General features: G+C 42.6%; 1 non-coding gene and 1 pseudogene across 1 annotated transcript; one reads left to right on the top strand and one right to left on the bottom strand.

Moving 5' to 3' along the window:
* Positions 1-1,007: 1,007 nt before the first annotated feature.
* LOC136386000 (elongation factor 1-delta-like) lies at positions 1,008-54,129 on the bottom strand (annotated as a pseudogene).
* On the top strand, positions 1,973-2,136 carry LOC136386540 (U1 spliceosomal RNA). The gene has a single exon (XR_010747930.1). It is a non-coding gene; the product is annotated as a U1 spliceosomal RNA (small nuclear RNA).
* Positions 54,130-59,112: the final 4,983 nt, after the last annotated feature.

Here is a 59,112-nt window from a genome sequence, read left to right on the forward strand (position 1 = left end):
CTTTTTTTAATGTTGCCTTACACATTTTTAAAATAAAATTTTTTTCTTAAATTTTATTTATTTGTTTATTTTTTTACAGAGACAGAGAGTGAGTCAGAGAGAGGGCTAGACAGGGACAGACAGACAGGAACAGAGAGATGAGAAGTATCAATCATTAGTTTTTCGTTGCACATTGCGACACCTTAGTTGGTCATTGATTGCTTTCTCATATGTGCCTTGACCACGGGCCTTCAGCAAACCGAGCAACCCCTTGCTGGAGCCAGTGACCTTGGGTTCTAGCTGGTGGACTTTTGCTCCAACCAGATGAGCCCGCGCTCAAGCTGGCGACCTCGGGGTCTCAAACCCGAGTCCTCTGCATCCCGGTCCGACACTCTATCCACTGCGCCACTGCCTGGTCAGGCTAAAATAAAAATTTTTGTATGATCATACTTTGGATGGTCAGGAGGCATGAGGACGTACATGAATGTCCGTACTACTCAAAGGATTAAACAGTGCCTTGCACAGTACAAGTGCCCAAAAATTTCTTAAATACTATATTAAGAAATTTTGTAAAACTTACATAAAGAAAACTAAATCTTTTCCAGAGAGACATCGAATGATTGAATTCTGCAAAGATATTAATTACTCAAAATTTGATTTATAAATTTATAACAGCCTGACCTGTGGTGGCATATAGTGGATAAAGTGTTGACCTAGAATGCTGAAGTCACTGGTTCAAAACCCTGGGCTTGCCCAGTCAAGGCACATATGGGAGTTGATGCTTCCTTCCTCCCCCCTCTTCTCTCTCTCACTTTCTCTCTCCCCTCTCTAAAATGAATACATTTTAAAAATCTTAAAAAAAATTTGTAACAATTCTGATTTGAAAATCTTACAGTACTATTTCGATAATTGAAAAAAATTATCTTAAAGTTTCATCTAAGTAAAAATATGCAAGAATATCTAGAAAATATATTAAAAGTAACAGAGGGAAGTCTAGCTCCAGTAGATATTAAAACAACTGTAAGGTTTTAATGGCTGTAGGGCCTCATTCCTGGCCCAGTAGCCATGTTTACATTCTCCACGTGCTCCTCCAACTTGATGATCTCCTCTACCAGCAGGTTGACCCCTACCTTGTCATCCTGTGCCATACACTGGATGCCATAGCCCACAGGCACCAGCTTATTGCATCCCTCCCCCAAGGTCAACTGGTCTATCTGAACTAAGTACAGGCAGGCCTCCAGCTGAGCTATGCCATCTCATCAGCCCAGGAGGATGGAGGACTTGGCCGCCAGTACAGGCTTCTTGGTCTTCTTTGCTTACTGCCGCAGCCTCTCCTCCTGCAGCTAGGCAGCCTCCTTGTCATCCTCCTTGACACTGGCAAACAGGTTGATCTCTTCATCCTCGTCATCCTCCATGGCAGTGGCTTCCTTCTTCTTAGGGAACTCCACTTGGTGCATAGGAGACACTTGTTGGGTCAGCAGGACTGTGTCCCTGGGTCAGGAAGCTGTTCTCCAGCACAATGAGTTGGGCCTCCAGCTTGGAAATGGTCTGTTGCAGACCCTGCACCATGCCTGCAGGCTCTGATTCTCCACTTCCAGACTGCCAATCTGAATGACAAGCTCATTGTGGTCTCCACCAGGCCTGTTGGAGGCCCCATGGCCTAAGCTTCCAGCCACAGATTTCTGCATGTTCTCTCTGACTCTGCAGTGTCCTGATGGATCACACTCATCTCAGGTGTGAGAAGCCAGCTGCAGGCCCGTTTATCTGCATGTAGAATTTCCTTTCTGCATTGTTATATTTGAACTTGTCGAAAAAGATCTTCTCATGCACTAAGAAGTTGTGGCCATTTTCCTGATGCCTGCTAAGGACGCTGGGACCAAAGAAGAGGGCCTTGTGGCAGGGCCAACTGAGGAAAGTGTTAAGGTATGATATGGTACTTAAAGTAGTGTGATATGGTAATTAAAGTAGTATGAAACAGAATAGATGTTTTGAAAAACTTATTTGGCAAGGAAGATACCATGATCCTGAAGGTGATTTTTCCCAGGTCGAGGCTAAACCATTGCACTCCAGATGTGGTGAGCCCTGCTATTTTGCTAAATGTGGGAAACTCAACTGCATAATTTGTGGTAGTGGGGATTTGTGTTCACTCTCTCTTCTATAATAAAAAGGTTTGGAAATAAATTAAGTGCATATATGATGACTTAGATTTTGCTAAAGAAAACATAGTCCAATAAAGGTGTCTCAAAAACTAACTAGCCAGTTGAAAAAATAAAGATGATGCATGACCTCTTTTTTTTGCAAGACAGACACACAGACAGACAGAAAAGAGGAGAGATGAGAAGCATCAACTCATAGCTGCAGCACCTTAGTTGTTCATTGATTGCTTCCTCATATGTGCCTTGAGGAGGGGCCTCCAGCTGAGCCAGAAACCGCTTGGTCAAGCCAGCGACTTTGGACTCAAGCTAGAGAACATGGGGCCACGTCTATGATCCCATGCTGAAGCCAGCAACACCGCAGTCAACCTAGATGAGCCCACACTCAAGCCAGCAACCTCAGGGTTTTGAACCTGGGTCCTCAGCCTCCCAGGCTAACACTATATCCATTGCGCCACCACCTGGTCAGGCCGACCTCATTCTTTATTCCAAAATACATTCAATGGCCTGACTTGTGGTGGCGCGGTGAATAAAGCATCGACCTTGAATGATGAGGTCACCAGTTTGAAACTCTGGGATTGCCTGCTCAAGGCACACATGGGAGTTGATGCTTCCTGCTCCCCCCTCTTCTCTAAAGTGAATAAATTTAAACAAATACATTCAAATGTGTCAAAGATATAATAGAACCATAAAAGTAGTATTTAAAAAAATGGGTGAGATTTTGTAAGCATGAAACAAAACCAAGAAGCTTTAAAGGAAAAATACATAGCCTGACTTGTGGGGGCACAGGATAAAGTGTCGACCTGGAACACTGAGGTAACCAGTTTGAAACCCTGGGCTTGTCTGGTCAAGGCACATGCTTCCTGCTCCTTCCCACCTTTCTCTCTCTCTCTTTCTCTCTCTCTCTCTTTCTCCTCTCAAAAATAAATAAGTAAAATCTTTTTAAAAAAGAAAATACATAAATTCAACTACATAAAAAAATAAAGCCTGCAAAGCATAGAACAAAAAACGATAAAAAACAAAGTGGGAAGAAATATTTGCAACACATATGGCAGATAAGATTTTATTCACTTAATTCAAAAGAGAATTCTTTCAAATCAATAAGAGCAACAATACACTAGAAATATGGGCAAAAGATATGAGAATATACAAATGGTTAATAAATGTATAAAAGCTACTCAGCCTCAGTAATAACCAAAAAAACGCAAATCCAAATATTTCATCTGACCTATCAGATTGGCAAAGATTTAGAACATTGACAATTTACAGGGTTGGCAAGGCTGTGGAGAAATAACCCTTTTCTTAAACACTGTGGTAGGATTATATATTAGACTAATATTATTGGAGGGCATTTTGTATATCTATAAACATTGTATATCAATAAACATTTTTAAGTATTTTTAAAATTTATTAATTTTTAGAGAGGAGACAGAGAGAGAGGAGAGAGAGAGAGAGAGAGAGAGAGAGAGAGAGAGAAAAGGAGGGAGAAGCACAACTCTCATATGTGCCTTGACCAGGCAAGCCCAGGGTTTCAAACCAACGACCTAAGCTTTCCAGGTCCACTGCACCACCACAGGTCAGACTGTGTATCAATAAATAATTTTTTTATTTTCTTTTTATTTATTTATTTATTTATTTATTTATTTTTATTTATTAATTTTACTAGGGTGAGATCAATAAATCAGGGTACATATGTTCAAAGAAAACATGTCCAGGTTATCTTGTCAATCAATTATGTTGCATACCCATCACCCAGAGTCAGATTGTCCTCCGTCACCTTCTATCTAGTTTTCTTTGTGCCCCTCCCCCTCCACCTTTTCCTCTCCCCCCCCCCCCGTAACCACCACACTCTTATCAATGTCTCTTAGTCTCATTTTTATGTCCCACCTACATATGGAATAATGCAATTCTTGGTTTTTTCTGATTTACTTATTTCACTTTGTATAATGTTATCAAGATCCCACCATTTTGCTGTAAATGATCCAATGTCATCATTTCTTATGGCTGAGTAGTATTCCATAGTGTATAAGTGCCACATCTTCTTTATCCAGTCTTCTATTGAAGGGCTTTTTGGTTGTTTCCATGTCTTGGCCACTGTGAACAATGCTGCAATGAACATGGGGCTGCATGTGTCTTTACGTATCAATGTTTCTGAGTTTGGGGGGTATATACCCAGTAGAGGGATTGCTGGGTCATAAGGTAGTTCTATTTTCAGTTTTTTGAGGAACCACCATACTTTCTTCCCTAATGGTTGTACTACTTTACATTCCCACCAATAGTGAATGAGGGTTCCTTTTTCTCCACAGCCTCTCCAGCATATGCTATTACCTGTCTTATTAATAATAGCTAATCTAACAGGTGAGAGGTGGTATTTCATTGCAGTTTTGATTTGCACTTCTCTAATAACTAATGAAGATGAGCATCTTTTCATATATCTGTTGGCCATTTGTATTTCTTCCTGGGAGAAGTGTCTGTTCATGTCCTCTTCCCATTTTTTTATTGGATTGTTTGTTTGTTTGTTGTTAAGTTTTATGAGTTCTTTGTATATTTTGAATATTAGGCCCTTATCTGAGCTGTTGTTTGAAAATATTATTTCCAATATAGTTGGCTGTCTGTTTATTTTGTTGTCAGTTTCTCTTGCTGAGCAAAAACTTCTTAGTCTGATGTAGTCCTATTCATTTATTTTTTCCTTCACTTCCCTTGCCTTTGGAGTCAAATTCATAAAATGCTCTTTAAAACTAAGGTCCATGAGTTTAGAACCTATGTCTTCTTCTATGTACTTTATTGTTTCAGGTCTTATATTTAGGTCTTTGATCCATTTTGAATTAATTTTAGTACAAGGGGACAAGCTGTAGTCGAGTTTCATTCTTTTGCATGTGGCTTTCCATTTTTCCCAGCACCATTTGTTGAAGAGGCTTACTTTTCTCCATTGTGTGTTGTTGGCCCCTTTATCAAAAATTATTTGACCATATATATGTGGTTTTATTTCTGTACTTTCTATTCTGTTACATTGGTCTGAATGTCTATTTTTCTGCCAATACCATGCTGTTTTGATAGTTTGAAGTCAGGTATTGTAATGCCCCCAGCTTCGTTCTTTTTCTTTAGGATTGCTTTGGCTATTTGGGGATTTTTATACTTCCATATAAATCTGATGATTTTTTGTTCCATTTCTTTAAAAAATATCATTGGAATTTTGATGGGAATTGCATTAAATTTGTATATTGCTTTGGGCAATATGGCCATCTTGATTATATTTATTCTTCCTATCCAAGAACAAGAATATTCTTCCATCTCATTGTATCTTTTTCGATTTCCCTTAACAATGGTTTGTAGTTTTCATTATGTAAGTCCTTTACATTCTTTGTTATGTTTACTCCTAGGTATTTTATTTTTTTGTTGCAATTGTGAAGGGGATTATTTTTTTGAGTTTGTTCTGAAATGTTTCATTGTTGACATATAGAAAGGCTATGGACTTTTGTATGTTAATTTTGTATCCTGCGACCATACTGTATTGGCTTATTGTTTTTAGTATTCTTTTTGTGGATACTTTGGGGTTTTCAATGTATAGGATCATATCATCTGCAAAAAGTGATACCTTTACTTCTTCTTTTCCGATATGGATGCCTTTTATTTCTTTGTCTTGTCTGATTGCTCTGGCTAGAACCTTTAGCACCACATTAAATAAGAGTGGAGAGAGTAGACAACCCTGTCTTGTTCCTGATTTAAGGGGGAAAGCCTTCAGTTTTGTGCCATTTAATATGATGATAGCTGATGGTTTATCATATATGGCCTTTATCATGTTGAGATATTTTCCTTCTATACCCATTTTATTGAGAGTCTTAAACATAAAATCGTGTCGTATTTTATAGAATGCCTTTTCTGCATCTATTGATAAGATCATGTGGTTTTTGTTCTTTGTTTTGTTGATATGGTGTATTACGTTAACCGTTTTATGTATGTTGAACCATCCTTGAGATTCTGGGATGAATCCCACTTGATCATGATGTATTAATTTTTTAATATGTTGTTGTATTTGATTTGCTAGTATTTTCTTTACTATTTTAGCATCTGTATTCATTAGGGATATTGGTCTGTAGTTTTCTTTTTTTGGGCCATCCTTGCCTGGTTTCGGTATGAGGGTTATGTTGGCCTCATAAAGTGTGTTTGGAAGTATTGCTTCTTCTTCCATTTTTTGGAAGACTTTGAGTAGAATAGAAACCACGTCTTCTTTGAATGTTTCATAGAATTCACTAGAATAACTGTCTGGGCCTGGACTTTTATTTTTGGGAAGGTTTTTAATAGTTTTAAATAGTTTTTTAATAGTTCTTTTCTATTTCTTCACTACTAATTGGTCTGTTTAGGCTTTCTGCTTCTTCTTGACTCAGTCTAGGAAGGTTGTATTGTTCTAGGAATTTATCCATTTCTTCTAGATTGTTGAATTTAGTGGCATAAAGTTTTTTATAGTACTCTACCATAATTCTTTGTATATCTATGATGTCCGTGGTGATTTGTCTTCTTTCATTTTGGATTTTGTTTATATGAGTTCTTTCTCTTTTTTCCTTGGTAAGTCTTGCCAAGGGTTTGTCAATTTTGTTGATCTTTTCAAAGAACCAGCTCTGTGTTCTATTAATTTTTTCTATAGTTTTTCTGTTCTCTATTTCTGCCGGGGTCCAGCCCCGGGGGGGATCCAGGGGTCCCACAGGAAGAGACGGCGTCGGCGAAATCGAGTGAGAGAGCCGAATTCTTTTCTTTCTCTTTATTCTCCGGTTAGCATTTACTGCCAGGCATCTCTGCTCAATGCTAGTATAGCTCCCTTTTTATGCACACACACTGAGTTACAATTACATGGTGTTAATCATTGCTTCTGTTTCACTATGTTTACATGTTTCTGGATAACAGTTAATTTATATCTATAAATTACAAACCAGGTAGCAAATCATTCAAAATACAAAATAACTTGAATAGTGATAACAACATCGGTAAAAGCTTTTAAGGTATTAGTACTAATAGTTAACTAACTTTACTGCTGTTGTGAGTTAAGGGGCAGAGAGAGATTAGCAGACGAGATTATTAAGGACTAACAATGGACAACCGTTTGCTCAGATAAATGGCTTTGAGTTTAAGCAGTGTCCTACTTTTTCTCACAAGATTCTAAAAGGCTTGCCTATAAAGAAATTGACAGAACATTAAGAATAGCTTTCACCCAAAGATATACAGAGTGCACTTGCAAGATAGCCTAGTAGCAACATAAGACATTAATTGTTATTACTCCTATGGATTTTCCTACATTTCTCTCATTATTAAAGAATTTTTTGAAAGTATGTAAATCTTATGAGAACATCTCATTGAGAAAGCCTAGCAATTGCCTTTAGTCAAAAGACAATTCTCTTAGTAAAACATTCTTTTCTTGCTGACTGCGCTTTCATCCTAGGCCACACAATGGGCCATTTTATTATACCTTACCTAAGATACTATTGTCTAGTCAAATATTACTTATTTATTATATTTAAACACTAGTTAAGTTCTACCTCTATTCTTCTCAGAGTGTATCACTATCTGCAGATCAAATAAGCAAGAAGAAAGGAATGTTTCTTAACTCTATTACATGAAAAGGCTAGGAGGAAAAATGTTGAATTAAGTGAAGGCCGAGAGGTGCTCTGTACACAGCCACTGCCTCCTACCTAGTCACAAGTCACAATCTATTCTTTCTAACATGATTAAGAAGGAATTCTCCTACAAACTTAACCCTTTATGAGGGATATCATAGCCAGCCTCTTATGTCTTACAGGCTTTTCTGTGGAACTCACACCCTCTGTCTCATTTCCAAAGAAATTACTATGAATCTACAGGGAAAGCACGGTACTATTATCCCTGTGCCACAAATAATAGCACACACCCAGAAAAAGGGGGGATATAAGGCCAGATTAATTCAAAAGATTAAAGGGGGAAGTATCGTGCCTTTCCTTGCGGTGACTTTGTCAACCCGCAGCTGTTGGTCTTTACTGCGGTGACTCTATCTTCTTTTGCTGTGACTTTGTCAACCAGCAGTTGTGGATCTTCTTCTGCTGTGACCTAGTTAGCCAGCATTAGTGGATCGGCTCCCGACATCTCCCCCTTTTTTATTATTTAAATAAAGCTTTTGTATTTTCACCGCTATTTCCCTGTGATTGTTGTTTAAAAGTCGGAACATGACTGGAAGGACAAGAAGAGTGATAATTGCCACAGCTATTATTATGCCTATATCAGTAGCCAGAGAGGTCAGGCCATGCATAGAAAACATACTTTTAATGTTTTCAACAAATTGATCAGCTACTTCTGAGGCAGAGACTAAAGAGCCTGAATGTCCTAAGTTTTGTATCTGCTGATGTAATTCCTTCAAATCTAAACTAATATCACTATTATTCCATACACCTAACAAATGATTCTGTACATTATTCCATGCTATGATAGACTGATTGTATTCTAAAGGAGTCACACATATCCACCTGAATCCTGCATGGCATCTAAGAGTCATTCTAACAACTCATTACATATGTGAATAAAAGCCTCTTCTAAAGCATTCACTTTCAATTCTAACTTCCTATCTATAGTCTCCTGTACTGCTAATGCAAGAGATATATTACGAGATAAACTATCCACATGATTTGCAGTGTGAACTGATTGAGCTAAAGCAGTGGTGGAAGCAGCTACAGATCCTATAATAGCAATAAGAGCAGTAATTCCCAAAATCAATTCAGCAACAAATCGCTTTCCTCGATGGTGAGCAAGTGCTTCAGAAGCAGCCTGTAGTGCATGCAACCCTGGGTCATCATACCACGGCTGAGACAGACTAACAGGTAACATCACATAAGGTGGCTGCCACAAAATAAACATAACTTGAGCTTTGGTGTCATAAGATAGACAGTTTGTTAAAACACAGCGAGAGCAGGAAATGCTAAATATAGAATTATAAGTACTAACAGAAAGATTACTGTCTATTGTAGCAATCAAGAGTACATAAGGAGCCTGTACACAAGCCTGAACAAAAATATTCTGAGCAGGATAAGGGTAAGGCCTAACTAAATATGCTGGTGCAGCAGCTGCAATTAGCTGCCAAAGCTTTGTTTGATACCTGGTGGTTAATTCATCCTGATAAGTCAGCTGTGCAGGTATCCATCCAGCAGACTGCCAACGTGTGACGATTTTATTTAAAGGATTATATTTATCTGACCAACTGTAATCGTCTTTCATTTTCTGCACTAATTTTCTATAATCATATTCAGAATAAGGACTAGACCAATCTTGTACAGTGAAATTAACAGCATATGCAGTATAATTCATATAATTGTAATATGCACATTCTTGCCATGGGGGAAAACCAAATCTATTCTCTACAGACCACCAGTAAGGTTCTTGAGTTGCCTTTTTTGGAGGATAAAGTTCACATGGGTGAAATCCCTTAGGAGGCAATGTAACAGGATTATACTCATGGGTGTCAGGGCCTCCAGGCATTAAAATTGTGAGAGACCATAAGTCTCTTGTTGGGTGTCCAGGTTTATTACTTTTAGGAGAGTCAGTCAAAATAGTCTTAAGTGTAGTAGGAAAACACCCAGAAATCTTGTGAGTATTATTAAACATAAAACATATAGGTACCTTATCCGTTTTCCCATGAAATGAGAAATTTGAATTAGTTTTATGCATAATAAAAGAACTACATGATCCTCCCAAAAACTTAGTATGATTATTAAACACAGGTATATCATCTCCTCCCCAAGTAACAGGCTTAACTAATGGTGGATTTGGAATATAAGCCCAATAAGATTTGTTTTGTTCAGTAGCCTCAACATTAAGTACCTGAATTGAAAGTACAGCTAGCATAGCAATAAACATATTAACAGGGTTACGCTCTATATTTTGTTGACGACAAATTGAATCAGCCCTTTCAGACAACGCCTTCAACTGGCCCCAGGTTGGTGGGTTGACAGTTCGAGTAGAGCGAGCCATCCGTTGATAGGGAGGTCGTCTAGCTTCCTGTAGTGACAATCGCTGCATCACTCGAGTAACAGGATTATACGGAGAGCTCCTTGATGACCTCTGCTGGGAAGTCACTGATGACGCGGGTGGCACAGAAGTCTCCTTCTGGCTGGGAGGGGGCAGCAGTGGCAGCAGAGGCCTCTGGTGAGACATGGCGAATCAGCCGGTCTGGGATCCAGAGAGGCGAGTCAGCGTCCTGTGGAAATATACAAGCATACCCTCTCCCTTGAGTTAAAATTACATCTGGACCTTTCCATTGACCTGTCAATAAATCCTTCCACTTTGCCATTGGTTTAGGCTTATCCAGATCCAGATTCCAGTGTCTCAGCATGCGAGTGTGGCCTTGAGAGTCTGAATTAAGATTGTTAATAACAAACAAAGCATGATTTAAAAGCTGATGTGGGGAACTATATTTTAACTCACCTTCCCGTAGTTTTTGAATCTGCATTTTCAGGGTCTGATGAGTCCTTTCTACTATACCTTGTCCCTGTGGATTGTAAGGGATGCCAGTAATATGTGAAATATTAAAGGTGTTACAAAACCTTTTAAAGGCAGCTGATGTATATGCTGGAGCATTATCAGTTTTAATAGCCTTTGGCATTCCTAGAATAGCAAAGCAGTGAAAAAGATGTTGTACTACATCCTTAAAGGCCTCTCCAGTTCGTGCAGTACAAGCAACAACATTTGAAAAGGTATCAACACAAACATGTACATAGCAAAGTTTGCCAAAAGATGAAATATGACAGACATCCATCTGCCAAAGGTCATTGGGTCGGAGTCCTCGTGGGTTAACTCCAAAACTACGATTAGAAAAGTGAGTAGGGCAAGTGTTACAGCTACGCACGATAGCTCGAGCAGCTTCACGAGATAGTTGAAACTGCCACCGGAGTGCAGATGCATTCTGGTGATGTAAAGCATGTGAAAGTTTTGCTTCTTCTACTGCTGTAAACACTGCTTTCTGCTGTGTAAGAAAATCAGCAAGACGATTTCCTTCGTGTAGTGGCCCTGGAATAGAAGTGTGAGAGCGAATGTGGCCGATAAAGAAAGGGAGAGTTCTGGAATGGATCTGCTTTTGTAGGCTGTTTAAAAGTGAAAAAATCGTGGTTAGATGATGTGGTAAAGAAGCAGTTTCAATGTGAGGAAACATTTTAACTATATACTGTGAATCAGTGAACAAATTAAAGGGAACATGTTTCAATTTTTGAAATGCTGTTATAACAGCAATAATTTCTGTTTTTTGCGCTGATTTCTCCTGAGTTTCAGTGATAATATGCTCATCCCCTATAATTGTTACAGCTTTACCATTAGATGAGCCATCAGTAAAAACCAGTGCAGCTGGTGGCGGCAGCGGATTTCTAGAAGTCTTAGTGGGAAAAATTACTGATTGTCTTTTTAGAAATTGCAGCAGTGGGTGAGCAGGAAGATGAAATAAAACCTGCCCTGTAAAATTACTAAAAGCAATTTGCCATTCTGAATTTAGCTGTAATAATGCTTGAAATTGATCCTTATTATAAGGAACAATGACTTCCGCCATTTCTTTACCAAACAACTCTCTGCTGCGGTTTCTTCCTTTAATTATAAGAGTAGCCACCAAATCAGTATAGGGCATAATAACTTTCTTGTGAGAGACAGGTAAGTGAAGCCACTCTAGAGGGCCATTCTGCCACAAACATCCGGTAGGGGTGTGTTCAGTGGCTAAAATCACAAGCTGCCATGGTTCCTCTATAATAACTCTGACTAAATGTTGATTATTAATTACTTCTTCTATTTTTCTAAGAGCTTTTGCCGCTTCTTCTGTGAGCTCTCGAGGAGAAGTTGGATCAGCATCTCCTCTCAAAATATCAAACAATGGCTTAAGCTCTGCTGTAGTTAATTTCAAATAGGGTCTGATCCAATTAATGTCTCCCAATAATTTTTGATAGTCATTTAGAGTTTTTAAATGATCTTTTCTTAATTGTAACTTTTGAGGACTGACAATGTCTGTAGACAGAACACGTCCTAAGTAATTAAAAGGTGGCTGTACTTGAATTTTTTCAGGGGCAATTTTTAATCCAAAATTCTGTAAAGACTGAGTTGTTTCTTGTAAAATATTATGCAATTTTTCCCGATCAGGCAGAGCAAGCAAAATGTCATCCATATAGTGAATTAAATAAAGATCAGGATATTTTAATCTTATTGGATCTAAAGCTTGATTCACAAATTTTTGACAAAGCGTGGGACTGTTTTTCATTCCCTGGGGTAATACCTTCCATTGATATCTCTCATAAGGTTGTTTAAAATTTTCTGATGGCAGACTAAATGCAAACCTTCGACAATCCTGTGTAGCTAATGGTATAGTAAAAAAGCAGTCCTGTAAATCTATAACAATTACACTGTAGCCATGAGGCACCGCAACTGGTGAGGGGAGTCCAGGTTGTAATGACCCCATATCTTCCATAGTGGCATTTATAGCCCTAAGGTCCTGTAGCAACCTCCATTTTCCTGATTTCTTTTTAATAACAAAAATAGGAGTATTCCATGGACTGTTAGAAACTTCTATATGTCCTTCCTGTAATTGCTGCATAACTAATTCTCTGGCTGCCTTAATTTTTTCTGAACTCAGGGGCCACTGTTCTACCCATACTGGGTTGTTAGATTTCCAGTTAATAGGATCGGCAGCAAATAACTCAGTGGCCCCAACTATAAATTTGTATATTCTATACCAAGTCTTCCTTGATTTTCTAATGTCTGACTTGGATATACTTGGCCCTGCTGTTTCTTTCCTAGCCCTCGATTAGGATCAAAACCCATCTGTAACATTTGTGCAGTTACTTTTGAATCTAGGCTGTACATGAAAACACCCATTTGTTCTAAAATGTCTCTCCCCCAGAGAGATAATGGTATACTTGAAATTACATAGGGGCAGAAAGTTCCTTGGTTATTGTCTTCATCCTGCCAGGTTAATATTTGAGAACTTTTAGCAACATTTGAAGCCTGGCCAAGTCCAACTAATGAGGTTGGAGTTGACTGAGTCGGCCAGGCTCGAGGCCAATCTTTGCCAGCAATGCAGGAGACGTCTGCCCCGGTATCTAAAAGCCCCTCGATTTCTTTTCCAGAAATCTTTAATTTCTTTAGTGGCCGAACTTTCTTAATTTCTTGTATCCAAAACACAAAATCACTGGAGCCAAAGGCACCTTCTCCCCGTTTTTGTTCAGATATAGGCTTTCCGATGGGACAGTAAGGCAATAGTAAAAGTTGAGCAATTCTTTGACCAGGATAAATCTCAAGCGTTTTAATTGGGGGAGCAATCATTATTTTTATCTCCCCTTCATAGTCTGAATCAATTATTCCTGGCATTACGTATATTCCTTTTAAAGATGTTGAACTTCTGCCAATTAATAATCCAACCATTCCTTTAGGAAGGGGACCTTTAACTCCTGTTGGTAATGTAACCGCCGGACTGTCAGGGGTTAATATTGCTGAGGCGGTGGAACAGAGGTCCAGTCCTGCGCTGCCTGGGGTTGCCCTGGTGAGGTCTGAGATGGACCGGAGTTGACAAATGGATTCAGGCTGGCCCCAATTGTTATCGGGGCCTGAGGCTGGCCCCCTTGCCAGTTTCCCTGATTACTACTTGGATTGCTTGCTAGATTTTGATTTTGTGGGGGCTGCCATTCTATCCCTAACTTTGGTTCTAATGGCTGTCCGTTTTTGTGAAATTTAGAACGGCACTGCTTTGCCCAATGATATCCTTTTTGACAGCGTGGACACAAAGTCTTAGGCAATGGGACATTATTATTAGCATTATTAATTACGGGAGCTGTCCCTTGCACTCCTGGGCCTGCTTGCCCACTCTTGTTAGGGCATTGTCGGCTAAAGTGGCCCGTTTGATTACAAGTAAAGCAAGTAAGACTTCCCTTAGAGGAAGCTTCATTGACAGAAGGCATTTTTCCTTGATACATGGTCTTAATAAATTGAGGATACGTTTCTCCTTTTAAAGCTGCAGCAATAGTTACTCCCTGAACAAAAGCAGGATTTACATCCTGACAGGCTTTGATGAAATCTCCTATCGTTCCTTCTCTCCTCACTGACCGCAACATGGCCTGGCAAGTGGAATTAGCATTTTCATAAGCCAACTGTTTAATTATAATATCTCCTGCCGCCTCATTTGAAATAACTCTTCTTACTGCTTGAATCAACCGAGCAACAAACTCCTCATAAGGTTCATCACCTTTCTGTTTTACTCCTACCACAGTAACATCTCCACCAGACAAAGCTGGCAACTTTCTCCAAGCTGATATAGCACAATTATTCACTTGTATCAAAGCTGGTTTAGAAAGTTTTAACTGTTCACTAACATCAGCAAATTCTCCTTCTCCCGTAATCATTTCTCTAATCACAGGATTATGTGTCCTCCGATTCCTAACTGCCTGTTGTTTAGCTTGCTCCTCATATTCAGCTCTCCAAAGGAGATAATTTCCTCCAGATAAACAAGCTTTAGCCACTTGTTCCCAATCATAAGGAGTCATCCAATTATGAGAAACTGTTTCCATCAAAGACATAGTATAAGGAGAGGTGGGTCCATATTGACTGCAAGCCATTTTCAACTCTTTCAATAATTTATAAGAAAGCGGCTCCCATGTAGGATCCTCCTCATCAAATTCACCAGCCACAGCCACAGGGAAACATAATGCCAAATCAGTTTCCCCTTGGTCGCAAGAAGCTTGGATTGCCTTCTGCAACCCTGTTAACCCAGATGATTTTTTCTTTTCATTAACATCTGGTGATTGTACTGGTAGAGGCAAAGACATTTTAATAGCCTTATTTTCATCCTTTTTGTCAGTCTTGGAGGGATATAATATGGGCAAGACTGTTTTTGACTTCCAATCCTCATTATCCCTATTATATTTAGCTGCCTCATCTTCTAATTCAGCCTCATCTTTTGGAGATAAATGATTTTCACTATCATCCTGATGTTTACTTAATTTTAAAGAGGCCATAGCATGATTTGTAGTATCTTGAGACTGCCTTTTACTTCTAATTAACGGAGTCTCTTCTTTTGGAGGAGCAGTTGCCTTAGAAAGTTTATGCATCTCATGTTCTGGATTTAAGGCATCTTTAATCAAGCTCCATAAAGCAAATGTATCAACTGGAACCTTTTCTGGTCCATGTAGCTCATAATAAAGTTTTAAATCTTCTCCAACTTTAACCCATTTCTCAAAATCAAGCGTTCCCTCATCTGGAAACCATGGAGAACATTTTTGTACGAATTTCATAAAACGAGCTACTTGTTTAGAGGAGACCTTAACTCCTTTTTGGGAAAGTGTATACTTAATAACTTTCATAAAGAGTCTTCTTTCTTTAGACTCAGTATGGCCCATGACTTCTCAAAATCTTAAGTTCTGAAATTCTCCACCTATCCTCACCCTGTCTTTCTTACAGGGGGGTCTGCAGCACCCTGAGTGGAGTCCTAGCCGTCCCGAGACAACGAGGGGGGATTACCTGTAGGTCCCTGTATCGGGCGCCAAATGCCGGGGTCCAGCCCCGGGGGGGATCCAGGGGTCCCACAGGAAGAGACGGCGTCGGCGAAATCGAGTGAGAGAGCCGAATTCTTTTCTTTCTCTTTATTCTCCGGTTAGCATTTACTGCCAGGCATCTCTGCCAAATGCTAGTATAGCTCCCTTTTTATACACACACACTGAGTTACAATTACATGGTGTTAATCTTTGCTTCTGTTTCACTATGTTTACATGTTTCTGGATAACAGTTAATTTATATCTATAAATTACAAACCAGGTAGCAAATCATTCAAAATACAAAATAACTTGAATAGTGATAACAACATCGGTAAAAGCTTTTAAGGTATTAGTACTAAAAGTTAACTAACTTTACTGCTGTTGTGAGTTAAGGGGCAGAGAGAGATTAGCAGACGAGATTATTAAGGACTAACAATGGACAACCGTTTGCTCAGATAAATGGCTTTGAGTTTAAGCAGTGTCCTACTTTTTCTCACAAGATTCTAAAAGGCTTGCCTATAAAGAAATTGACAGAACATTAAGAATAGCTTTCACCCAAAGATATACAGAGTGCACTTGCAAGATAGCCTAGTAGCAACATAAGACATTAATTGTTATTACTCCTATGGATTTTCCTACATTTCTCTCATTATTAAAGAATTTTTTGAAAGTATGTAAATCTTATGAGAACATCTCATTGAGAAAGCCTAGCAATTGCCTTTAGTCAAAAGACAATTCTCTTAGTAAAACATTCTTTTCTTGCTGACTGCGCTTTCATCCTAGGCCACACAATGGGCCATTTTATTATACCTTACCTAAGATACTATTGTCTAGTCAAATATTACTTATTTATTATATTTAAACACTAGTTAAGTTCTACCTCTATTCTTCTCAGAGTGTATCACTATCTGCAGATCAAATAAGCAAGAAGAAAGGAATGTTTCTTAACTCTATTACATGAAAAGGCTAGGAGGAAAAATGTTGAATTAAGTGAAGGCCGAGAGGTGCTCTGTACACAGCCACTGCCTCCTACCTAGTCACAAGTCACAATCTATTCTTTCTAACATGATTAAGAAGGAATTCTCCTACAAACTTAACCCTTTATGAGGGATATCATAGCCAGCCTCTTATGTCTTACAGGCTTTTCTGTGGAACTCACACCCTCTGTCTCATTTCCAAAGAAATTACTATGAATCTACAGGGAAAGCACGGTACTATTATCCCTGTGCCACAAATAATAGCACACACCCAGAAAAAGGGGGGATATAAGGCCAGATTAATTCAAAAGATTAAAGGGGGAAGTATCGTGCCTTTCCTTGCGGTGACTTTGTCAACCCGCAGCTGTTGGTCTTTACTGCGGTGACTCTATCTTCTTTTGCTGTGACTTTGTCAACCAGCAGTTGTGGATCTTCTTCTGCTGTGACCTAGTTAGCCAGCATTAGTGGATCGGCTCCCGACATATTTCATTTATTTCTGCTCTGATTTTTATTATCTCCTGTCTTTGGTTGGTTTTGGGTTGTCTTTGTTCTTCTTTTTCCAGTTCCTTAAGGTCTGAAGTTAAGTGGTACACTTGAGCTCTCTCTTGTTTGTTCATATATGCCTGAAGTGATATGAAGTTCCTTCTTATCACTGCTTTTGCTGCATCCCATAGATTCTGATATGTCTTATTGTCATTTTAATTTGTCTGTATATATCTTTTGATCTCTGCGCTTATTTCTTCTTTGACCCATTCATTTTTTAAAAGTATGTTGTTTAGTTTCCACAGTTTTGTGGGTTTTTTCCCTCTTTTTTGCAGTTGAATTCTAGTTTGAAGGCTTTATGATCAGTAAATATGCTTGGTACAACTTCCATTTTTCTGAATTTGCTGATGTTGTTTTTGTGGCCCAACATATGCTCAATTCTTGAGAATGATCCATGTACACTGGAGAAAAATGTATACTCTGTCACTTTGGGATGAAATGTCCTGTAGATGTCTATCATATCCAGGTGCTCTAGTGTTTTGTTTAAGGCCAAGATATCTTTATTGATTCTCTGTTTGGATGACTGATCTAGAGCGTCAGCGGTGTATTGAGGTCTCCGAGTATGATTGTATTTTTGTCAGTTTTTGTTTTAAGGTCAATAAGTAGCTGTCTTATATATTTTGGTGCTCCTTGTTTGGCGCATATATATTAAGAATTGTTATGTCTTCTTGATTCAGCGTCCCCTTAATCATTATGAAATGACCATTTTCGTCTGAGTACTTTTTCTGTCTTGTAGTCAGCATTATCAGATATGAGTATTGCTACACCTGCTTTTTTTTGGATGTTATTTGCTTGGAATATTGTTTTCCAGCCTTTCACTTTGAATTTCTTTTTATCCTTGTTGCTTAGATGAGTTTCTTGTAGGCAGCATACAGTTGGATTTTCTTTTTTAATTCTTTCTGCTACTCTGTGCCTTTTTATTGGTGAGTTTAATCCATTTACATTTAGTGTAATTATTGACACTTGTTAGTTCCCTATTGCCATTTTATACATTGCTTTCTGTTAGTTTTGTGTCTTGTTTGATTCTTCTCTTTCGTTTTACTATCTTTTGTTTTTGTTTGGTTGTATTCCATACATCTTTCTTCTGTTGCTATCTTTTTTAAATCATGTGCTTCTGTGGTGGTTTTTTAAATGGTGGTTTCCATTAAGTAATGAAAAGGGGTCCTACCCTGTTCATTGTAGTGCACTATCTTGTGAATATTTTTGCACTCCATCGTCTTCCATACTCCTTGGGTATTAATCTCCGTCCTCTCCCCCTTTTTTTGTTGTTGTTGTCACAGTTTAAATTTGGTTTTATTGTATTCTTGGTGGAACTTTTTTTAAATAAAAAAACTTGTGGTTTTGTTTTATTTTGTTCTTTGTATCTGTTTGGGAAACCCCCTTTAGTAATTCCTGGAGTGGGGGTTTTCTGATGATAAATTCCCTCACCTTTTCTGTATCTGTGAATGTTTTTATTTCTCCTTCATATGTGAAAGATAGCTTTGATGGGTATAGTATTCGTGGCTGAAAGTTCTTCTCTTTCAGGACTTTAAATATTGGGGTCTACTCTCTTCTAACTTGTAGAGTTTCTGTTGAGAAATCTGATGATAATCTAATGGGCCTTCCTTTATTATATGTTGTAGTCTTCTTTTCCCTGGCTGCTTTGAGAATACTTTCTTTGTCGTTGGTTTGTGCCAATTTCATTATGATGTGCCTTGGAGTAGGTTTTTTGGGGTTAAGAAAACTCGGAGTTCTGTTTGCTTCTTGAATTTGAGGCTTTAGTTCTTTCCACAGGCTTGGGAAGTTCTCATCTATTATTTGTTTAAATATATTCCACATTCCATTTTCTCTCTCTTCTCCCTCTGATATACCTATTATTCTTATGTTATTCTTTTTGATGGAGTCATACAATTCCTGTAGCACTTTCTCATTTTTTTAAATTTTTTAGTCTCTTTTGTCTTCTCTCTGTTGTGCCTCAAGTTGCTTATCTTCACCTGACCAGGCGGAGGCACAGTGGATAGAGCGTCAGACTGGGATGCAGAGGACCCAGGTTCGAGACCCCGAGGTCGCCAGCTTGTGCACGGTCTCATCTGCTTTGAGTAAAAGCTCACCAGCTTAGACCCATGGTCACTGGCTCCAGCAAGGGGTCACTTGGTCTGCTGAAGGCCCACGGTCAAGGCACATATGATAAAGCAATCAGTGAACAACTAAGGTGTCGCAACGCGCAATGAAAAACTAATGATTGATGTTTCTCATCTCTCTCCGTTCCTGTCTGTCTGTCCCTGTCTATACCTCTCTCTGACTCACTCTCTGTCTCTGTAAAAAAATAAAAATAAAAATAAAAAAGTAAAAAAAGTTCCTTGTCTTCTATTTCACTAATCCTACCTTCTATCTGTCCTGTTCTGTTAGCTAAGCTTATTACCTCGTTTTTCAGCTCTTGAATTGAGTTTTTCATCTCTGTTTTATTTGTTTTTATAGTTTTAATTTCCTTGGTAATATATACTTTGTGTTCATTGAGTTGTTTTCTGAGCTCCCTAAATTGCCTTTCTGTGTTTTCTTGTATATCTCTAGTATTTTTAGGATTTCTATTTTAAATTCTCTGTCATTTAGCTCCAAGGGTTCCAATATATTACATTTTTTCTTCATAGATTTTTCCTCATCTATCTGTGCTAACTCTCTGTCTTTTTTTTTTAATGATTTTATTTATTAAATTAAGAGAGGGTAGAGAAAGAGAGAGAGGGGGGGAGGAACAGGAGCATCAACTCCTATATGTGCCTTGACCAGGCAAGCCCAGGGTTTCAAACCGGTGACCTCAGTGTTCCAGGTTGACACTTTATCCACTGCACCACCACAGGTCAGGCCCTCTCTGTCTTTTGTATCCATGATATTCTATTTCCTTTTCCTTAATGGCATCTGAGGGTGGTTTTGTTGATAGTATTAATGAGAATTAATAAAGAATAAAAAGTTTAAAAAATAAAAATAAAAAATAGAAAAGAATAAAAAAATTATTATCCCTCCCCCTTTTTTCCCACTCCTCTCCTCTCCCCTCCTTCTTGAGAAAATCTTGTGGTGAACTGTGAATTATATTGTGCTAAACAGAACAAAAACTACCTATAATGGAGGGCCTGAGTTGGGGAGAAGTGATAAAGGGGCAAAAAAAGGGGGTATGGACCCACAAAATGCAAAAAAGTAAAAAATTGGGGTCAAGAATAAAATGATTTGGTTTTAGGTGATGGTTGAGTAAGAGATATGATGAGAGGAATAAGAGGGAAACATGAAAAAGGGGGGAAAATTTAAAAATTACTATCATATTTAGTGGAACAAGAACTAGATAAAATTGGGAGCCAGGGTTGGGAGCACTGCAAGTGAGTTAAAAAAAACAAAGTAAAAAACCCTCAAAGCGCCACAAAGAAAAATTTGAGTCCCAGATAAAATAATTTGTTCGTGATTGAGGATTGAATGAGAGGAAAAGTAAAGGAGAAAAGAAGAAACTAATATAGAGGGAGAAAAAAAGAAAGAGGAAAACACAAAAAGAAGAAAAAAGAATAAAAGGAGAGAGAGAGAGAGAGAGAGTTAAGGGTTTTGGAGTGCAACCCTCATAGAGAGAAAGGAAGAAGAAAGAAAAGATAATGGGATATGTAACACTTATGGGTAGTATAGTTCATGGAGAGGAGAGAGTAAGACTGGCAGAGAATTAAACGACTAAATTTGAAGAGGAAGAAAATAATCAAGACAAGAAGATAAGAGAAACAAACGAACAAATATAATAAAATGGGATAAGTTATAAAGTCTGTGGATTATTCTTGATTTTGAGAGGGTATCTTCTTGCTTTTTCTTTTCTCTCTCTCTTCCTGGTCGGTGACTCTGTACCCTGGGTTCTGCCCCTGTGGCACGCTTAGGTAGAGGTTTGCAGTTGATAAGTCTCAATGGCGATGTCATATATTGGGCTTCAGTCTTGTTGGCAGTCGAGGCTCATTAGCATTTGCAGGCTCTGCCAATGAGAGAGTCCGTGTTCCTGGAGCCTCTCTCCTAGTTCTTCCTTCCTGAATTAGTAGCCTGATGATCCAGCTATGGTGTTGCTGCTGCCTGTGCCTCGTGAATAAGAGGCTCAAAGAGCTGGCAAATCCCCACTCTATTCCCACTCAGCACAGGGCTCTGGGTAAGGCTCAATCAGTCAGAGCTGCTAGCATAATCAGGTGGGGCTTCGGCCCACACAAAGACCTCTGACTCTGCCCCTCTGTCTGGAAACACGGGCGCCCACTCCCAGGGCTCTAGAAGGAATCTCTCGGCCACTATCTGTGCGCCCCGACCAGGATATCGGGGCGGATGGCTGTCCCAAGTGCCTTTCTTTGTCTGGATTTGGCGCAAGGGTTAGCTTGTGTTGACTGGGTTGCCACAAGCACAGTTTTTCCTCAGCTTGGATGTCCATGCCACAGCCTGGTTTGGATGTTTGTGCCACAGTCTGGTTCTATTCACACCCTATGCCTGCCTGAGTTCTTATACTCTCAGTTCTCAGTGAAAGCAGCCCTTATTTAGGTTAGTGAGGAAGGCAGAGTGTTTCTTCCTCTTTATTTCCTTTGGGGTTGATTATATATTTAGTCAATTTTTTGCTCAATCATACCTTCGCGTTTAGTGTGGAACTTCTGGAGGCTCCAAGGATAGATTTTTCTGTCTCTGGGTGAAGATCTTGTTGAATTTGGGGGGAGATTTATCGGTATCGCTCCTTACGGCGTCATTTCTCTGACATCACTCCTATAAATATTTTTTAAATATTTCATGATTGATTGATTTTAGGGAGAGAGGAAGGGAGAAAGAGAGAGAGAGAGAGGAAGAGAGAAGGAGAGAGAAGCATTCATTATTTATTTTGTTATACCACTTAGTCGTGTATTGATCGGCCACTTCCTGTATATGCCCTGACCAGGGATCAAACTCACAACCTTGGTGTTTCAGGATAATGCTCTAACCGACTGAGCTAACTGGCCAAGGCATATCTATAAATATTTTAAAGCTGCAGACTCTGTTATAGAATCTACACTTTGGTGATTTTATCATGTAGAAATTTACAGATGGCTATATAGTAATGATTATTGTGGAATTATTTATAAAAATGATAAAGCCCTCAATATAAGGAACTGGTTAAATAAATCATAGTACTCCATGCAGTAGAGTCCTATGTAACTACTAAAAGAATTAGATAGCCTGACCAGGTGGTGGCGCAGTGGATAGAACATCAGACTGGGACACAAAGGACCCAGGTTTGAAACCCCGAGGTTGCCAGCTTGCGCATGGGTTCATCTGGTTTGAGCAAGGCTCACCAGCTTTTGCCCAGGGTTGCTGGCTAGAGCAAGGGGTCACTCAGTCTGCTGTAGCCCCCCAGTCAAGGTACATATGAGAGAACAATCAATGAGCAGCTAAGGTGCCGCAACAAAGAATTGATGCTTCTCATCTCTCTCCCTTCCTGTCTGTCTGTCCCTATTTGTCCCTCTCTCTGTCTCTGTCAAAAGATTTTTAAAAAAGAATTAGATAAATCACTATTGTAAAGTTTTAAAATTATAAGCTTTTCAAAACTAAAGTATTTTTAGGTTCACAACAAACTTCATCAGAAAGTACAGAGCATTTCCATATATCCTCTGTCTACACACACACACACACACACACACACACACACACACACACACACATGGCATTCCCCATTATCAACATTCCCCACCACAGTGGTACATTTGTTTTAATTGAACCTACATTGACACATCATTATCACCCAAAGTACATAGTTTACATTAGGGTTCACCTTTGGTGTTTGATATTCTGTGTCATGTAAGGTTTTTAAAAAACAACTTTGTAAATAAAACAAGTAACATGATTTTCTTTTTTTGTAAACAACATTATACACACACATATATGTACATATAATACTGTGTGTGTGTGTGTGTGTGTGTGTGTGTGTGTGTGTGTGTGTGTGTGTAAAATTTGGTTGAGAATTTTCCTGTTTTGGAATTTTGGCCAAAGCTAAAAGCTAAGGAAAATAGGTATATAACTCCACCTTTTAAAGAGTGAACCCAGGACCTGCCAGACACCCCCTCCACCATACACTAAAATATAGAATTGGTTCTTCAACTATCCTTCCTACCACCTTATCAAGTCAATATGAAGAGAAAACCAGAAATATGAGGCAAATTCATTGAAATGCAAACCAGCTGCCAGATTCAAGAACTGATAGCCTAAGGTGATGTGTTGTGGTTTTCCCTTTCAAAAGTGGGCAATCCAAGAAAACCTTTCAAAAACTAGGGTGGCTGTTAAGTTGCATAAATTTGGAATTGTGTATTATCTCTCCCAGTAATTGACTAAATAAGTAGACAAAAATAATTTAATAAGAATATAAAATATTTGAATACAATTAAGAAACTTGACCTACTAACCATACATATTTTTTCCAGCCCTGGCTGGCTTCTCAGTGGGTAGAATATCATCAGTCCAGTGGGCAGACATCAGGGCACACAGAGAAAGCGACCACCTGCTTCTCTTCCCCTCCTTCTCCCACTTCTCTTTCTCTCCCTTCTTGTATCCAGTGCCTCAGTTGGTTAGAACATAGGCCCCAGATGAGGGTTGCTGGGTGGATCCTGGCAGGGGAGCATGCAGGAGTCTATCTCACTATCTCTCCTCCTCTCACTTTAAATAAATAAATAAATAACCATATTATGTTATTGGCCAGGTAAATCAGTTGGTTAAAGCATCATCCCAATACAACAAGGTTGTCTGTTTGATTTTTTGGTCAGAGTACATACAAGAATCAACCAATGAATGCATACATATAGTACACGTAAATGAAACAATAAATCAATGTTTTTTCCTCCCTCTCTTCTCTCTCTCTAAAAGCAATCAATAGCCTGACCTGTGGTGGTGCAGTGGATAAAGCGTTGACCTGGAATGCTGAGGTCACCGGTTCGAAACCCTGGGCTTGCCCAGTCAAGGCACATATGGGAGTTGATGCTTCCTGCTCCTCTCCCCTTCCCTCCCCCTTCTCCCTCTCTCTCTTTCTCCCCCCTTCTCTAAAATGAATAAATAAAATCTTTTAAAAAATTTAAAAGCAATCAATAAATTTTTCAAATTAATAAATAGCAATGTATCAAAAAAATAATAATAATAATGGAAATTCAAAAATATTTCAAACTGATATCAAAAGCACTAAATATCAACATTTGTATTGAGTAATTAAAGGAAAATTTGTTTAAAATGTATGTATTGGGTCTGACCGGTAGTGGTGCAGTGGATTGAACATTGACTCGGGACAGTGAGGGCCCCAGTTCCAAATTCCAAGGTCGCCAGACAGAGTGCGGGTTTGTCAGCTAGAGTGTGGGTTTGCCAGATTGAGCACAGGGTCACCGGCTTGAGAGCAAGATCATTGACATGATCACAAGATTGCTGACTTGAATCCCAGAGGTCACTGGCTTGAGCCCAAGGTCACTGGTTTGAGCCCAAGGTCACTGGCTTAAGCAAGGGGTCACTGGCTCACCTGGAACCCTTCCCCCCAGTGAAGTCACATATGAGAAGCAATCAATGAACAACTAAGGTGCTGCAACTATGAGTTGATGCTTCTCATCTCCCTTCATCCCTTCTATCTCTCCCAACTTCTCTCAAAAGAGAGAGAGAAGGCCCTAGCCAGTTGGCTCAGCGGTAGAGCGTCAGCCTGGCGGCGTGTGGGGGACCCGGGTTCGATTCCCGGCCAGGGCACATAGGAGAAGCGCCTATTTGCTTCTCCACACCCCCCCTTCCTCTCTGTCTCTCTCTTCCCCTCCCGCAGCCAAGGCTCCATTGGAGCAAAGATGGCCCGGGTGCTGGGGATGGCTCCTTGGCCTCTGCCCCAGGCGCTAGAGTGGCTCTGGTCGTGGCAGAGCGACACCCCGGAGGGGCAGAGCATCGCCTCCTGGTGGGCAGAGCTTCGCCCCTGGTGGGCGTGCCGGGTGGATCCCGGTCGGGCGCATGCGGGAGTCTGTCTGACTGCCTCTCCCGGTTTCCAGCTTCAGAAAAATACAAAAAAAAAATTAAAAAAAAAGAGAGAGAGAGAGAAGATTAAATTTTTTTAAATAAAATAAAAAAATAAATATATGGCCTGACCTGTGGTGGTGCAGTGGATAAAGCGTCGACCTGGAATGCTGAGGTCACTGGTTCGAAACCCTGGGCTTGCCTGGTCAAGGCACATATGGGAGTTGATGCTTCCTGCTCCTCCCCCTGTTCTCTCTCTATCTCTCTCTCTCCCCTCTCTCTCTCTAATAAAAATGAATAAATAAAATCTAAAAAAATTAAATATATGTATTAGAAGGAAACAAAAGTTGAAATTTATTGAGTTAAGTATCTATTTAATTAAGTTAATAAAAGAACAGGGAATATATCCAAATGGAGTAAAAAAAAAGGGAATCAAAGTTAAAAATAGAGATTAATGAACTAGAACAAACATACCTGGAGAATATCAACAAAGCCAAAACTGTTTTTTTCTTTAGGTTGGTTTTTGAAAAGACTAACAGATTGATATAAAAATCTTACCCTTGGTGAGTGTGATTGAGAAAAAAAGGAGAAAAGACCCAATTGACCATTATAAGAAACACAAAACCAACCTGATCTGTGGTAGCACAGTGGATGAAGCATCTGTCTGAAACGCTGAGGTTGCCAGTTCAAAACCCTGGGTTTGCCCTGTCAGGGTCAAGGCACATATGGCAGTTGATGCTTCTAGCTCCTCCCTCTTCTCTCTCTCTTTCTCTCTCTCTCTGTCTCTCTCTTTCTCCTTTCTAAAATAAATAAATAAAGTCTTTAAAAAAGAAATACAAAACTGGACAGAACTATAGATATGGCGGGCATTAAAAAGATAAGATACAGCATTTTATGAAAATGAATTTTAAGTGTTGGGTGAAACAAGTAATTTCTTTAAAAAAAACTTGCTAAAGCTTGACCAGGCAGTGGCGCAGTGGATAGAGCGTTGGACTGGGAAACCGAGTACCCAGGTTCAAGACCCTGAGGGTGCCAGCTTGAGCAAAGGCTCATCTGGTTTGAGCAAAAGCTCACCAACTTGAACCCAAGGTCGCTGGCTTGAGCAAGGGGTTACTCAGTCTGCTGAAGGCCCGCTGTCAAGGCTCATATGAGAAAGCAATCAATGAACAACTAAGATGTCACTGCGCAACGAAAAACTAATGATTGATGCTTCTCATCTCTCCTTTCCTGTCTGTCTGTCCCTTTCTCTGACTCTCTCTGTTAAAAATAAATTAAAAAAAAATAACTTGCTAAAAGTAATTTTAAAAAACAGATAAGTAAATGGACTTATAAATATTAACAAAATCAAATCAGTATTAAAAAAATAAAGCTTCCCATTAACTTCAGGCCCCAGTGGCATCACAAGAGATTGCTACCACATATTCAATGAGGGATACATTGCAATTTATGCCATCTTTTAGAGAATAGTTAAGGGGAATGCCTTTCCTAATTCATTTTATGAATCTGGCACAACCTTGATACCAAATCTCCAAAAACTATAGTTCAAGAAAGAAAATCTACAAGTTAACTGCATCATGAACACTGTTGCAAAATCCTGGACAAATATTAGCAAATTGAATCCTGTAATATAATAAAGAAGATATAGGAGGGTAGGTAGAGGAGGCTATGGGGAGATAAATGGTGATGGATGAAGATGTGACTTGGAGGGGGTGAATACAAAATATGTTGTACAAAAATGTGTTGTAGAATTAAGGACCTGAAATCTATAATTATGTTATACAGTGTCATCCAATATATTCAATTTAAAAAAATATTTTAAGGAAGTAATAAGTAAATTGGGTTCCCAGAATGTAAGCTTGACTTAACTGTAAAAATCAATGTAATTTGTCACATTAACTGATAAAAAAATTATAATTATATGATCATATTAATAGATGCAGAAAAAACATCTGACAAAATTCATGATAAAGAAAAACTGGCATGTAGAGGAGTAGAATCGGAAGAAGGTGGAAAAAAAGTACAAACTTCCAGTTTAAATAAATACTAGGGATGTAATATACAACATGGTAACTATAACTTGCACTTATGTATGATATATGGAAAGTTAAGAGAGTAAATCCTGAGTTCTCTATCACAAAAAGAACTTTTTATCCTTCTTTTTTTAGATTTTATTTGTTCATTTTTAGAGAGAGAGTAAAAAGAGAAAGAGTGAGAGAAGTGGGGGAGGAGCAGGAAGCACCAACTCCCACATGTGCCTTGACCAGCCTGAGGTTTTGAACTGGCGACCTCAGCATTCCAGGTCGACACTTTGTCCACTGCACCATCACAAGTCAGGCTTTTATCCTTTTTTTACTTCTTTCTTTTCTCTTTATTGTATCTATATGAGAAGATAGATGTTAATTAAACCTGTTGTGGTAATAATTTCACAACATATACAAATCAAACAATTATGCTGTATGCCTTAAACTTATACAGTGATATAATCAATTATTCCTCAATAAAACTGGAGGAAAAAACAAAAAAGAAAAACTGTTAGCAAATAATAATGGAATGGAACTTTTTTAATTAAAATAAAAGAAGTCAACAACAAAGATCAAACTGAAAGAAATATTGAAAGCTTTCTTTTTATAGATCAAGAATTAGACAATGATATCCACTATCACTATTTCTATTCAACATTATACTAGGCAGACAGCAACAAAAACAAAAGATTTAGAGATTGGAACAAAAACATTAAAACTGTCATTATTTGTAAGTTGTATGTCCACATATATAGAAGAAAAAAGAAAAATACAGTTATTGTAATCAATAAGAAAGTTTAGCAAGGTTGCTTGATATAAAATTAATATTCAAAAATAAATTCTTAAAATATTACAATATTTCAATTACAAAAGTAAATCTTTTTGAACTTGAGTTAGGCAAGTGTTTTTGGTGTTTTTTGTGGGGTTTTTTGGTCTTTTTTTTTTTAATTTACGGAGACAGAGAGAGAGTCAGAGAGAGGGATAGATAGGGACAGACAGATGGGAACAGAGAAAGATGAGAAGCATCAATCATTAGCTTTTCACTGAGACACCTTAGTTGTTCATTGATTGCTTTCTCATATGTGCCTTGACCGCAGGCCTTCAGCAGACTGAGTAACTTCTTGCTCAAGCCAGTGACCTTGGGTCCAAGCTGGTGAGCTCTGCTCAAACCAGATGAGCCCATGCTCAAGCTGGCGACCTCAGGGTCTCGAACCTGGGTCCTCCACATCCCAGTCCGATATTCTATCCACTGCGCTACCACTGGCCAGGCTCGGTGCTTTTTATTTATTTTTTCATTTGTTTCTTTTTTTTGACAGAGACAGAGAGAGAGTCAGAGAGAAGAACAGATAGGAACAGACAGACAGGAAGGGAAAGAGATGAGAAGCATCAATTCTTTTTTTTTCTTATATTTTTCTGAAGTGAGAAGCAGTGAGGCAGATAGACTCCCACATGCACCCGACCAGGATCCACCTGGCATGCCCACCAGGGGTCATACTCTGCCCATTTGGGCTGTTGCTTCGTTGCAACCGGAGCCATTCTAGTGCCTGAGGTGGAGGCCATGGAGCCATCCTCAGCACCCGGGCCAACTTTTGCTCCAATGGAGCTTGGCTGCAGGGAGGAAGAGAGAGATAGATAGAAAGGAGAGGAGGAAGGGTGGAAAAGCAGATGGGCACTTCTCCTGTGTCCCTGGTCAGAAATCAAACCCGGAACTTCCACATGCCAGGCTGACTCCCAACTGCTGAGCCAACCGGCCAATGCCAAGCATCAATTCCTTGTGGTGGCATCTTTGTGGTTCATTGATTGCTTTCTCATATGTGCCTTGACTGGGGGGCTACAACAGAGAGAGTGACCCCTGCTCAAGCCAGCAACCTTGGCCTCAAGCCAGCAACCATGGGCTTCATTTCAATATTCCTACATTCAAGCCAGTGACCCTGCGCTCAAGCTGGTGAGCCCGTGCTCAAGCTGGATGAGCCCGCACTCAAGCCGGCAACCTCGGGATTTCAAACCTGCATCTTCTGCATCCGTCTGACTGTCTCTCCACTGTCACACAGCCTGGTCAGGTTATTTGTTTGTTTATTTTCAATATTTTATTTATTGCTTTTATGGAGGAGGGCAGTGGCAATGAGAAGTAATTGCTTCACTCTGGCTGTTTACTGGTTGCTTGACATATGTGCTTTGACTGGGCAAGCCCAAGGATTTGAACCAGTGACTTCAATGTTCCAGGTTGGTGCTCCATCCACTGTGCACCACAGGCCAAGCTTTCTTTTTTTAAATGTATTGATTGAGCCTGACCAGGCGGTGGCGCAGTGGATAGAGCATTGGACTGGGATGCAGAGGACCCAGGTTCGAGACCCCGAGGTCGTCAGTTTGAGCGCAGACTCATCTGGTTTGAGCAAAACTCACCAGCTTGGACCCAAGGTCCCTAGCTTGAACAAAGGGTTACTTGGTCTGCTGAAGGCCCGCGGTTAAGGCACATATGAGAAAGCAATCAATGAACAACTAAGGTGTCGCAATGAAAAACTAATGATTGATGCTTCTCTCTCCATTCCTGTCTGTCTGTCCCTATCTATCCCTCTCTCTGACTCTGTCTCTGTAAAAAAAAATAATAAAAAAAAATACCGTGAATACAGAAATAAATCTGATTGTTAAAAAAAAAATGTATTGGCCCTGGCCGGTTGGCTCAGTGGTAGAGCGTCAGCCTGGCGTGCAGAAGTCCTGGGTTTGATTCCTGGCCAGGGCACACAGGAGAAGCGCCCATCTGCTTCTCCACCCCTCCCCCTCTCCTTCCTCTCTGTCTTTTCCCCTCCCGCAGCCGAGGCTCCATTGGAACAAAGATGGCCCGGGCGCTGGGGATGGCTCCTTGGCCTCTGCCCCAGGCACTAGAGTGGCTCTGGTCGCAACAGAGCAATGCACCGGAGGGGCAGAGCATCGCCCCTTGGTGGACAGAGCGTTGCCCCTGGTGGGCGTGCCAGGTGGATCCCGGTCGCGTGCATGCGGGAGTCTGTCTGACTGTCTCTCCCCGTTTCCAGCTTCGGAAAAATACAAAAAAAATGTACTGATTGATTTTAGAGAGACAGAGAAAGAGGAAGAGAAAGACAGACAGAGAGAGAGAGAGAGAGAGAGAAACAATTATTTGTTGTTCCACTTAGTTGTGCATTCATTGGTTGCTTCTTGTGTGTGCCTTGGCCAGGGATTGAACCTGCAACCTTGTCAGGTTAGGAAGATGCTCTAACCAACTGAACTAATCAGCCAGGACTGAGTTAGTTAAGTGTTTCTTAGATCCTTCATGAAAAACACAAATGACCATAGAAAAGTAGATAAATTGGACTTCATAAAATTTTTTAAATTTTGATTGACATAAAACATTAAAAGAGTGAAAAGGCAATTCACAGAATGAATGCAAATAGTTGTAAATTATATCGCTAACAAAGGCCTTGTATTTAGAAATCATAAATAAAAAGTCTTAAAACTCAACAATAAAAAGAAAAATCACCCAATTTTAAAATTTGCAAAGGGCTTGAGTAGATATTTCTCCAAAGAAGATATGCAAATGGACAACATGGACACAAAAAGATATCATCATCACCAATCATTAGGTAAATGTAAACCAAAACCATGTTGAGATACCACTTCATACCTACTAGGATGACTATAATAATAATAAATAAATAGACAATAATAAGTTTCAGTGAGGATGTGGAGAAATGGAAACCCTCATACATTCCCATTAGGAAATGTAAAATGGTACAGATAGTTTGGAAAACAATTTGGCCACTCTACAAAATGTTAAATATTGAGTTTCTATGTGCCCCAGGGATTTCACTTCTAGGTATATAAACAAGAGGAATGAAAATATATGTTCACATAAAAATTTGTACATGAATGTTCATAACAGCATTATTCAGACTAGCCAAAAGGTAGAAACAGCCCATATATCTATCAACTGAATAATAGATATACAAAATGTGGTATATCTGCTACAACATGGATTAACCTTGAAGATATTATGCTAAGTAAAAGAAGCCATTCAGAAAGGACCATATACACTGCTCACAAAAATTAGGGGATCAGGGAACACGTAGATACTCCAGTACGTTCAGTTTTTTGTATAGTACATTTTCATCAATGAAATAAAAGTTGGTTTTGCATCTCATTTGCATAATCAAACAACCTTCTTTGACTTGTTGTTTTCTTTTCTGATATTCTTGTTTAATAAAAAAAAATGCTTTTTTAAAATCGTTTCATATTCATTTTTAAATATCCCCTAATTTTTATGAGCAGTATATACGATTCTGTTTATATGAAACGTCAGGCAGGAATTGTGAGGAAGAGAGGGGGCTTCTTCAGGGTACCAGCAGAGGTAAAATATGATAACCTCACTTGGAATTCACACTCAGGAGAAAGTCCCACCCTAAGTAAGTATTAAAAACAATTTTTAGCCTGGCCTGTGATGGCACAGTGGATAAAGTGTTAGCCTGGAATGCTGAGGTCACTGGTTCAAAATCCTGGGCTTGCCCAGTCAAGGCACATATGGGAGTTGATGCTTTTTGCTCCTCCCCCCTTCTCTGTCCTCTCTCTCCCTCTCTCCCCCTCTCTCTTTTCTAAAATGAATAAATAAAATCTTAAAAAAAAACAAAAAACAATTTTTAGACCTGTTGGATCAGAACACTAAGAGTCAAAAGGAAAGGGCCTGAAAATTGCACAGAACTAAAGGTTTGAGAAGGAAGAAAGCAGTAACTTGGAAGGGAGAAATATCCATTGGAAAATAAATAGCATTGCAGAATTAGAAGTTCAAATGACCCTTCCCTCCAAAATCACTACTTAGTAAAGAAGCTGTACTTTATTATACCAACAGAAGAGGGTGCTCTTGAACCAATGAACTAAATAAAGCATCCAAAGCCCTTTTTTCTTATAACATCAACTCTTATTGTTGAACCAGGAAGTTCCAGCACCATTTCTAATAATTAGAAAAAGGAACCCACCTGACTGTTGTGGCGCAGTGGATAAAACCTCGACCTGGAACACTGAGGTTGCCAGTTCAAAACCCTGGACTTAACTAATCAAGGCACATATAGGAGTTGATGCTTCCTGCTCCCTCCTTCTGTCTGTCTCTCTTTCTCTCTCTCCCTCTCTAAAATGAATAAATAAAATCTTTTAAAAAAACAACAATATCCAACTACAAAAGAAAACTTATATAAAAAAAAAGGGGGAACCCAACATCCACACAAAGCTACCATAAGAAAAAAAGGCGAGAATCAGAACTTTTCAGCTGATAAAAATAATCAACTGCCTGACCAGGTGGTAGCACAGTAGATAGAGCATTGGACTGGGATGCAGAGGACCCAGGTTCAAGACCCCGAGGTCACCAGCTTGAGTGTGGGCTCATCTGGTTTGAGCAGAGCTAACCAGCTTGAACCTAAGGTCGCTGGCTCGAGCAAGGGGTTACTCGGTCTGCTGTAGCCCCACCGTCAAGGCACATATGAGAAAGCAATCAATGAACAACTAAGATGTCACAATGAAAAACTAATGACTGATGCTTCTCATCTCTCTCCGTTCCTGTCTGTCTGTCCCTATCTATCTGACTCTCTCTGTCTCTGTAAAAAAAAAAAAAAATAATAATAATAATAATAATCAACCTGCAATAAAAACAACCACAGAGCAAAAGAAAGCATGGATTATAATATATTAATCAGGCAATTACAGATATGAAAGAAATACTATAAATCAGAAATTCAAAATCTCAGAATAGATACAAACATGAAAATGTGAAGTGAGCACTGACTGAACTCAGGAAAGAAATTGAAGAAAAAGACAAAATCATCTCAGAAGACTAAATGACAAAGCACCCAATGGAGAGTGGATATGACTGAAAAATACAGTAAGAGAAAGAAAGACTGAAAACAACAAAGAACCAAGAAAATCAAAAAATAAAGAGGTAAAGAGGAAACTGATAGATAAAATATATCAGTAACCTCTTAGAAAAAGCAGGCCCCAGTCAGTTTGCTCATTGGATAGAGCATTAGTCCGGCATGTGGACATCCTGGGCTCTATCCCTGATAAGGGCACACATAAGAAATGACTATCTTCTTCTTTTCTCCTTTTCCCCCTTCTCTTTTTACCCCCTTTCACAGCCAGTGGCTCTCTTGGTTCAAGACTAGGCCCGGGGCGCTGAGGATACCTCGTTGATTTAAGCATTGGCCCCAAACAGGGACTGCTGGGTGGATCTTTGTGCAGGTACATGCAGAGGTCTGTCTTACTATGTCTCCTCCTCTCATTTAAAAAGAAGAAGGAAAAAAAAGCAAATAATGAAACAATTAATATTTAATATTAAAAATTTTAAACTTTTTGGAAATAAAACACTTTATTCTACATATTTGAAGAGCCCATTATGCAACTGGAAAAATTCACTGTCAACTCTGACATAGTAAAACAGACATTAATAATAAAGAAAAAACTCCTTTGTGTCTACAGATCCAATAAAATAAAAAAATAAAATAAAAACAAGTGACCTACAAGAAATGAAAATCAGATGGCACTAAACTACATGACAGGATTCTAGAGTCAAGGAGCATTTTTTTTTAACTCAAGGCCCTGGACACTTTGCTCAGGGGAAAGCACTGGCCTGGCGTGTGGATGTTCTGGGTTTGATTCTCAGTCAGGGCACACAGGAGAAGCACCCGTCTATTTCTCCACCCCTCCCCCCTCACACTTTTCTTTCTCTTTCTCTCTCTCTCTCTCTTCCTCCTCCTCCTCCTCCTCCTGCAACCATGGCTCGATTGAAACAAGTTGGCCTCCTGTGCTGAGGGTGGCTCTCTGTCTCAGGCAATAAGAAGAGCTAGTTTGCTGAACAACAGAGCAACTCCCCAGGTGGGCAGAGCATGGCCTGGTGCTTTCCAGGTGGATCCAGGTCAGGGCACATGTGGGAGTCTGTTTCTCTGCCTCTCACTGAACAACAGCAAAAAAAAAAAAAAAAAAAATCAAGTAAAAAGTGTGAGTCAAGGGCCTGACTGGTGGTAGTACAGTGGATAAAGTGTTGACCTGGGATGCTGAAATCCCAGTTTCAAAACCCCAGGATCACCAGTTTGAGGTCAGGGTCACCGGCTTGAACATGGGATCATCAACATGATCCTACGGCACTGGCTTGAGCAAGGTGTCACTGGCTCGGCTGGAGGTACCTCTCCATCAAGGTCGGTATGAGAAGCAATCAATGAACTAAAGTGACCCAACATGCCTTGGCCGGTTGGCTCAGCGGTAGAGCGTCGGCCTAGCGTGCGGAGGACCCGGGTTCGATTCCCGGCCAGGGCACACAGGAGAAGCGCACATTTGCTTCTCCACCCCTCCGCCGCGCTTTCCTCTCTGTCTCTCTCTTCCCCTCCCGCAGCCAAGGCTCCATTGGAGCATAGATGGCCCGGGCGCTGGGGATGGCTCTGTGGCCTCTGCCTCAGGCGCTAGAGTGGCTCTGGTCGCAACATGGCGACGCCCAGGATGGGCAGAGCATCGCCCCCTGGTGGGCAGAGCGTCGCCCCATGGTGGGCGTGCCGGGTGGATCCCGGTCAGGCGCATGTGGGAGTCTGTCTGACTGTCTCTCCCTGTTTCCAGCTTCAGAAAAATGCAAAAAAAAAATAATAATAAAAAATAAATAAATAAAGTGACCCAACAAGTTGATACTTCTCATCTCTCTCCCTGTCTTCTCTCTCTGTCTTTCAGCCTCAAAAAAAAAAAAAAAAAAAGTGTTACCCAAGGATTTTAGTTTTAAACTTTCAAAACTCCAGAAATTTGATATTGAGGAACTCTTGCTGAGGATTCTACTAGGGGTTAAGTTTCATCTATTTAAGAGAATATTGGAAAATTTTGCCAAAAGACAGATGATTAGAATTGTATAGATTTAATTATAAATCTAAGGCTAAAACAAATATGAAGATAAGAGTTGAACATTCTCTGACAATGTAAAAATACAATTTAAATTGGAAGCAGAGGAGAAATATAGAACAAGCTCAATGATTGGTCATAGGTGAGAATCAATGAATATAATTTTTTAGGTTTTTAAAATAACATTTCTTTTCTAAAAGTTAACATGTTCATATAAATAGGAAACTGAAAACAAAGAGAGCCTTTAAACTAGCAAACCAAATAGTCTACTAGGTGGTAAGGAAAATGCAGAGTAAGGGCTGAGTTCTTCAGGTATTCCGGTATAAACTGCCTCAACTATTTCAACTATCCTGGTTGATGACTTCAACTAAGCTTCCTCAAGTTCTGACCTTTGTGGTATCTTTTCATCAGATAGACTCCATGGGTTGCTACTACCCCGCCCCCCCCAGAGACCTAGCCTTTCACAGAGATAATCAGCAACCCCCGAGGCAGCGGAAAACAACAACCTGACCCTGATTAATGGTCACAAAGTCTGGACCTCTGGCAGGCTAAAGATAACACCTTGACCTAAATTAGGTTTCAGCTCCTTAGCCCTAAGGTAGAATGACCCCCTTGGCTACTTTCCCTTGAGATGGGACAGAAGAACCAGAACAGACCTCAGAACTGTCCTCAAGAACTCAAGAAATGATTTATTACCTGTATGTTGGGCAGATAAAATGTATTATGCTCACTTTGTTAAAGATGGCGCTGCCCACATGAGGCCGTCATCCAGGTGATATTAATGTGTGTTGAGAATCCTTGTAGCCTGGGGTTTGGTTTTGGGATTAAGCCTTTCCCACCCTTTTTCATGTGGGGTGGTACAATCCAATCATGCCTCAGAGAGGTGACGTTGTATTAGAGACTTCCCTATTTTGTATATTGGATTAGAGGTTGTGAAGCTACAATATAAAGTGGGGGCAGAACGGGAGTTTGCGCTCTTGGTTCCTGGGATGATTAGCATGAGAGAGCAGAGAGATCACAGAGGAGAGCAGAGAAAGGCCACGTGGAGTAGGCCAGGAGAAGCAGCCAAGATGGTGGAGTGTTGAGTGAGAAACCAGTTTGTGCAGTTGGTGCAGAGTGAAGGAAGGAGATGGGGAACTGTTGGGCAGATAAAATGTATTATGCTCACTGTTGGTCAAATAAGTTTGTAAATATGATATATATGTTTGCTCACTTGTGACTTATATTGGGTGTGGGGGACAGGCTATAAGCAGGCCAGGTCATTGTAGCCTAAGGTTTGGTTTTGGGATTAAGCCTTTCCCAACCTTTTTGATGAGGGGTGGTACAATCCAATCATGCCTCAGAGAAGTGACTTTGTATTAGAGACTTCCCTATTTTGTATATTGGATTAGAGGTTGTGAAGCTACACTATAAAATAGGGGTAGAACGGGAACTTGCCCGCTTAGTTCCTGGATGACTAGCAGGAGAGAGCAGAGCAGAGAGCAGAGAAAGGCCACGTGGAGGAGGCCAGGAGAAGCAGCCAAGATGGCGGAGTGTTGAGTGAGAAGCCAGTTTGTGCAGTTTGACGCTGGAGAAGGAAGGTGTTGGTTAAATAAGTTTGTAAATATGATATATATGTTTGCTCACTTGTGACTTATATTGGGTGTGGGGGACAGGCTATAAGCAGGCCAGGTCATTGTAGCCTGAGGTTTGGTTTTGGGACTAAGCTTTTCCCCACACCCTTGACTGATTGTATGATCTGGGTGGTGCACTCTCATGAGGAATCCAATTATGCCTTGGATAAGTGACTTTGTATTGGGGACTTCCTTGTTTGTATATCGGATTAAGGGATTTTGGTTTTCTACACTATAAAGTGGGACAGACCAGGAGCTTGGACACACAGTTCCTGCTATCACAATTGCAGGGGCTTCCCTGATCCCTGGCCCTTCATGGGAAGAGCTGGTTTTCTGCTTTTCCCTTGTCTTCTTTTGTGGTTTGCCTGTCTTGGTGAGACACCAATAAATAGGATGGCCCCCCATCCTCTGACTCCGCCATTTCTTTATCGTCTGCCCGAATCCAATGGGAACCTGCATGTGAATGGCCACGATGGCGGCTCCTGGCCTTACAACTGGCGTAGTTTCCGGCAGGATTCAGAGATTGGTATGGAGCCACCACCCTTGATGGGTGGGATAGAGTACTGGTTGCTGCTCTGGCTCCCCATGGCTGTCCTTTTAGGGGCCATGGGCTACATGTTTTTTACTCAAGAGGAAACTGCCCGAGGTCAAAAGCTTCAGCATGAATTGCAAATAGAATGGCAGAAAAGGCTGGAATTGGAGCGAGCACTGGAGAAGGAATTACGGGTTCGCGAGTTGCAGTTTACCCTGGAAGCTGAACGTCTTCACCGGCAGTTGTTGGAGAAACAACTGCGGATTCAAGAGCTCGAGTCTCAGCTTCCGGCCAAAAGCCAGCAGCCACAGGAGCCTAAACGGTCACCAAAGGAGCAGCAGCCTCCGTGCCGGTGGATTGGCTTTGAGTCAGCGGGAGCAGGCGCTTGCGACTCCTCTTCTGAGGATGAGAAGGCTCAGGCTGAAGCTGCCATACGCACACTGAGAGCCCAACCAGTTGTCGCCAAGAAGGTAAAAACCCAGCAACAAAGAGTCCCTCAGGGGCAGCCACAGCCTCCTGCCCAGGTAATGGAACACTCTGTGGTCCGGCCCTATACCCAGGCAGAGCTGATGGAGTTGGGGCACAATTTAGGCAGAAACCTACTGAATCCCTGGTAGCCTGGCTACTACGATTATGGGATATAGGGGTGGATGGCATCATGCTCTCCGGAACAGAGATGGAGAAATTGGCCACCATTACCACACACTCTTCCTTGAGGCAGCATCTTCAGAACTGCCATGGCAACCCAGGAGACCATACCCTATTAGAATGGGTGATGGCTGCCATTCGTATGGTCTGGCAGAATGCTGGAGAACTGCCGGGGGCAATGAGTCGGTGGGAGTGCTACAGTGAGTTAGTAAAGGTCCTTCGAGAACTAGGTATGAAGAATGCTGTTTTCAACCCTGGGTCTCGTGGGCCAGACGAGGAAGTGTTTACGGCCAAAATGAGGGAATTTGTCCTTGCTAGCGCCCCATCAGCCCTTTTTGGGTCACTTGTGGCTATCTTGGGCCCCTATGTGGGGCAGCCCATCAGTGCAGTTACACAGATGGTAGCAGATTTGGGAGAGCTGGAGGCCGCTCGGGATCATAAAGCAGTGAGGGCTGCTGCCTATGTTTCCCCCCCAACTAACAAGGGAAACGGGCCTATAAAGGTTACCCGAACGCAGATGTGGGTAGACTTGATTGCGGCTGGAGCAGATAAGGGGAAATTGGATGGCCAGTCTAATAAAATTCTTTTGGAGCTTTGGCTGCAGCTTAAACCAGAACAGAAGTTCCAGCCACTGAGACGAAAGGCCCCAGCAGCTACCAATAAAACGTTTGGTGCACGCACAGCTCGGTTACAAGATTATATGATAGAGATGGCCGAGGGAGAGGGGAACTCCCAAGACCCATTGTACCAGTTTGAATAGGAAAAAGGCCGAGGGACCCATCTAACGGGGATGGGCGGGGACCGGAGGCCACATGTGGAACTGGTTATCCACTGGTCCCCTTCCAATGTACAACAGGTGTTGGCCTTGGTGGATACAGGTGCAGAATGTTCCCTTCTCTATGGAAACCCAGAGCGGTTTGCTGGGACCCCAGTGGCCATTGATGGTTATGGGGGCCAAACTGTTCAAGTGAAGCCAATAACTATTCCATTGGGGATAGGGAGACTGCCTCCTAAGCCATATAAGGTGTATGTATCTCCTATTCCTGAATATATTTGGGGGGTAGATGTCTTGCAAGGACTGTGGTTGGAAACTACAGCTGGGGAGTTCCGGCTGCAGATCAGGGTTGTGAAGGCAGTATTGCAGGGACATGCATCACATTCCCCTTTGCAATTACCCGTCCCTCGGTGTGTGACTAACACCAAGCAGTACCGCCTGCCAGGTGGTTATGAAGAAGTCACAGGGACAATCCTTGAACTAGAAAAGGTGGGGATCATCCGGCCAGCACACAGTCCTTACAACTCCCCAGTATGGCCTGTGCGCAAAGCAGATGGAACCTGGAGAATGACAGTAGATTACAGGGAACTTAATAAAGTTGTTCCCCCTTTGCACGCTGCTGTTCCCTCGATAGCTAACATGATGGATCGGCTAAGCCATGAGTTGGGGACATACCACTTTGTGGCAGACTTGGCCAATGCTTTTTTCTCTATTGATATAGCTGCAGAGAGTCAAGACCAATTTGCCTTCAGTTGGGAAGGGAGACAATGGACCTTTACAGTGTTACCCCAGGGCTATTTGCATAGCTCCACCTTGTGCCATGGGCTGGTGGCTGCTGACCTGGCTAAATGGAAACAGCCAGAGGTAGTCCGCATGTACCATTATATTGATGATATTATGCTAACTAGTGATTCTCTTTCAGAATTGGAGCAAGCAGTCCCTACCCTGCTATCCCATTTGAAAGCATGTGGCTGGGCAGTTAACGAGAACAAATTACAAGGACCTGGGTTATCTGTTAAATTCTTGGGAGTTGTCTGGTCGGGTAAGACAAAAGTTATCCCTGACGCAGTTATAGATAAGATTCAAGCATACCCCGTGCCCACTACGGTAAAACAGTTACAGGAATTCTTAGGTTTGTTGGGGTATTGGCGAGCATTTATACCGCATTTGGCTCAGTTACTATGCCCCTTGTACAACCTTATTCGAAAGGGGGTTCGCTGGGATTGGACTGAGCAGGCGCAAGGTTCATTTGCAGCTGCTAAGAGAGCTGTCAAGGTGGCACAGTCCTTGAATGTGTTTGATCCTGCCAGGCCCTGTGAGCTGGATGTTCATGTAACCTCGGAGGGGTTTGGATGGGGCTTGTGGCAGCGGACAGAGCGCCTACGGCAACCTATTGGATTTTGGTCCCAATTGTGGAAAGGTGCTGAAGTTCGTTACTCATTAGTAGAGAAGCAGCTGGCAGCTGAGCTGTGTATGCTGCCCTACTGGCAACTGAGAGTATTACAAGCACAACACCAGTTACAGTCAAAACAACATACCCTATAGCTGGATGGGTGAGAGATTGGGCAACTAAACCATGTAGTGGTATGGCCCAAATGTCTACCCTGGCAAAGTGGGGTGCCTATCTGCAACAACGCTGTGCTCTTAGCACCAGCCCATTGAGGGCAGAACTGCAGGAAGTCTTGGGTCCAGTCACCTATGCGACCTTAGAGTCAGGTGCAACTGGGGCTCAGGAGGCAGAACCTGAGGTCAGTCCCTACCAGGAGGGGCGGGTGCCCATCCCCAAAGATGCCTGGTATACTGATGGTTCTAGCAGGGGCCAACCTGCCAAATGGACGGCTATCGCCTTCCATCCGGCCACTGAGACTATTTGGATGGACACGGGTATAGGCCAAAGCAGCCAATGGGCAGAATTAAGAGCTGTTTGGCTAGTTGCCCATAATGAACCTTCACCTCTGGTGATCTGTACTGACAGTTGGGCTGTCTATTGTGGACTGACCCTTTGGATTGCTACTTGGCACATTAACCAGTGGATGGTAATGCACCGTCCATTATGGGGTCAGGCCATGTGGCAGGACTTATGGGAAATAGGACACCAGAAGCAGGTGACAGTATATCATGTCACAGGGCATGCCCCTCTAGCCCATCCTGGGAATGATGAGGCAGATACATTGGCAAGGGTGCGATGGTTGGAGACTGCACCTGCAGGTGATGTGGCACAGTGGCTCCACCGGCGCCTGCTCCATGCAGGACAGAAAACTATGTGGGCTACGGTTAAGGCGTAGAACTTGCCTGTGTCCTATGCAGAGGTACTTGCAGCCTGTGAGCAATGTGCAGTATGTTCCAAGGAACACCCTCAGAGACCACTGGTGTCACCTGGACAGATCCAGAGGGGTCATATCCCACTGACACGATGGCAGATAGACATCATTGGACCCTTACCAAAGTCAGAAGGGTACCAGTATGCAGTCACTTGTGTAGATACTGCCACCGGGCTGCTTGCTGCTTACCCCGCTCGTAACCCTGACCAGAGGGCAGTCATACAGGCTCTGGACCGCCTGAGTGCTGCATATGGGCGACCGCTGGCCCTTGAAAGTGACAATGGTACCCACTTCACTGGTTCAATGGTGAGGCAATGGGCTCAAAAGCTGGGGGTGGACTGGAAGTACCATGTTCCCTACCACCCCCAGGCTGCTGGTATCATTGAGCGTTATAATGGACTCTTAAAGCAGGGACTGCGACAGGAGGGGGGCACCGGCTCTCTTACTGGATGGACACGCCGCTTATGGACAGTACTTCGGATTTTGAATGAGCGACCTCGACGGGGAAGCCCAGCTCCAGTAGAGGCCCTCCTGCATCGGACAGCTGCCCCTATTCAGTTGCAGATACGCACCAAGGACATTTTACTCAAGCCAGGTTTCAGACAGCAGGGCAATGTGCTCTTCCCTGCTCCAACAGCCCTTCTTAAAGGACAACGGCTTCAATGGACTTGGCCCTGGACTGTACAGGCCCCCCATCTGAGATGGGTGGCCTTGTTGGCACCATGGGGAAAGGGGTTAGAGGTGGACCTCCAGTTAACCCCTTGGGCAACCAGCACCTGGCCACCTAAGGTAGAAGTGTATTATCCCTTGAGTGCTCAAGGGGACAGCATTTTGAAGGGCACCTTTGTAATTTCTTTATGGCCAATAATGAGTTCCCCTATTTTACTACACATAGAACCAGCAGATGCTGGTGTATTGGCCAATAAGGTTGGGTATGCCTGCTCAGGGCGACCTCTGGTGCCAGCTATGGTGCTGTCTGCAGACAAAACTCTGGCCTGTATTCTGCCAGAGGGAAAAGATTTGCCTCTCTTGGTGCCACTGACAGCTCTCTCATTTCGCCCATAGTTTTTGATCTGTTAATCCTATTGCTGTAGTTGGTACTATTTCTGTTTATGCAATGTATCCTACTCCTTGCACAGTGACCATCATGGAAGATGCCTGTGGTTTAGATTGTAAAGCGAGCAAAAGGGGTGGAATGTTGGTCAAATAAGTTTGTAAATATGATATATATGTTTGCTCGCTAGTGACTTATATTGGGTGTGGGGGACAGGCTATAAGCAGGCCAGGTCATTGTAGCCTAAGGTTTGGTTTTGGGATTAAGCCTTTCCCACCCTTTTTGATGATGAGGGGTGGTACAATCCAATCATGCCTCAGAGAAGTGACTTTGTATTAGAGACTTCCCTATTTTGTATATTGGATTAGAGGTTGTGAAGCTGCACTATAAAATAGGGGTAGAACGGGAACTTGCCCACTTGGTTCCTGGATGACTAGCAGGAGAGAGCAGAGCAGAGAGCAGAGAAAGGCCACGTGGAGGAGGCCAGGAGAAGCAGCCAAGATGGGGAGTGTTGAGTGAGAAGCCAGTTTGTGCAATTTGACGCTGGAGAAGGAAGGAGATGGGGAACAGAGGTGAATAAGTCTGGTGAGCTAGAAACCTTTGATTCTAGGAAACTCGGATAAGTCAGTGGCTTTGTGAGCACTGAATGTGAGTGGGTTTTGGAGCCCAGTGTGTATTTTTTACTTGCCCGCCGGGTGCAAGCGAGAATTAAAGACTATGGCCCATCAATTTGTGGCTCCGCTGTTTCTTTACCGACTGTCCGAATCCAATGCGAACCTGCATGGGCTAGAAGGCTGCTGTGATAGTGGCCGTGGCCGTGGCCTCTGGCTTTACACTCACTTTGTTAAAATAGCACTGCCCACATGGAGGCCTTTGCCCAGGCGATATTAATGTGTGTTGGGGGCAGGCAGAATCCTTGTAGCCTGGGGCTTGGTTTTGGGATTAAGCCTTTCCCACCCTTTTTGATGTGGGGTGGTACAATCCAATCATGCCTCAGAGAAGTGACTTTGTATTAGAGACTTCCCTATTTTGTATATTGGATTAAGGGTTTGGATTTCTACACTATAAAATAGGGGCAGAGCAGGAGATTGCACTCTTGGTTCCTGGGATGATTAGCATGAGAGAGCAGAGGGAGCAGAGCAGAGAGCAGAAGGAGGCCACGTGGAGGAGGCCAGGAGAAGCAGCCAAGATGGCAGAGTGCTGAGTGAGATGCCAGTTTGTGCAGAGTTTGTATCTGGGATAAGGAAGGAGATGGGGAACTGAGGAGAATAAGGCTGGTGAGCTAGAAACCTTTGATTCTAGAAAACTCGGATAAGTCAGTGGCTTTGTGAGCACTGAATGTGATTGGGTTTTGGAGCCCAGTGTGTATTTTTACTTGCCCGCCGGGTGCAAGCTAGAATTAAAGACTATGGCCCATCAGTTTGTGGCTCCGTTGTTTCTTTACCGACTGTCCGAATCCAATGCGAACCTGCATGGGCCGGGCTGCTGTGATGGTAGCCCTGGCTTCTGGCTTTACATTTGGCGTAGTCGGCAGGATTCGATACAGATCGGCAAGGAGCCTTTGAGTGGTGGAGTAGAGGACTGGCTAGTGTTAGGGTTCCCCATGGCTGTCCTTTTGGTTATTGTAGGCTGGCTGACCTTTACAGCCATGCGTGAGAAACTGAGAGCTCTGTGGAAGAGGCTGCCCAGGACCTGCAAATCGAGCAGTGGAAGAAGCTGGAGAAAATGTGGGAGAAACCAATGCTGACCCTGGAGCTGGAGGAAGCGTTGGAGGAAGCGCTGGAGGAGGAGGCCGACCAGGTTTGCGAGATTCGTCAGGAAATGGAGCAGCTACTGGAGGAGGAATCACAGGTTCGTGAGTTGCATATTGCTCTGGATGCTGTGGAGAGCCAGCAGCAGCAGGAGGCCGGGGCTGAGGCTGAAGCTGAGGCTGAAGCTGAGGCCGGGTCCGGAGCTGCAAGGTCTGCGGAGCAGAAGGCAGCAGTGAATGGAGGCTCGAGCCCGGCAGCCAGAGCTGGTGTTTTCAGTTCCTCTTTGGAGGATGAGGAGAATCAGGCTGGAGTTGCAATCTGCAGTCTCCATAAGTTGAGAGCCCAGCTGGAAGGATCACCTACTATAGCCCTGGTAGGTCTGCGATTTTGGGACATAGGGCTGGACATGCTTTCTGGAGCAGAGATGGAAATGCTGACTGCCATTGCCACGTGCTCCTCTTTGGGACAGTGTAAGACCTGCCAGGATGGCAGGAATGAAGGGGACGGCTGACGCCCCATGTACACGGACTGATTTCCTGGACTATGACCGGAGAGGGCATTGGCTCCTTTGTAGGATGGATTTACGGATTACGGATTTTGGACAATGTGAAATACCCTGATGGGGTTGGGGGGCGGCTTTGCTGGAAGCACTCCCCTGCCCCGGGAAGCTTTTCCCATGGCTAGAAAGAAGGCCGAGGACATTTTGCGTTTTTGGCAAAGTGCTCAGATATTGGTGAAATGTACCTTTGTAATTGTTGAAACTGTATGATTTTTGCTGTTGTAATTTGTGTAATGTTCTAATTTCCTTGCACAGGGATGCCAGTGGTATAGATTGTGGGTAGTAAAGTGAGCATAGGGGTGGATTGTTGGGCAGATAAAATGTATTATGCTCACTTTGTTAAAATAGCGCTGCCCACGTGGAGGCCTTTGCCCAGGTGATATTAATGTGTGTTGGGGGCAGGCAGAATCCTTGTAGCCTGGGGCTTGGTTTTGGGATTAAGCCTTTCCCACCCTTTTTGATGTGGGGTGGTACAATCCAATCATGCCTCAGAGAAGTGACTTTGTATTAGAGACTTCCCTATTTTGTATATTGGATTAAGGGTTTGGATTCCTACACTATAAAATAGGGGCAGAGCAGGAGATTGCGCTCTTGGTTCCTGGGATGATTAGCATGAGAGAGCAGAGGGAGCAGAGCAGAGAGCAGAAGGAGGCCACGTGGAGTAAGCCAGGAGAAGCAGCCAAGATGGCGGAGTACTGAGTGAGATGCCAGTTTGTGTAGAGTTTGTATCTGGGATAAGGAAGGAGATGGGGAACTGAGGAGAATAAGGCTGGTGAGCTAGAAACCTTTGATTCTAGGAAACTCGGATAAGTCAGTGGCTTTGTGAGCACTGAATGTGAGTGGGTTTTGGAGCCCAGTGTATGTTTTTACTTGCCCGCCAGGTGCAAGCTAGAATTAAAGACTATGGCCCACCAGTTTGTGGCTCCGTTGTTTCTTTACCGACTGTCCGAATCCAATGCGAACCTGCATGGCCCGGGCTGCTGTGATGGTAGCTCTGGCTTCTGGCTTTACAGGAACAGAGGTGAATAAAGTCTCGTGAGCTAGAAACCTTTGATTCTAGGTAACCTGGATAAGTCAGTAGCTTTGTGAGCACTGAATGTGAGTGGGTTTTGGAGCCCAGTGTGTGTTTTTACTTGCCCGCCGGGTGCAAGCTAGGATTAAAGCTAATGGCCCACCAGTTCTTGGCTCCGTTGTTTCCTTACCGACTGTCCGAATCCAATGCGAACCTGCATGGGCCAGGCTGCTCACCTGTGACCAATCAGTTCCCAGCACAACCCCAACCCCCTAATCCACAGTGCCTTTTGATTTTGTCCTATATAATATGTAACTTATATACCATTGGGGAGTTCAAGCTTTTGAGCATTAGCTTCCCATTCTCTTAGGTGTCACCATTAATAATAAAATAACCAATATTTCTCTACTGTAATTCTCAGTGTTTAATGTTTGGCTCTGATAGCCAGGTGAACAGACTGTTTCTGCTCCACAACATAACTTCCACCTTCACCCCTATCTCTCTCTCTCTCCATCTTTCTCTCAGACATATACATACACAGAGACACATACATACACTGCCACCAAACCAGAATATTAATTACATAACAATTTTCAATTCTATGTTTTGTAATCTTACAGTGACACACACCTCTCTCTCACATTCTCAGCCCACAGAAATACTTTACCTTCCTGCTCAGCCAGCTGCTTCACTTCTACCATGGAATCCGGCTCCAATTCAGCCCACAAAAGGGCTTCCAGGGCAGCTTTATTTACACAGATGTACTCAACACATTTGTCTTCAGGGCCAGTATCCCAGCCTTCAGTTGGAACCAGATATTAAAAAATTATTATTCACTATTCCAAGAGACTGTTGAAATTTAAATATTTTTTTAAAAATTCTAGCTGTAGGCCCTGGCCGGTTGGCTCAGTGGTAGAGCGTCGGCCTGGCGTGCTGAAGTCCCGGGTTCGATTCCCGGCCAGGGCACACAGGAGAAGCACCCATCTGCTTCTCCACCCCTCCCCCTCTCCTTCCTCTCTGTCTCTCTCTTCCCCTCCCGCAGCCGAGGCTCCATTGGAGCAAAGATGACCCGGGCACTGAGGATGGCTCCTTGGCCTCTGCCCCAGGCGCTAGAGTGGCTCTGGTCGCAACAGAGCGACGCCCCGGAGGGGCAGAGCATCACCCCCTGGTGGGCAGAGCGTCGCCCCCTGGTGGGCATGCTGGGTGGACCCCGGTCGGGCGCATGCGGGAGTCTGTCTGACTGTCTCTCCCCGTTTCCAGCTTCAGAGAAATACAAAAAAAAAGAATTCTAGCTGTAACAGTTTTCCTTAAGGCATACTCAGTTGCTTGCTACTCAAGCCATAAGACAGCAAAGTAGAAGTAGTTCAAAAAATGTGAAAGACGATTGTTAGTCAAATAAGTTTGTAAATATGATATATATGTTTGCTCACTTATCAGTTTGCATTGGGTATGGGAGACAGGTTGTAAGCTCTTATAGCCTAAGGCTTAGTTTTAAGACTAAGCCTTTCCCACCCTTTTAATACTAAGATATTTTCAACATCCTTCTAATACTACGATCTTCTCAAAACTAAGCTTTTCCCCACACCCTTGACTGTTGTATAATGTGGGGTGGTGCACTCTTATGAGGAATCCCATTTATGCCTCAGATAAGTGACTTTGCATCAAAGACTTTCTTATTTGTATATTGGCTTAAAGGCTTTAATTTCTATACTATAAGATAAGGGGGGGGGTCTCGCTCGCTCAGATCAGCATTGCAGAGGCAAAGAGGCAGAGTGCTGAAGGAGAAGCCAGTTGGTGCAGAGTTTGTGCAGAGAGAAGGAGATGGGGAACAGAGGTGAATAAGGCTGGTGAGGTAGAAACCTTTGATTCTAGGAATACTCGGATAAGTCAGTGGCTTTGGGAGCCCTGAATGGAAAGGGAAGTGTTTTCCCACTGTGTGTATTTCTCGCCCGCTGGGTGCAAGCTAAGATTAAAAATAATGGTCCACCAGTTCTTGGCTCCATTGTTTCATTACCGTCTGTCCAAATAAAACCTGAACCTGTGTTGGCCAGGTGGCTGTGATGGTGGCCATGGCTACTGGCCATACAATAGTCCTTACTTGTAACAAGACCTAAGCCACATAAGTCTCACTCATAAGCCAGCACTGGACAAGAAATTCTAAATCCATGCCATGATTTCCACTAGACCACTGTCATTCCAAACCCACAATCAAACATACTAGAATTCAAATGTAAACTAAACCATTACCAGACCACCACTTGTCAAGCCAGGAAATAGCATATACCAAAAACAGAGTTCATGTAAGTATACTCCACATTACTTGACCATTCAATCATTGTTTTATTCATTAAATCAGTATTTTTTTAAGATCTACCATGTATCAGTCATTGTGCTAAGTAACCCCCACAGCACTCTGATAGTTAGTCCCTTAACCATACTGGCAACCAAAACTGGTAAGCCAAGAGTCAGTCCCGCCTTAGACCAGGCCCTTAACTATACAACCTCTCAACATACTCTAAATGCCTATAAGACCATCTCAGTCAAGAGCCTAAACCCGTGATGATGAACCTTTTTATAAAAACTGCCCACTTTTTGCCTGACCAGGTGGTGGCGCAGTGGATAGAGCGTCGGACTGGGATGCGGAAGGACCCAGGTTTGAGACCCTGAGGTCGCCAGCTTGAGCGCGGGCTCATCTGGCTTGAGCAAAAAGCTCACCAGCTTGGACCCAAGGTCGCTGGCTCCAGCAGGGGGTTACTCGGTCTGCTGAAGGCCTGCGGTCAAGGCACATATGAGAAAGCAATCAATGAACAACTAAGAAGTTGCAACGTGCAACGAAAAACTAATGATTGATGCTTCTCATTTCTCTCTGTTCCTGTCTGTCTGTCCCTGTCTATCCCTGCCTCTGTAAAAAAAATAAAAATAAAAAAAATTTAAAACCACCCACTTTTGTAGGCCTAGTCAACTTGGTCCTTCCCGCCCACTAGTGGGTGTTCCAGCTTTCATGGTGGGCCAATCACAGTGCCATTTGGTTGCTCTGCTACTGGAATGCCCACTAGTGGGTGGGAGGGACCAGGTTGACCAGCACTGCAAAAGTGGGCGGTTTTTATAAAACAAGTTTTCCATTACGGGCCTAAACCCTTCTCAGTCAAGAGCCAAATGCGATGACTGCACAAGAGAAGACAGCTTTCATCTAGGATGGGTCAGGGTCCATATCCATATGCATATCAGGGCATAGTACACTAGGCACCAGCCCTAGGCCAAAGCAAAGCCTAAATCTATACTATTACTCAACAAATTATGGGATACCCTTTCCTAAACACTTGACTTATACATATGTCAGTACAAGATACAACTTAGGCACAACCACCATTAAGCACAGGGAAAGGCCCCTCAGATCATGGCCTAAATTTATCTCTGCCCCTGTAGGCCATGATACAAATATCACTCAATGAGGGCTCAAACAGAAACTGACAACTCTCTACACCATAAGTTTTTGCTTATATCTATAGTGTATTTGCTTTCATTGGATTTATTTAACTATTCTACTCTTTTTTTTTTTTGTATTTTTCTGAAGTTGGAAACAGGGAGGCAGTCACACAGACTCCCGCATGTGCCCGATCGGGATCCACCCGGCATGCCCACCAGGGGGCGATGCTCTGACCATCTGGGGCATTGTTCTGTTGCGACCAGAGCCATTCTACCGCCTGAGGCAGAGGCCATGGAACCATCCTCAGCGCCTGGGCCAACTTTGCTCCAATGGAGCCTTGGCTGCAGGAGGGGAAGAGAGAGACAGAGAGAAAGGAGAGGGGGAGGGTTGGAGAAGCAGATGGGCGCTTCTCCTGTGTGTCCTGGCCGGGAATCGAACCCGGGACTCCTGCACGCCAGGCCGACGCTCTACCACTGAGCCAACCGGCCAGGGCCTCTATTCTACTCTTGAGGAACAACTTCTATAAAATAGAAGAATGGGTAAAAGTAGATTTATGGTTGTTCATATAGAAAATAATACAATAATTAATAAATCATAATACAAGAATAAACTGTGTTTGGTGTACTCACAACTTTACACCTACTTTTGTTTGTCATCCCTGTATATATATCCATAGATAGATAGATAGATAGATAGATAGATAGATAGATAGATAGATATAGATAGATATAAATATAGATATACTTTCTTTTATGATTAATGCTTTACATGTCTTTTTTTTTTTTACTTTATTTGTTGATTTGAGAAAGAGAGAGAGAGGGAGAAGGGGGGGATGGGAAGCATCAACTCTCGTTGTTGCTTGTCACATGTGCCTTGACTTGGCAAGCCCAAGGTTTCAACCAATGACCTCAGCTTTCCAGGTCAACACTTTATTCACTTTGCCACCACAGCCCAGGCTTTGCATACCTTTTAAAAGAAACCTTTCCTTATCTCTAAATTTTCCCTTTATTATCTTATAGAATCTTTACCATTTAGTCTTTTACATTAAGATCTTTAATTGGTCTGACATGATTTTGTGGGTGGTATCCGGTGATGAGGGGGATCTAATTTCTTTCTTTTTTCTTTTTTTTTTTTTTTTTTTTTGAGAGAGAGAGAGAGGAGAGGGGAAGGGAGAGAGATGAGAAGCATTAACTTGGAATTGTGTCACTTTTGTTGTTCATTGATTGCTTCTCATATGTACTTTGACTGGGGGGCCAGTTGAACAAGTGACCCCTTCCACAAGCCAGCGACCTTGGGCTCAAGCCTGTAACCTTAGGCTCTAGCCAGAGACTGTAGAATCATGTTGATGATTCCATGCTCAAGCTGGTGACCTCGTGCTCAAACTGGCGATTTTATTCAAGCCAGATGAGCCCATGCTCAAGCCAGCAAACTTGGGGTCTCGAACCTGGGACCTCAGTGTCTCAGGTCAACATTCTATCCACTGCACCACCACTGGTCAGGCCCAATTTTATTTTATTTTTTTAAATTTTTTTAAAGGGTGTGGTTTTTTTGTTTGGTTTTTTTATTCATTTTTACAGAGGAGAGAGGGAGAGAGAGAGAGAGACAGAGAGAAAGAGAGAGAGAGAGAGAGAGAGAGGAGAGAGAGACAGGGGGGAGGAGCTGGAAGCATCAACTCCCATATGGGCCTTGACCAGGCAAGCCCAGGGTTTCGAACCGGTGACCTCAGCATTTCCAGGTTGATGCTTTATCCACTGTGCCACCACAGGTCAGGCCCAATTTTATTTTTTAAAATACAGCTAGAAAATTGTACCAACATCATTTGTTAAAAGACCATTCTTTTCTCACTGCTGTGTAGTGCCATCTCTATTATATAGTGTGTATATATACAACAGTCAGTTTCTGGGCTCTGTTCTGCTCCACTGACTTATTTATCTTCCTTGCATTAGTATCACATTGTATTAAAAATATAGCTTTACAATAAATGTTGATACCAGGTAGAGCAATTCTCCCCACCCTGTTCTTCAAGAGCCCTCAAATATCTTTGGCCCTTTGGATTTCCATATGTTTCTGAATCAGTTTATCCAGTTCCACAAAGAAAGCCTGCTGGGGTTTCAAGTGTAATTGTATTGAATCTATACATCATTTGTCTGTTTTAAAATTGTGGGTTCAGCCCTGGCCGGTTGGCTCAGTGGTAGAGCATTGGCCTGGCGTGCAGGAGTCCTGGGTTCGATTCCCGGCCAGGGCACACAGGAGAGGTGCCCATCTGCTTCTCCACCCTTCCCCCTCTCCTTCTTCTCTGTCTCTCTCTTCCCCTCCCGCAGCCAGGGCTCCATTGGAGCGGAGTTGGCCCGGGCACTGAGGATGGCTCTGGTTGCAACAGAGCAGTGCCAGAGATGGGCGGAGCACTGCCCCCTGGTGGGCATGCCGGGTGGATCCCAGTCGGGCGCATGCAGGAGTCTGTCTGACTGCCTCCCCGTTTCCAACTTCAGAAAAATACAAAAAAAAAATAAAATTGTTGGTTCATTCTCTGGGTGAAATTTGAAACTGGCCCCTGTACAGAAAGAGTAGGGAGAGACAGAAGAAAGAGGCAGAACACTCCTGATTAGTAGGAGGTAGTTTTAATAAGCAAGGGAACTTACGTATGAGATGTGTCCTGGGCAGCCGCAAGACTAATAAATCTCTGCACCTGCCCACCAGAATCGTAAAAGTTTACATAGAGGCCTTAACTGGGTTCAGTCAAGTCTTCACTCCAGATGGTCTCAACAACTTCCTCTTTCAAGGCTGTGTTCTTGAAACAGCTCCTAGTGTGGAAATGGTGGGCAGGATGTAGATTGCAAGGAGAGAGGAGTGAATGAGGAGCCTCAGCTGCCTGAGTCCAGCTCAGGTGGTCGTGTCCTCCAGATGAACTCTTCCAACAATATTCAGCCTTCTAACCCATGAACACAGTATATCTTTTCATTTGTTTGGGCCTTCTTTACTATTTCTCTTAAAAACTTTATGTTTTTGTCCATAGAGTACATAAACTTCTCCTGTTATGTTTGTTTCAAGTTTTTCTCAACATTTTATTAGGAAATTTTTCAAAATGCAAAAAAAAGTGAAAGCGTTTTACAATGAACACCCATATACCCATCACCTTAATTTTGTCATTACCATCCCACTATACTTGCTGTCTCGTGTATTTATTCATCTCTCCATTCCTCTATCCATTCATTAATACATATAATTTCTGGTGTATTTCAAAGTGAATTGCAGACATCAATACACTTACCCCTAAATTCTTCAATATGATATTCCAAGTTCTTTTTATGATGCTACTGGCGTATTATACCTTTTTTTATTTCCATTTTTTTGTAAATATTTTTGGCATTATGTGGGAAAATTAAATTTTGTATATAGATCTATTCAGCATTCTTGTTGCACAGTCTCATTAATTCTAATCATTGTTCTGTATGTAATTCTGGAATGCTTACATACACAACCATGCTATATGCAAATAATAAAAATTCTGGTTTATCTTTTCAAGGCCTCATATGATTTTTCCCCTTACTGCACTGCACTGCATAGGACCTCCTATGTAATATTAAAGAGAAATGATGATAATAATAGGCATCTTTGTCATGGTGTATAATCTAAAAGGGAAAGCTACACTTCTTTCTGTTTGTTTGTTTTTAAGTGAGAGGAAGGGAGATAGAGAGACAGACTCCCACATGCGCCCTGACTGGGATCCACACGGCATCCCCCATCTGGGGCTTATACTCAAATCAACCAAGCTAGCCTCAATGCCCAGGGCCAATGATCAAACCAATCATGCCACTAGCTGTGAGAGGAAAAAAGAGACAGAAGGAGGAGATGGAGAGGAAGAGAAGCAGATGTGTGCCCTGACCTGGGACATCCGCACACAGTGCTGACACTCTATCCAGTGAGCCAACCAGCCAGGGCCAAGGGGAAAGCTTTCAATTGCTGACCATTAAATATGAGGATGAATATAAATTTTTCAAGATTCTTATAAATTAAGAGCATTTCTTTCTATTCCTATTTTGTTGTTAGTTTTTTTTATCATAAATAGATATTGAATTTTATATGTTTTTTTCTATATTCTGAGCTTACCACATGACTTTCCCTTTTAATATGTTAATATGACCAATTAAAATAATAGATTCTCTAGTGTCAAAACATCCTTGCTTTTCTGGGAATAAACCCAATTTATTCAAGATATATTATCTTTTTCACCATATGTTGCTGGACTTCGTTTGTTAAAATTTGGTAAGATTTTTTTTTTAAGATTTTATTTTTTTATTTTACAGAGATTACAGAGACAGAAGTGAGAGGGATGGAAAGCAAGAAATATCAACTCACAGTTGCTTCACTTTAGTTGTTCACTGACTGCTTGTTGTATGTGCCTTGACCGGGCAAGACCAGGGCTTCAAACCAGCATCTTCAGCATTTCAGGCTGACACACTTTATCCACTGTGTCACCACAAGCCAGGCAAAATTTGGTTCTGGGAGGTGGGAGTTGTAACACCCGCCTACTCCATTGCCATTTTAACCTCTTTCTGTGTTTCAGTTTTTTTATTGTAGTTGATTTCTAGTTTCATGCCATTGTGATCAGAGAAGATACTTGATATGATTTCAATCTTCTTAAATTTATTGAGACTCGTTTTGTGTCCTAACATGTAGTCTATCCTGGAAAATGTACCATGAACACTTGAAAAGAATGTATATTCTGCTGCTTTAGGGTGAAAGGTTCTGAAGATGTTAAATCCAGTTGATCTAGTGTGTCCTTTAAGTCTGCTGTTTCTTTGTTAATTTTCTTTCTTGAGGATCTATCCATTGATGTTAGTGGGATATTGAAATCCCCTACTATTATAGTATTGCTGTTGATCTTGCCCTTTATACCCATCAAAATCTGCTTTATATATTTAGGTACTCCTATATTAGGCTCATATATATATATATATATATATATATATATATATATATATTTTTTTTTTTTTTTTTTTTTTTTTTTTTTTTTACAGAGACAGAGAGTGAGTCAGAGAGAAGGATAGACAGGGACAGACAGACAGGAACGGAGAGAGATGAGAAGCATCAATCATTAGTTTTTCATTGCACATTGCAACACCTTAGTTGTTCATTGATTGCTTTCTCATATGTGCCTTGACCGTGGGCCTTCAGTAGACCGAGTAACTCCTTGCTGGAGCCAGCGACCTTGGGTTCAAGCTGGTGGGCTTTTTGCTCAAACCAGATAAGCCTGTGCTCAAGCTGGCGACCTTGGGGTCTTGAACTTGGGTCCTTTGCATCCCAGTCCAACACTTTATCCACTGCGCCACCGCCTGGTCAGGCAATTTCAATGTTCTTTTTGATGCTTACTATCTTTGTTAAGGTGCTCATTATGTCCATCTATTGTTGCTCTAAGATCCTTGTGCATCGTAACAATTATTATTCTAAACTCTGCATCTGGTATCTTGGCTATTTCCATCTCATTCTGTTTTTTTTCTGGGGATTTCTCTTGTTGATTCATTTAAATTGCATTTCTCTGTCTTCCCATTTTGTCTCTGTATAGATTCTTCCTTTGGATGTGTTGTGTGTGTAGCTAACTGAGTATAGGGTTGGTGTTGTCTGCCTCCAGCTTTCAGTTGTGTTGTTTCAAGATCTTCTTGGGTTGGCCTCAGCTGTTATTTGTAATCTGCTGTGGGCTACTTTTCTGCTGCTACTGCTCTTTTTGCTATTTGTGTCAGCATTTTCTATGTCTTAGCTGGGTCAGGTGTGAGGAGGCTTCCCTTAAGATACCACTCTAACTAGGGTTATTAGGTCCTGAGCTGATGCTCTCCATATCTGGCCGCTGGATGTACCAGCACTGGAACTCCCTGGCCAAAACCTGGTGCAGACTAGTGGGGGTCACTGGCCCTTAGCAGCCTTATTGGAGCTACAGGCAATACAGAATTTGTGGCTGCCTCTGCTGGGCCCTGATGCTGTTGTAAATATCAGATGCACTCCTAAGGTGGCTTTTATCTACTCTTGGTCAGTATGTGTGGCCTCTATTCCCTAGGTGTGTTTTTTCTGCCAGCCTCCCACTGCTGCAGCCTCCTCAGGCACTCGGTCAATGACACTGTCTGGCACGTGGGCTCATGGACTGCAGCTTGGGCTGCCCTACAGGGGTTCCTTGCAGGTGCGAGAAGCGGGGTTCTCCTCTCATTGCCTGGCTGCATCCCAGCGGGTGCACAGGGATTCCTCTCTAGGCTCCTCCCCTTGCTGTGGCTGCGCAGGCCACCAGGCTCCACCTCCTTGGGCTCGCGAGACCCCTCTCCAGGCTTTGCCCCTCTCCTCTGCCATGGGGGGCCACTGGGCTCTTCCCTATGCAAGCGAGGGTGCCCCAGAGGCCTCTGCAGGCTCTGCCCCTCACCACCAAGGCCATCACTTGGGTGACGTGACTCTGCCCCTCCATGGATGCAGGCACGCAGGAGGCCTCTCCAGACTCTGCCTTCTGTCGCCAGTGCACAGGCTGAATCGCTCGGCTCTGCCCCTGCCACAGCACAGCATGGATGCCACTGCTTTAGCCTGGCCCTCCTGCCCTTCGGAGGGTACTCAGCAGTTTGGGAGGGGCACTGTATCCCAGACCTCAGCACTCAAAACCTATGTCCCTGATGTGCCTTCTGCTTCTAAGTGTCTCTCTGCACTGACTAGAGCAGTAGAGCCTCTGGTGAGTGGGGCAATTGCATCCCTTTGTTGGCTTGGTTCTCCCAGGAAAAATGGCTACTTTAGGTTTGGGGAGTGACCCAGTATAGGTGTCAGGGTAGCTGTCCCCCACAGTCTCTCCCTTGCCCCTGAGACTACACTGTCCTCTCATAACTCCATTCCTCTTGGTGCTCCCTGCTCCTGGAGCCCCAGGTAAGTGGCTGTGGATGAGGTTTTCTGTGGGCTCCTTTGAGATGGAGCCTGGATCTGAGAGTTCTGTCTCTCTCTCGCAAACAGTAACTCGGCTCTTCTTTCAGCTAAATACTGTCCATACATCTCCTCTAGTCTCTGGGGCTGAGGGCCCACAACTCTCCAGGCAATCCACCCAGCCGTGAGAGAACGTCCAGGCTGCCTCTCACTCCTGGGAGTGGGGCAGCCCATTCCGCGTCTCCGCCCTTCTTACCAGTCTTGTTGTGGCTTCTTCAGTGGTGCTTGGTTATAGATTCCTCTTAGTTTAGTCCAAAGTTGGTTTTTCAAAATGATTGTTCCTAAATTAAGTTGTTGTTTTTTTATTTTTTTATTTTTATTTTTTTTTAATATTTTTCTGAAGCTGGAAATGGGGAGAGATAGTCAGACAGACTCCCGCATGTGCCCGACCGGGATCCACCCAGCACGCCCACCAGGGGGCGACACTCTGCCCACCAGGGGGTGATGCTCTGCCCCTCTGGGGCATCGCTCTGTTGCGACCAAAGCCACTCTAGCACCTGGGGCAGAGGCCAAGGAGCCATCCCCAATGCCCGGGCCATCTTTGCTCCAATGGAGCCTCGCTGCGGGAGGGGAAGAGAGAGACAGAGAGGAAGGAGAGGGGGAGGGGTGGAGAAGCAGATGGGCGCTTCTCCTGTGTGCCCTGGCCGAGAATCGAACCCAGGACTTCTACACGCCAGGCCAACGCTCTACCACTGAGCCAACCAGCCAGGGCGCTAAATTAAGTTGTAATCCACTTTGGTTCTGGGAGGTGAGAGTTGTAACGTCTGCCTACTCCATCGCCATTTTCCCAGTTGAGAGGAATGAGTTTTGTTCTATTGGTGAGAATAGGGAGGGGAAAAAAAACAATGCATGCTTCTACTAGTTTTAAAGCTGTTTTTCCCCCCTGAAAGCACCTAAAATCAAAGGTACCTCTCCACTGCTTCACAGACAGCCCTGGAGCAGATAGCCTTCAGCACACTAAGAGGGGATATCTAAGATGAGAGTTTACATCTATCAGCAGACTAATCAATAGGAGCAAACTTCTATGAAGCTCTCACTTCTAATAGAATCAATATACATACACATATCACATAACAAGTCAGCAGACAGACCCCATTCAGACCTGAGCTACAGAATGGCTCAGAACATAGGGAGATATCACATGACCAGATTAACCTTATACCTACCATAGGGCTCAACAAACAGGAGCAAGCCATGGACTACATGATCTATATCAGGGGCAATACAGGGCACTACCAGGAGACAGGCTCCCACTAAGACTGGACCTATGCCTTCTACTTATACTGAGCATACCAAGGGAAAGTCAGGCCTGAGGGCCAAAACACATACCCTTGTTATATCATAACAAACTACAGCACAGCCACTACTGAGAACAGACCTCATGCACATTCGCTGTCTGGCACATCCAAATGCAGTCCCTGTTCCACAGAGGAACCATTCACTGGCCAAGAATCAGAACAGAATGGGGTTGCCCCAGGTCGATGGGATCATCATACCATTATTTATCATACAACAAAAAATCGACTCAGATTAAAGTTTTGAAACGCCCACTATATAGCACCAAAGAATGTTTTTCTGAACCTGGTTGGAGGATTAGACATTGGGTCCCAACTTCTTCGTGAAACTCTCTCTCCCTCAGGCCTTGGGATTCTGCTCCTGTCTTTCCCTACTTTTCCCCTCACTCATTCTGCCATCCCATGCCCCTGTGGATTCTGTCCTTTGGACCCTATGAGACCTCCCCCAAATTCCCTACTTTGCACAACTGACCTCTGAGTTTCCTCTCAAGTGTCCCCTGCCCAAGTAGCCCTAGCTGATCCTGCCTTTGGTACCTGGATTTTTACTCTAGCATAATGGGTCCCTGTATTCCCTGGCATGCACTGACCCCTCTAGATCTTAGATCCTCACAGGCAGTAATTCCCTGTCACTCATCTCTGGGTTCCCAGGAAAGAACTCAATTAAACCAGGTGCCACTCGAACTGGAAGGCTGTGTGTTTGGAGGACCAGAGCCCCTGGAACCTGCACGTGGGATTCCTGAGATCCCAGAAACAGGCAATAGATGAGATGTCAGCCTGGCCTGTATGTTGTTCTGGGAAGAGCTGTTGAAGAAGGTGTGGAGGGGCTCAACAAGAGCCTCCTCTAATGACCCTGTAAGAGTTCAGTCAATGTGTGCAGAATCAGTTGAGAAATGTCGGTGCAAACTTAACCATCATGAGAGTCATGAAGGGTCCTTGAATTTCCACTGTTATTAAAGATAATTTGGCAGGAAGAAGAGAGAGAGGTGGCATCAGCAGCTTGCAGGGAGAAATGTCCAGCTGCAGCAGAGTGAGTAGTAGTGGCCTTACATGTCAGCTCAAGTGCAGAGTTCTGATGCTTTCTGGGCACTGAGAGGACCCAGGCTCTTCCCTGAGTGCAGAGCTGAAGCACTCTCCACATTGGTGGGTGACACACATTTCATCACAGAAGGAGGGCAGACATCTGTGGTGACCAACAGTCTCAGGATCCCTGAGAATGGGGGATGTCCCTAGAAGTGATATTTTCAGTCCTCAAACTAGGATAGAGTCCTGGACAGTTGGTCACCTATGGTGGCATTGGAAGGAGGGTCAGTCTCAAGCGGGGCACTCTTCCCTTCTGCTATTTAGAGCAGAAGAAATTAAGGGGTCTTTGGTCTGAGTCGCAACCCAAGAAGGATGTACACAGTGGGACAATAGGTCTGCATTCAGTCTGTGAAGGAGGGCATCTCACAGGTGTCATGAGTTGGGCCTGGAGAATTTATCCTAAAGGAGTTGGGTCTCAGGTCTGGCTTGTGGTCACTGTGCTAAGTAGATGTATTCATAAGGGTCTGGGATAGAGCAGGGTCTGAGTTCTGATTTGAGAACCTTATACTTGACAGGCATAAACATAAATTGTTGGGAGATAGCTAAGAGCATTTTGCATGGTCTTGAGCTGGGGTCTGTGTATCTGGATATGGCCTATGTCTGCTTGGATGACTCCTAATCTTGCACTACGGACTGGGTTAGGCGTGGGTGTGTGCTCAGGCCAATTTTGAGCCAGTGTCATAGGTTGCTGAGTGGGAAGGTCTCAGCAAGGCGTGTCTCTTCAGTGGGAGCATGAGCAGGTTTCTGAAGGACAGCTATCTTCACAATGTATCTAGTTGAGCATTGGTCATAAACCCTGGTCTGAGCACAAACTAGTTTGGGAAGTGCTATCTGCAAGAATGTACGTGGGTTCTGTCCTTATCTGTGATGTTGTGTTGTGCCATGATGTAATTCTGGCTGGTGATTTCATCTGTAGTATATGCTAGAGAAAATGGTATGAACTATGGCTGTCCCTTGGCACACTGGGAAGTGGTAGTTTTCAAACTGGCCCTTCTAAGGACAGAGGACTGGCCCCTATCTAAGTAATGGTTGACTCACGCAATTATCTCTGATAGAATTTATGTAGAGTGTGCATCTTGAGTTGTGGGAAGGTT

The sequence above is a fragment of the Saccopteryx leptura genome, chromosome X, assembly GCF_036850995.1.
Source record: "Saccopteryx leptura isolate mSacLep1 chromosome X, mSacLep1_pri_phased_curated, whole genome shotgun sequence".
In the NCBI taxonomy this organism is placed as follows: Eukaryota; Metazoa; Chordata; class Mammalia; order Chiroptera; family Emballonuridae; genus Saccopteryx; species Saccopteryx leptura.